The 66,765-nt window shown below is 41.9% G+C and overlaps 2 protein-coding genes across 3 annotated transcripts; one reads left to right on the top strand and one right to left on the bottom strand.

Moving 5' to 3' along the window:
- Positions 1-3,659: 3,659 nt before the first annotated feature.
- LOC307129834 (galactose-specific lectin nattectin-like) lies at positions 3,660-6,781 on the bottom strand. The gene is made up of 6 exons (XM_079822599.1): positions 6,741-6,781; positions 5,781-5,845; positions 5,465-5,550; positions 4,460-4,582; positions 4,025-4,133; positions 3,660-3,934 (listed from the first exon to the last, which is right to left on the bottom strand). Coding segments are annotated over exons 1-6 (456 nt in total). The 5' UTR covers positions 6,743-6,781; the 3' UTR covers positions 3,660-3,863.
- Positions 6,782-26,617: 19,836 nt separating this feature from the next.
- Positions 26,618-59,650, top strand: kif5aa (kinesin family member 5A, a). Of its 2 annotated transcripts, none has more exons than XM_079821578.1 (29): positions 26,618-26,919; positions 27,787-27,874; positions 31,590-31,663; positions 31,893-31,997; positions 32,067-32,115; positions 32,200-32,255; positions 32,330-32,417; positions 32,497-32,621; positions 35,226-35,330; positions 35,415-35,563; positions 37,952-38,100; positions 42,030-42,244; positions 42,344-42,412; positions 44,087-44,293; positions 45,193-45,339; positions 46,280-46,468; positions 46,922-47,039; positions 47,501-47,559; positions 47,726-47,832; positions 49,501-49,602; positions 50,390-50,450; positions 51,223-51,294; positions 51,377-51,481; positions 53,081-53,297; positions 54,710-54,851; positions 54,926-54,990; positions 57,517-57,544; positions 57,691-57,778; positions 58,638-59,650. In XM_079821578.1, the coding sequence occupies exons 1-28, from the start codon at positions 26,791-26,793 to the stop codon at positions 57,767-57,769; spliced, it is 3,099 nt and encodes a 1,032-aa protein (XP_079677704.1). In that variant the 5' UTR covers positions 26,618-26,790; the 3' UTR covers positions 57,770-57,778; positions 58,638-59,650. The 2 variants fall into 2 exon arrangements, with proteins under 2 accessions (XP_079677704.1, XP_079677703.1); XM_079821577.1 differs by having other exon boundaries at positions 26,645-26,919; positions 37,952-38,130.
- Positions 59,651-66,765: the final 7,115 nt, after the last annotated feature.

The raw sequence follows: 66,765 nt of genomic DNA, 5'->3' as shown, positions 1-66,765 counted from the left end.
CTGCCGCTGAAACACACCCCCACATCATGATGCTGCCACCACCTGCTTCCCTGTAGGGATGGGATTGGCCAGGTGATGAGCGGTGCCTGGTGTCCTCCAGACATGACACTTGCCATTCAGGACAAAGAGTTCAATCTTTGTTTCATCAGACCAGATAATTTTGTTTCTCGTGGTCTGATTTCAGTGGTCTTTCAGATGCCTTTTGTCAAGCTCCAGTCTTCTCTTGTGAGCAGTGAATCGCAGTTTCACTGTTCCGCAGTAATTTTCTGTTTGCTACTGATGTCACTCCTAAACTTTCAGGAGAAAGTTGATGATCAGCGTCATGGTACCAATAAAGCCTGATTAGTTTGGTTTTGTCAACTCAAGAGTTTGTTCAACTACCCCTGGATTTTTGCAGAGCTTTTGCAAACCATAAAGATAATTAGGTAATGAAGGGAGACATATATTATGCTTACAAATATAATTACAGAATGTAGTTAGTATAGGTTAATGACAGAATGAGGTTTTTACTAGTGCTGTCAAACGATTAAAATATTTAATCGCGATTAATCGCATTAATGCCATAGTTAACTCACAATTAATCGCACATTTTTATTTATTCTAAATGCCCCGTACTTCTAACTGTAATATGCAATCACTTCCACTGCACTTTACACTTTTTTTCGGATAGCTTCTGTCCATAATTTATTGCACTACCTTAATCCACTGCCATATTCCTCATTTTAGCCTAACATATCATTGTATACCTCTATCTGTAAAATTCTGTTTATAGTAATAGCCATCTGTATATTATATTATATTCATAGTACATATCCACCTGTAAATTCTGTTTATAGTATTAACCATCTGTATATTATTCACTGTACATATTCACCTGTAAATTCTGTTTATAGTAATAACCATCTCTCTATTTATAGATATATTTATATATACTCAGTACATATCCATGTCCTGCACTTATGCAAACGTTGTATATCCTGCACTTGCTGCTATTGCACTTCTGGTTAGACCTAAACTGCATTTCGTTGCCTTGTACTTGTACTTGTGTAATGACAATAAAGTTAAATCTAATCTAATCTAATTTCTTTTTGTCCCATTATTTTTTCTTATTTTAATGCTCTTATCAACATAGAAAAGTGGATCGGCTTGCTTTGTTCAAATGTTTGTTTTATTGAAAACAACATTGGCATACTGTAGTGTTCGATTTCACACCAACATTCTCACTTGAAGCAGTCATTCACTCTTGGAGCAAATAATCGCTCACACAATGTAACACTGTCCATCAATAAAAGGGTGAAAAAAATACTTTGTTGCACAAACAGCCCCTTCAACAGCCCTTTCTAAGGGATCAAAACAGGGTGATACAAAATAAAATTACAAAGTGCACATACAAGGTAAACTAGGACTCCGCCTATAGTGCAGTTAAACCAGGGGTCGCCAACTAGCGGACTCCGGTCCGAATCCGGACCGCGAGATGCGTCCATCTGGACCGCGAAGCCTTTTGACGTAATGAAACAGTTAACGTTGCAATGCTCATTGTTACTACGTTCAGACCCAGACGCGCGGTCAAGCATGCAGTGAAGAAGAGGCTGATGGTGCGCTCACACCGGACGCGAATGACGCGACATGCACGCCGCTTAATTCACGCCGCAGAATGTCTATTTGCGTCTTTGCATTGACTTAAATCACTCGCGCAAAACGCTTCATTCGCGTCCGGTGTGAGCGCACCATCAGAGCAGAAAGCAGCGCTCAAGACAAGCACTTTTAGTTGAAGACCCCTGAGTTAAACCATGGCTTAATACGTTTCTCATTTCGGCGTCTCACGCTTGCCATCCTCGTCTACTCTTTTAATGGCCCAAACAAGTGTGGGCAGGGAGCCGCCCGCAGCGTGCCTGATGTTTTGTTTCCGGTCTAGCTACATCCGGAGTGGTGTTGTAGTTTTTCTAACGTTACTAGTTGTTGCAACAGCATGTGAAAAAACTACAAAGTTTGTTAGACCAAAAAGAACGTTAATCTCGCGATAAAAAAATTAACGCCGTTAAAATAGGTTTGCGTTAACGGCGTTAATAACGCGTTTAACTGACAGCACTAGTTTTTACACATGGCATCTCTGATGTTCTGCAGAACTTTGCTGTGGGAACAAAGCCGATCAAAGCCACTGTTTCCATTTGGATATGAGATACAGTCCTGTGGACCAAAAAGGAATCATATTGTCTTTCTGTAAGGAAAGGTACTTTTAGCACGTTCATTGATGTTATAATTAAAGCTTTTCTCTGATTGGACCTTACCATCCCAATACACACCCTAACCAACGCATCTTTTCTCATTCATCCCAACCTCTACCTCCCCTTCCGGGCTTAAAGAGAGTGAGAGAGTGTGGGACTCAGCTCATGTCCATCTGCAAAGGACAGTCCATCTCCAGAAAAGTCAGGCTACCTCGTGGAGATCTGACGCTCCCACAAACCAGGGAAGAATGTTCGGCTCTCCACCTGTGACACCCGGCTACGGTTGACCAGTGTCAAGTTGAGTCCCCGTTTCGTTGGACAGTTTTCACGTTTCACTCCTCAAACCTCCCATTACCTCTTTACCTACCTCTTTATGATCCGACAAGGAAGCTCCTCAATGAGTGTGCAGTGTATACTGTTTGAGATATCCTGGTCACAGCCCAGAGGAGTGTTTCTGGGTGTTTCTTTCACATTCACTAGAGTTCTAATCACACTCACCTGTTCCCCATTACCCCTTCATCACAAACACTATATCACCCCAGTCATCTGAGTCTAGTGTATTATTTACCTGCATGTGTTCAACTCCTCCATGTTTCCTCATCTCTGTCTAAGCCTCCTCCTCCTTGTTTTCTCCATCATCTGCACAGGCTCTCTTACTCTCTGCAAGATCACAGCACAGTTACTTCCAGTTAAGTATCCTCTTCACTTTCTGTTGTATTCCACCAGTACCTGTTGAGTTCATCCCTTTGTCTGAATTATTCTCTGACATTTCAATGACTTCTCTCTGAGTTGTTTTAACATGTTAATGAACATGACGGTGTTAATATATTTGGTTTTTGACAGGCTAGATCTGTTACACACTGTGTTGTTATTATTACTGCTATCGCAGATCAAGTACAGAGACTTACACAGGCATGCTGCTGTGAACACGAATAGACACACATAATACCCTCCAACAAAGCAGAGGACAAACAAGCATGAACACACAACACAATACAAGATACACAGCATGCAGATTTATAAGCAAAACATATGATAAATTCATGTTACTAACTAAGTGCTTCTGGGCTGGTGTGGCTGCAAGGTGTAGTGTTTGAGAACTATAGCTATGTGTACCTGGACTGCCATACCCCTAAGGTTTATTAAACTGATGACCAAAACCAACTGTGTGAGCATGAGCCAATTATTCATGCTTATTTAGTCTACACTATGGACAAGTATTGGGACACTTATAAGGTGTTTCATTGCCATAAGTGTATAAAATTAAGCACCTAACCATGCAGACTGCATGTACAAACATTTGTGAAATAATGGACAATAATGTGAAATTCTGAAAAGCTCAGTCAATCCGAGTGTGGTACTGTGATAGGATGCCACCTGTGCAATAAGTCAGTTTGTAGAATTGTAATGAATCAGACAAAGCAAACCCTTTTTCAATGCTTTTATTGATTGGAGAAATTAAAGTTAAAGAGGTGGAAATTCAGATTTACAAAATAGAGATACCGTATGCTCCCATTACACTTAAATTGCCATCAATCAAGGTTCTCTTTTAAAAAGATTAAGATTTCTGTAGTACATATACATTCAGAAACTGTTTTAATGCATGTTCAATCAACGAACTTGTGAGCAGAAAGATTTTTAATAAAGACTTCTAGCACAAATATAAGCAAGTCGGACTTGTTTGTCATTGTCATTCCAGCAGTGGTTTTCTAGAACAAGATAAACAATCAATAAATCATTATTTTTCTGAATCAAAGACACTTATTAATTTAATTTGTTTGAAGAAATCTGTTACATACCATAGTTTATTTCCAGAACGCGCTCTTTATTTCCATTATTGTCAGGTTGTCCACTGCACCAGTTGATGTAATCAAAGAGAGAACCATCACTCCACATAAAGTGTCCTTCCTGAGGAGGTAATGGAGAGGTTAGATTGTCTTCAGTTCAGAAGTCCATTCACTGTTTACACAATGACTTTATAATTTAATCACTTAAATAGTTTTTTAAAGAAGAGTTTTGATCTTCCATCAAGATATCATAGGTTCAGTCCTTCATTATTTCTTGTTCTTAGACAGGCGTACCACAGTGTGATTTCACAACATCCCAAGTGTCCATACATATACGCCTGGTCTAAGCTATGTCACTTCGCAATATATTGTGATATGTAGTCACAGCTTTAAGAAAATGTAAAAAAATTATAAAACATATCTTTTATCCTCTGCATAACCACTTACTTTTACAGCATCATGACCACCAATCCAAGTTCGTGTCTTATCAGGCACCAAGTTCAGCAGAAGATCGTTTTGAACTTTACTGTGCACCGATGCAAGATTTCCACCAAACGTTTGACAGCTCTTCTGTAAAGGCAGATTGTTTTTAATATTATCAATCAAAACTAATTGTTTTAGTGTATTGTAACATTAATAATGGTAAATGAAGGGGACCCACCAGCACCAGGGCCCCGGATACCCCAGCTACAGCTCTGGCTAATTGAACAATTATATACATTAATATTTACATGTTCTCTGTGGTACTGAGAAATTCCCATTTATTTGTCATCAAAACTGCAGAAAATGACTTTTCAAGAACAAATATAAAGAGGTGCTGGAAGGTTCCAATTAATTTGTCCCGTTTTTTTACCCTTCTCAGCATTTATCGGTGATCCAAAGACAATGACTTCTCAGATCTGAGGGAAGGAAAGTCTTCTATTTTATTACACATTTTCTCAGATAGATATAAGAGAAAGAAAGGAGGTGGAGAACAGACTTATCCAATGGAAAAGAATTACATCATATATATCTCATGGTATAAGAACGTGAGCCATGTGATATCAGTATAATGTATACAACACATCTGGTAATCATTATTTCCACCAGCGAAACACTGAGGTCCAACAGTTCCATTCAATACAAGGAATAGAGAAAGTTGGGACCCTTCTTCTCCATTTGAGCAGATAGAGCCTTCGTATATGATAAACATATGTCTAGGGTATGTTTAACTTAAAGAGAGAGAGAGAGAGAGAGAGAGAGAGAGAGAGAGAGAGAGAGAGAGAGAGAGAGAGAGAGAGAGAGAGAGAGAGAGAGAGAGAAGACAAAGGAAAAAAGGCCACACATATATTCATACGAAGTGGATTAAAAAAATGGGGATAATGTGGGTGATTAACTAAAGGATTAATGCTGAGATGTATATAAAAACCTATCAGGTGCATAACAGTAATAGAGCTGTAAGTAGCAGGTTACCTCTGCTGAAAACCAGTCAAGTGCTTCTGGGAAGAATTTGACACATTTCAGTCCACATGCTGACCATCCAGTGGGGCAGCCATCAGCTGTAATATTCAAGAAACATTGAGTGTATTTACACACTCAATCAATCACACGAGTATGCTCAATAACCCAACAACATGTAGGTCATGTAAACACTTTAAAGAGGCTTGTTATTGGGTAAATTTCATAACAGGTTTAAGTTATTCAAATAAGTTCATAACTTTTTGAAAGAATATAAAATGCATTCTTTGCTTATTAATAGTGTAATAACAATATTTATTGCAATAGTGACCTGCTGCATCCCCCTGAGAGAACGTCATGAAAAGAAGCAGAAGTGTCAGCTTTTCCATGGTAAACCTGGAAATGAATAAGCAGAAAAGGGAATATATGCCTCTGCGTTATAAGAAAATGTTACAAAGATATTGGAAATGCACAACAATACAAATAAATAAATACACTTAATCAGTCTCTTAGGCTTGTTTTATGATAATAAAAAATAACTAAACATAAAAAGTTTAAGTAATATTAAGATATAAATGTAAATTATACATATTGTTTCACTAGCAGATGTTTATTCATTTAAAGAGATAGTTCAACTCAAAAATGAAAATGGTCAACATTTACTTATGCTCATATTGTTCCTAAACAGTATAAAACAAGATTTTTGAAAATTGTCCCCCTTTTTTCTTATTTTTTTTGGTCCATACAACAAGTCAGAGGGGTCCAGTTTTATGGTAACGCTTTACAATAAGGTTGTATTAGTTAACATTAGTTAATGCATTAGTTAACATGAACTAACCATGAACAACACCTCTGTTCAGAATCAGTTAATCTTTGTTAAAAATCCAGCTGTTCATGGTTTGTTCATGTTAGTTCACAGTGCATTAACTAATGTTAACACGATTTTAATAATGCATTAGTAAATGTTAAAATTAACATTAACAAAGATTAATAAATGCTTTAAAAGTGCAGTTCATTATTATTTTATGTTAACTAATGTAGTTAAATAATGTTCACTAATGAACCTTCCAATTTTTTTTTGAGCCTAACTGATTTTCATTGTATGAACATTGAAACATTCCTCCAAATATCCTCTTTTGTGTAACATGCAACAATAATAACAATTTAATCTCTTTCATTTAGAGGAGGTTTATGCTATAAACAAGTGTAAAGATCTGGCAGTGTTACAAAACTAAAAATACACTGTCTGAAAACAATTTCGACTGAAATGTAGGATGTGCTTAATACTTACATGCTTATTTCAGGATGTGCCGTCAATCTCAGTGAGTCTGCAGTGATGCTCTATGAAGCACTTTTCCCTACTTTTATACTAGATGCCTTATGTAAGTCCAGTGTGTGGCCAACCAAGTGATTATTTGCAGATTGGAGATCATATTACAATGTCAAACTTTCTTTTACACTTATAATTTGAAATTTGAGTGAAGTGTCAAGAGAATTGGATGTCTATCAAAAAGCATGGAATGTTTGCTCAGATAATGAAGACCAGCTGGTCATGTGATGTGAATGAGAGTCCAGCAGGATCCAAAGCAGCCAAACAGGATGGAAACATCTTTCCACACCATTCGTGGAAACGTTTAGCTTGAAATGAATTGGGATTCTGTGGGCAACAAATTATGTCCTTTGCCTTCATTTAAGATAAACACCTATTAGGGAGAATTTACATCATAGGAACTGCTTTGTTCTGCCTCATTCTTATTCACAAGTGTGAATGATCATAATATTCTAGCACTCCCAGGAACAACAACAGCATATAAGAATAACAACAACATATCCATATTTAAAACTTTATCAAGTAAACTTTCGGCCCATCGCCTTCCGTGGAAAAGTGTTGAATGTTGAAAGAGAAACTCAAGATGCGTGCGTGACGTCATGACGAGCGGACCTGGTCGTGTTAGTCTTTCGATCAGCAGGGGAACTTTCAACAATTTTTCCATAAATTGATCCTTTATTAACCCCCCAGAGCCGCGTGGAGCAGTTATATGACGGATAGATGCACTTTTTATGGACTTCAAAAACAGAGCAACTATTAATCCAATTCTAATGCTTGGATTAGCCTGGACTTTTGTAATATAACGATTTTATTCGTCTGAAAGAAGAATGTCATACACACCTCGGATGACTTGAGGGAGAGTAAATTATGGGCTAATTTTCATTTTTGGGTAAACTATCCCTTTAATTCTTCATGAGTAATACATTAACATATGATTATCTGTGCATTAGTTAAGTATTAATAAATGCATATTAGTGCACCCATAATGTATATACATACAGTATATACTATTATTGTGACGGGGGCCCTGTAGTAACTCATAGCCCCGGGGCCCAGTGAGGTCTTAATGCAGCCCTGCCCTGGGTACTTTGGCATTCCTTCAGAGTTTCCTCTTCTAAAAGAGCTTCACGGGGCACGTCTTTTTCAAGATGTCTTGCCCGTGTGTTTCTGGGTGTGGTTGACTAGCGAGTCCATCTGACGGGGACGAGCGCTGCCTTTCGTGTTTGGGCTTAGTGCACAGCGAGGCAGCATTTGGGGATGACTCATGTTCCCACTGTGGGAACATGTGTGAATACTTTGGCTGGTGGCCAGGGTGATCTGAGGGTTATCCACAGCGCATCCCGTGGAGCTGCCGGGTGAAGGCATTGGTCCCTCTCGTGGTGGACCTAACGGTAACACTTTAGAATAATGGTCATTAGTTAACATTAGTTAACATATTAACTAACATGAACTAACCATGAGCAGTACATTTGTTACTGTATTTGTTCATCTTTATGAACGTTAGTTAACATAAATACATCTGTTCATGGTTTGTTCATGTTAGTTCACAGTGCATTAACTAATGTTAACAAGATTTTAATAATGCATTAATAAATGTTGAAATTAACATTAACAAAGATTAATAAATGCTTTATAAGTGCAGTTCATTATTAGTTAATGTTAACTAATGTAGTTAACTAATGTTAACTAATGACCATTATTCTAAAGTGTTACCGACCTAACATGTTATTTGGGCCTCCAGAGATGAAGATTCGGCTGTGTGGCCTCCCTCGGGAGCGCAAGCATTCCCCAAGTCTGATCTGGAGCTGACGGCCATTCTTGACTAGTTACTACTAGCAATTCGTTCACGCATAAGCACGAAATGCTGAACCTCTTTTCACTCTAAAGAGAGCCAGCGTTCTTTTCGTGTGGACTCAAGACTGTCAAAATGCTATGGATTTCCTTAAAAGTAAATTGACACCAGCGCCTATCTTGAGATTTCCAGTTTTCACTTCCATTCTTCATTTACATTGACGCATGTGATGTCGGTCAGGGAGCTGCTTTAAAGCAGAGGAATGAAGAAGGTATAGACCAGGGGTCTCCAAACTCAGTCCTTGAATGCCGCTGTCCTGCAGAGTTTAGCTCCAACCTCAAATAAACACACCTGAACCAGCTAATCAAGGTCTTACATGGTACTAGTAAGACACTGATTAGCTGGTTCAGGTGTGTGTAGCAAAGTTCGTGTGAGGGTGGAAGGAAGAAGGCAGGGTTGTCTGTGGACTGGAACTCGTGGATATTTTATTCAAACTCAAATACTACAAACTGGTGCCACGCGATCTCTCTCTTCTCAACAATATACTCAGAAACTTCTCTGGGGTATTTCTCTCCGACTACACTCCACGAGCCCTCAGTCTGTCTCTCTCCTCGAACACTGTGTGGGGAGCGGCTTAATCCGATCTCTCCGCGCCAATCACTGCAATCAGACACAGGTGTTTATCATCATGCACTTGACCTATTTTCTCACCGCTCCTCTCCTCACTCTCTCCGCCTGTGCACGCCCCCCCTCACCCCCACCGCCCGACTCAGGCCGGGGAGCCCCCCCCCATTTCTGGAGAGGAAGTCCGCCACAGCCATCTGCGCCCCCGGCCTGTGGACCACCTTGAATTTAAAAGGCTGTAAAGCGAGATACCAACAGGTGATCCGCGCGTTGGTATCCTTCATGCAGTGGGGCCTCTGCAAGGGGGCGTGGTCCGAACAGAGGGTGAATTCCCGTCCCAGGAGATAATACCGGAGGGTGCGCAGGCTGCAATGGCTGCTGTCTTACTAATTTGGAGACGCAACTGTCCGTGTCCTAAGTGGAAGCCCAGATATCTGACCTCCATACGCCCAACCGACACTTCTTCGGGTTGGCCGTCAGCGAGTTCAGCACTGCGCGCACATGCTGCATATGCCGCTACCAATCATTACTATAAATTATTATATCATCCAGGTAGGCAGCAGCAAATGCAGCATGTGGCCGGAGGATTCGGTCCATCAGTCGCTGAAAGGTGGCGGGTGCCCCGAACAACCCGAACGGAAGCGTGACAAATTGGTGCGACCCGAACGCCGTTGTGAAAGCCATTTTTTCTTTGGATAATGGAGTTAAGGGGATCTGCCAATACCCTTTTGTTAAATCCAGTGTCGAATAAAAGCGAGCCGAACCTAGCCGATCAAGCAACTCGTCAACCCTCGGCATTGGATAAGCGTCGAATTTCGGCACAGCGTTCACCTTGCGATAATCCACACAGAACTGGATTGAGCCATCCGTTTTCGGAACCAAAACTATCGTGCTCGCCCAATCGCTGTGGAATTCTTCTATTCGCCCGGCTCTGTCTCAATATGGTGCCGTATGAGGTTAGTCCGACCAGGTAGAGACGAGAACACATCCGCAAAATCTGCTTGCAACCTGGCAATGTCAGTGAGCTGGGAGGGTGAGAGGTGATCGCCCCCCTGGGGCCAGAGCGACAGATTGGCATTTGACGCTCGCTTCCGGCCCCAGATCATCCTCATTGGTTACCACCGTTGCCAGCAACACTGCACCCACCTCCTTCGATTTTTTTAAAGTGATTGAGATGGTGTATCTGATGTGCTCCGGTTTTATCCATTCTAACCACCTCATAATTGAGATCTCCCACTTGTCATGTGACCTCAAACGGTCCTTGCCACTTGGAGAGCAATTTTGAGCTAGAGGTGGGTAATAATACAATTACCTTGTCTCACGGTGCAAATTCTCGCAACCTGGTTCCCCTGTTATACAACCGGCTCTGTGTGTCCTGGGCCTGTAGCAAATTCTCCATTGATAGCCGCCCCAGAGTGTGGAGTTTTGCTCTCAGATCCAGGACATACTGAATTTCGTTCTTGCTTTCAGACGGGCCCTCCTCCCAAGTTTCCCGCATGACGTCAAGCACCCCCCGGGGCTGGCGCCCATACAGTAACTCAAACGGGGAGAACCCCGTGGAGGCTTGTGGGACCTCTCTCACTGCGAATAACAGGGGTTCCAGCCTTTGGCCCAATTTTTGGCGTCTTCGTGAACAAACTTACGAATCATGGTTTTTAATGAGCGATTAAATCGTTCTACCAGCCCGTCTGTTTGTGGGTGATAGACACTGGTACGAATCGACTTAACGCCCAATAATTCGTATAGCTCGCTTATGGTGCGGGACATAAATGCCGTGCCTTGATCGGTGAGAATCTCTTTTGGGATTCCCACCCGGGAGGTTAAACGAAACAGAGCGTCCGCCACACTTTTCGCCGAAATGGTGCGGAGGGCTACTGCTTCAGGATACCGGGTTGCATAGTCCACTATGACTAATGCAAACCGGTGCCCCCGTGCGGATCGTTCCAATGGCCGATGAGGTCCATACCAATTCTTTCGAAGGGGACCTGCACGAGAGGTAGAGGGCGCAAAGGCGTTTTTGGAGCGGCCGGTGGGTTTACCAACTGGCAATCACGACAAGCGGCACACCATCTGCGCACATTCTCGTGAATGCCCGGCCAAAAGAATCGGGCCATTAAACGATTTAATGTGCTTGTTTGTCCCAAATGTCCAGCCATGGGATTACAATGAGCCCTCTGGAAAAGCATTTCCCGACGGCTCTCTGGTACTAATAACTGCGTTGTATCCTGTTTTGTTTGAGTATCTTGGGTTACTCGATACAACCTATCCTTTAACATGGCAAAATAATGGCATTTTTGAGCAATTCATCCGGCACTGTTCCAGAGGAAAATCATCACGCTCGGAAAGGTTTAGCCTCTCCAGAGCTCTCCGTTCCTCTGAGCCAGCCCCGGATGGTCCCGGCTCCTTCCCCGCCCTCTTTTCTCCCAAGATACATCCGCACATATATATCCCAATAGATCCTTAAATGCAGGCCAATTTGTCCCCGAAATCAGCGGATGTCTGAGGTGGGAACTAACCGCGACCTCCACACTATGCTTTACCCCACGAAATTGAATTATGACTGGCACCAATGGGTACTTCAACTTATCCCCGTGCACACACCTCACCGTAACCAGGCGGCCATTATCCAATGCATCAGGTTGTATCAGGCTTTGATGAATTGCGGTCTGGTTGCAACCGGAAGCCACCAAAGCCTGATATGTACCCCCTTAATACTCACAGGTATTTGGTATAACCTACATCCACAGAGACAGAAAAAAAGTACTATACATTTCACTAAACCGCAAATCTGTCTCTGTACAGAATATTATAAAATAATATAATTTCTGCCTCATTCTGTGATTTTGTGAAGCACGTCAGATCACAAAAGTAAGTTATTTCAAACACTCTTTTGTTGGACAACAGGTCTGTAAATACTTCTCAGATGTTTGGCACATGTCGCTTTTGGCAGCGTTGGTCTGTTTCCACACTCAACTTGATTCTGTTGAAATCTGGTGAGTTTGTGTTGCAGATGGATGCAATGAGAATATGAACATATATATTTATATGTAAAGTAGACATTTTCACCTCTGTTTTAGATTATGTTATATAATCTGCCGTTGACTGTGATCAAAAGGCCAAACATGTCCACAGACCTACATAAATAAAGGTGCACTAAAAGAGTATCTTTGCTAAAAACAGCCCATATCTGCTTTTACTGCAGATCTATAACCAGTCGCTCATCCAGTAGAACCAGCAGCTCCACTAGTGATTAAGAGAAAGCAAATCACTGTGAGGCGCACACATTGAGCGGAAACAAGAAGCCATACATCCCATAACTTCAACTTGTAATCTACCAGCACAGCGAACAAAAAGAATGGGATATTTGTTGTATCAAAAACGTTTCGTGGGCCCTGTATCCCCATTCATGTGGCAAAGAAATTTGGGGGTCATCACAGAAGTTATGTGTGGAATGGATTTCTGCAATACTTCTGCTGAAATGGCACAAAGGAGTGACCTTTTTGTTACACCATGTGTTCATCTGAGATTAGTAGACTACTCCAGTGCTATTGCACCTAATGAAGATTTATCAGAGGACATGTTAACTGAGATGGTTGAGCAAAAATGGTTTGGTGACACAAGGAAAAATCAAAGCCTTAACGCAGGGCTGTACGTTAACTTTGTTTGCACATAGCACTGGTGCTACAGAGGTTGAAAGGTTTGTAGCAAAGGCCAAACAATGGTAGCACATGTGTAAAACGTCTGTAACATGTCTGAAAAATGCAAAAAGTGCTATAAAATACAAAACAGAGTATTAAAGAATAAAAAATTATTATTATTATTATATTTTACAGAAAACCATAAATAATTAGAAAGGTCTAAGGTTTTATTATAAATATTAAATTGTGATTTAAAAAAACTGTGACTGTAATGTCTTAATTTTGTCAGAAAATCGTATACATCCACAGAGACAGAAAAAAAGTACTATACATTTCACTACACCGCAAATCTGTCACTGTACAGAATATTATAAAATAATATAATTTCTGCCTCATTCTGTTATTTTGTGAAGCACGTCAGATCACAAAAGTAAGTTATCTCAAACACTCTTTTGTTGGACAACAGGTCTGTAAACGCTTCTCAGATGTTTGGCACATCGCTTTTGGCAGCGTTGGTCTGTTTCCACACTCAACTTGATTCTGTTGAAATCTGGTGAGTTTGTGTTGCAGATGGATGCAATGAGGCAAAATAGATCTGTTGCCATTTGTTTTTTTTGCGATCAAATGTTTATTAAAGGGAAAGGTACAACAAAATATTTCAAAGCATTTCAAAATCCCAACAAACAGTCAAAAGGAAATATGCGTATACACATAAATACTGGCCACCCATGACAACATATGGAGACCAGAAGCAATGCCGTTTGCACCATTTGAGGGGCGGCTTGCAGAGGATACAGAAGACAATCTGAGGGCTGCACAGACCAGAACCCTTACTGTAAGCCTACCATGGTTGAACAAAAAGAAATCCATTTTCTAACAACTTTTAACACATGGTGAAATTTTTCAGATCATGAAGCCAAAAATTGAGAGAATTGTTTTTCTCAATTTTATGAGTGAGTTTTAGTGATGGCACTTTGCTATATAAAGGTTTTGTTTAGAGTGATTTGTCTAAAAAATGTTATCTGCCTGGTTCTGCATTCAGTTCAGTTATTTTTCTGTTCTGTTCCTTTTTTCCGTTTCTATTGACATTGTTCTCATCCTATACAATTTATGAAACTCACTTGAAATAACACAATGTGCATCTTTGCAATGAGAAGAAAGCCATGGAAAAAATAAATGCCGTTCCTCTCTCGGCTCCCTCCTCATCCTCCCCCAGTTCCTGACAGTTCCTGGACGGGGGTTTGACTTCTCAGAAGTGGGTTTGCCAACCATATTAAAAGACGTTTTGTTAGTTTATATTTGCTTTGATAAACTTGTGCTTTTCCAAACAATAGTCAGACATGCCAAGCATTAGAATATGGTGGTCTGCCCTTTTTCTGGAGATGTTCCCACCAAGCTATGCATGTTCCCTTGGTATTCATTCCTTTCTGAAAATTGATATAAGGATAGCAAAGTTTACCATTGATGTTTTAAGTTTGTCATATCTGCTGTTACGTGTGAGCAGGGATGAGGCAGAGTGAGAATCCAAATGCAAGTACAAACATTTATTTAAAAAATTAAGATAATCCAGGAACCAGAGTATCCACAGAGAGCAGGCAGGAGAGCAACATCAGGTAACACACATACAAGAGTAACGACCGACCAACAACAACTGAAGCACAGAACTCTGCCATAATGTGACTCTGGTCAAGGGCTGGAGCCTTCACTGGACTCTGGTCAGGGGCTGGAGCCTTCACTGGACTCTGGTCAGGGGCTGGAGCCTTCACTGGGCTCGGGTCAGGGGCTGGAGCCTTCACTGGACTCTGGTCAGGGGCTGGAGCCTTCACTGGGCTCGGGTCAGGGGCTGGAGCCTTCACTGGACTCTGGTCAGGGGCTGGAGCCTTCACTGGGCTCGGGTCAGGGGCTGGAGCCTTCACTGGACTCTGGTCAGGGGCTGGAGCCTTCACTGGACTCTGGTCAGGGGCTGGAGCCTTCACTGGACTCTGGTCAGGGGCTGGAGCCTTCACTGGACTCTGGTCAGGGGCTGGACTCTTCACTGGGCTCGGGTCAGGGGCTGGAGCCATCACGGGACTCTGGTCAGGGGCTGGAGCCTTCACTAGACTCTGGTCAGGGGCTGGACTCTTCACTGGGCTCGGGTCAGGGGCTGGAGCCATCACGGGACTCTGGTCAGGGGCTGGAGCCTTCACTGGACTCTGGTCAGGGGCTAGAGCCTTCACTGGACTCTGGTCAGGGGCTGGAACCTTCACTAGACTCTGGTCAGTGGTTGGAGCCGTCCCTGGACTCTGGACAGGGGCTGGAGCCTTCACTGGACTCTGATCAGGGGCTGGAGCCTTCACTGGGCTCGGGTCAGGGGCTGGAGCCTTCACTGGGCTCGGGTCAGGGGCTGGAGCCTTCACTGGACTCTGGTCAGGGGCTGGAGCCTTCACTGGGCTCAGGTCAGGGGCTGGAGCCTTCACTGGGCTCGGGTCATGGGCTAGAGCCATCACGGGACTCTGGTCAGGGGCTGGAGCCTTCAATGGACTCTGGTCAGGGGCTGGAACCTTCACTGGACTCTGGTCAGGGGCTGGAACCTTCACTGGACTCTGGTCAGGGCCTGGAGCCATCACAGGACTCTGGTCAGGGGCTGGAGCCTTCACTGGACTCTGGTCAGGGGCTGGAGCCATCACAGGACTCTGATCAGGGGCTGGAGCCTTCACTGGGCTCGGGTCAGGGGCTGGAGCCTTCACTGGGCTCGGGTCAGGGGCTGGAGCCTTCACTGGGCTCGGGTCAGGGGCTGGAGCCTTCACTGGGCTCGGGTCAGGGGCTGGAACCTTCACTGGACTCTGGTCAGGGGCTGGAGCCTTCACTGGGCTCAAGTCAGGGGCTGGAGCCTTCACTGGGCTCGGGTCATGGGCTGGAGCCATCACGGGACTCTGGTCAGGGGCTGGAGATGTCACTAGACTCTGGTCAGTGGCTGGAGCCGTCCCTGGACTCTGGACATGGGCTGGAGCCATCGCTAGACTCTGGTCAGGGGCTGGAGCTGTTACTGGACTCTGGTCAGGGGCTGGAGCCATCACTGGACTCTGGTCAGGGCTGGAGCTGTTACTGGACTCTGGTCAGGGGCTGGAGCCATCGCTGGACTCTGGTCAGGGGCTGTAGCCATCACTGGACTCTGGTCAGGGGCTGGAGCTGTTACTGGACTCTGGTCAGGGGATGGAGCCATTGCTGGACTCTGGTCAGGGACTGGAGCCGTCCCTGGACTCTGGTCAGGGGCTGGAGCCATTCAATTCAATTCAATTCAAATGTATTTGTATAGCGCTTTTCACAATACACATTGTTTCAAAGCAGCTTTACAGAAAGTGCATTTCATAAATGTACATTGAAAAATGTTAGAAAGAGAATGTTAAAGAAAAATGTTAGAAAAAGTTAATCAATCATGTATTAATTTAGGCCATAACAACGCTGGCATTGAGTCGTCTCTTCACAGGCGTCGAGTCGTCTCATCACAGGCGTTGGGGCATCTAAAGTCTCCATGAGAGGCTGGATACAAACTGGAGCTGATGAACTAGTTACCTCAGGACTAGTGTCCCGAGATAACAACAGAAAAGCAGATGGGAAATAATTAGCATAGCTGCTGTTCAGAATATTAATGCTTTTGATCCGATTTAACTGTAGTATAAAAGGTAATTATAATGTGAATGCTTGGCTAAAGAGATGCGTCTTTAATCTAGTTTTAAACTGGGACAGCGAGTCTGAACCTCGAACAATATCAGGAAGACTATTCCAGAGTTTAGGAGCTAAATGTGAAAAAGCCCTCCCTCCTTTAGTGGACTTAGATATCCTAGGAATGACCAGAAGCCTCGAGTTTAGTGATCTTAAAGAGCCCGATGGATTGTAGGGCGATAAAAGATCAGTTAAATACACTGGAGCTAACCCATTTAGGGCTTTATAGGTCAGTAGCAATACTTTGTAATTGATACGGAAGTTAATAGGTAACCAGTGTAGAGATGATAAAATTGGTGTTATATGATCATATTTTCTTGACCTAGTAAGAACTCTAGCAGCTGCGTTTTGGACTAACTGTAGCTTGTTTATTGAGGATGCAGGACAACCAGCTAATAAAATATTACAGTAATCTAGTCTCGAGGTCATAAATGCATGAACTAACTTTTCTGCATCCAAAATAGATAGCATGTTACGTAGCTTAGCAATGTTTCTAAGGTGGAAAAATGCCGTTCTTGTAACATATGAAATATGATTTTCGAAAGACAAGTTGTGGTCTAATATAACACCCAGGTCTTTTACTGTAGTGGATAAAGTGACAGGACATCCTTCCAAGTTAAAGTTGTATTGTGAGAGGTTTTGTGGGCAGTTTTTTGGACCAATAATTAATACCTCTGTTTTATCTGAATTTAATAGCAGAAAATTACACGTCATCCAGTATTTAATATCTTCAACACACGCTGTCAGTTTAGATAGTTTAGCGTTTTCATCTGGTCGTGATGAAATATATAATTGAGTGTCATCAGCATAACAGTGGAAATTAATTCCATGCTTTCTTATAATATTACCAAGTGGCAGCATATATATTGAGAATAGCAGAGGGCCTAGCACGGATCCTTGCGGCACCCCATAGTCTACTGACGTTATCTTTGATTTTCTAGTATTTTAGACATGAATGGAAGATTTGAAATTGGTCTGTAATTTGCTAGGTTATTATTATCTAATTGTGGCTTCTTAATGAGAGGTTTTATGACTGCCAACTTGAATATTCTTGGAACATGACCTAAAGATAAAGACGAGTTAATAATATTGAGAAGAGGCTCTTCCACTACAGGTAACAACTCTTTCAGTAGTTTAGTGGGTATTGGATCTAATAAACATGTTGTTGGTTTCGATGCAATGATAAGTTTATTTAGCTCTTCCTGTCCTATAGTTGTAAAGCGGTGTAGTAATTCTTGAGGGGCGATAATTGCGGTTGAATCATAAGACATCATTAAAGATTGTAAATTTTTACAATTTTGTTTCTGATGCTTTCTATTTTCTCAGTGAAGAAATTCATAAAATCATTACTACTAAACTGTAACGGAATATTTTGTTCAGGCGATGCTTGTTTATTTGTTAGTCTAGCCACAGTGTTAAATAAAAACCTTGGATTATTTTGGTTATTTTCTATTAGTTTGCGGAGATGCTCAGCCCTGGCTGCTTTTAGGGCCTTTTTATAACGTGACATACTATCTTTCCACGCGATTCTAAAGACCTCTAAATTAGTTTGTTTCCATTTATGCTCTAAGTTATGAGTGTCTCTCTTGATAACATGTGTAGCACTGTTGTACCATGGTGCTTTAGTGTTCTCTCTAACCTTTTTTAATCTAATTGGTGCAACAATTTCTAATGTACTAGAGAAAATGGTGCTCATACTGCTAGTCATTTCCTCTAGTTCATCTGTTTGTTTGGGTTCACTTAGCAGCTGAGACAGATCAGGTAAGGTATTTGAGAATTTATCTATAGTGGTTGGAAGGATTGTTCTGCCTGGTCGATAATGTGGGCGCAACATGACAGATTTCAGCAGTACGCAGTATGCAAGTTACCTTGTAATGGTCAGTGACATCATCACTTTGCGGTATAATATCTATATCGGTTGGGTTGGTTCCATGTGATATAATTAAATCTAGTGTGTGATTAAGACGATGAGTGGGACCAGTGATGTTTTGCTTGACCCCAAAGGAATTTAATAGATCTGTAAACGCAGCCCCTAACGCATCATTTGTGTTATCTACGTGTATGTTAAAATCTCCAACAATTAATGCTTTATCGACGTTGACCAATAGATCTGAGAGAAAGTCTGCAAACTCTTTTAGGAAATCAGCATAGGGCCCTGGAGGTCTATATACAGTAGCCAAGGCTAGAGATAATACAGATTTCTTTCTTACATCTAAGAGCGTAACATTTAGCACTAGTACTTCAAATGAATTAAACCTGTGACCTGTTTTCTGGGTAACATTAAGAATATCTCTATATATTGTTGCAACACCGCCGCCACGACCAATCAGACGGGGCTCATGCTTATAACAGTATCCTGGTGGAGTAGACTCATTTAGACCGAAATAATCATTTGGCTTAAGCCAGGTTTCAGTAAGGCAAAGTACATCGAAACTATTATCTGTGACCATTTCATTTACAATAACCGCCTTAGGTGTGAGCGATCTAATGTTTAGAAGACCTAGTTTTAGAAATTGTTTTTGTATATATATATACAACCCCAAATCAGAAAAAGTTGGGACAGTATGGAAAACGCAAATAAAAAAAAAAGAAGTGATTTCTAAATTTACTTTGACTTGTATTTCATTGCAGACGATATGAACACAAAATATTTCATGTTTTGTCTGGTCAGCTTCATGTCATTTGTAAATATGCATCCTTTCCTGTCATTCAGACCTGCAACACATTTCAAAAAAAGTTGGGACAGGAGCAATTTAGGGCTAGTAATGAGGTAAAACGGTTAAATAATGATGTGATTTGAAACAGGTGATGTCAACAGGTGATTGTAATTATTGATAAAAATTATTGAAATGTTTAAAAAAAAATGTTCCTCAAAGAAAGATAGGAAGAGATTTGGATATTTCACATTCAACAGTGCATAACATAATTAAAAGATTCAAGGAATCTGGAGGAATTTCAGTGCGTAAAGGACAAGGGCGCAAGCCTAAGCTGAACAACCGTGATCTCCGATCCCTCAGGCGGCACTGCATCAAGAATCGTCATTCATCTAGAAGCCATATCACCACATGGGCTCAGGACTACTTTGGCAAACCTTTGTCAAGTACCACAATACGTAGTTACATCCACAAATGCCAATTAAAACTGTACTGCGCCAAAAGGAAGCCCTATGTTAAAGGGCATATTGCAGGTTAGAGACTCCAGTGAGTCAATGTATAGAAAAATAATGTAGGAACTAGATTTTCTTTAAAATATACTTTAAAATACACTATTAAGGCTTTTGGAGTACATGTTTCCACTGTGTGATGGTTCATCCCAGATGCCTCGAGCCCAGAGAAGTCGACGGCGCTTCTGGACACTGTTAAAGGGCATATTGCAGGTCAAAATTTTTTCGAGATTAATATATAACCTTGTATGAAAATACCATATGAAAAGGTAGTGCAGGATTTAAAATGTTTTAAAAAGACATAAGAGCACAAATTTAGTAGATAAAGTGGCCATTTCGTTGGCCGCTTGGAAAAAGCGTTTTTTTTCAACATCGCGTCATATTCCGTCACGAGAGGGAGTGGTTCGCCGAGCTCTGCGTTGGCTCAGTGCAGAATAGGTTGGTATTCAGTAGAGTCTGTGTATTTTCGGTAGTTTTTCTATTCCAATTTATCATTGTCATGGTAAATTATTATCCAGCCTGTCAGGGCATCGAGTCCACAGGTTTCCTAAGAAAAAAAAGTTAGGAATTCTGCATGGTGGCATTTTGTGCAGGTGAAGAAACAGGACTTCCCTTCATGCATCTGCTTCAAAACACGCGGTGGTGTGTATAGTGCTTTAGACCGGAGGATTATCATTCCGGCGATATGATGGAGTCAAACATTGTTTTTGTGAGAAAATTTTACTTCTGCATCTAAAAATGCCAAAACCGGACGTGACATAACGAGAGGGAGTGCGGTGAATCTCAACGATAGGAAAACAATGGATCGCAATGACAGCTCGGACGCTGAGGACATTATAAATGTTTATTAATACTCATATGGCAGACCACAGCCATACAATTATGACACACAATTAGGGACAGACCAGGATTAGACAGAACAACGATTACAGGAGACAGATTGAGTATTTATGTGAGGAGAAACAGTGGAGAACAGCGGCAGGTGTCTCGGAGAGAGACCAGTGTTAGCTATAAAGCTAGCTAATGATATGAACAACACTGTGCTCAGATCACAACACTGTACTGATTATTATCATGTATCAGGCAATAGCAAAGCTGGTAACGTTATTGTCATCTAGTAAGTTATTGATTTACTTACTAATAACAGAAACTTATAGGCTTTGACCATCAGGAAAAGTCACACTCGTTAATATCCGTCCACACTAAAGGCTAAACGTTATGTGATATAACGTTAGCGGTTTCTCATCACGACTGATTTGGTAACTTACAAGACTCACGCCACGGTGCACAGTTCACGTTTTCTCCGAGCTACATCTCTGACGGATGCGGGACCGTCACATCTCCCGCCGGATCCGGGACCGTCACATCTCCCGCCGGATCCGGGACCGTCACATCTCCCGCCGGATGCGGGACCGTCACATCTCCCGCCGGATGCGGGACCGTCACATCTCCCGCCGGATGCGGGACCGTCACATCTCCCGCCGAATGCGGGACCGTCACATCTCCCGCCGGATGCGGGACCGTCACATCTCCCGCCGGATCCGGGACCGTCACATCTCCCGCCGGATGCGGGACCGTCACATCTCCCGCCGGATGCGGGACCGTCACATCTCCCGCCGGATGCGGGACCGTCACATCTCCCGCCGGATCCGGGACCGTCACATCTCCCGCCGGATGCGGGACCGTCACATCTCCCGCCGGATCCGGGACCGTCACATCTCCCGCCGGATGCGGGACCGTCACATCTCCCGCCGGATGCGGGACCGTCACATCTCCCGCCGGATCCGGGACCGTCACATCTCCCGCCGGATGCGGGACCGTCACATCTCCCGCCGGATGCGGGACCGTCACATCTCCCGCCGGATGCGGGACCGTCACATTTCCCGCCGGATCCGGGACGTCACATCTCCCGCCGGATGCGGGACCGTCACATCTCCCGCCGGATGCGGGACCGTCACATCTCCCGCCGGATGCGGGACCGTCACATCTCCCGCCGGATGCGGGACCGTCACATCTCCCGATCCGGGACCGTCACATCTCCCGATCCGGGACCGTCACATCTCCCGCCGGATGCGGGACCGTCACATCTCCCGCCGGATGCGGGACCGTCACATTTCCCGCCGGATCCGGGACCGTCACATCTCCCGCCGGATCCGGGACCGTCACATCTCCCGCCGGATGCGGGACCGTCACATCTCCCGCCGGATGCGGGACCGTCACATTTCCCGCCGGATCCGGGACGTCACATCTCCCGCCGGATGCGGGACCGTCACATCTCCCGCCGGATGCGGGACCGTCACATCTCCCGCCGGATCCGGGACCGTCACATCTCCCGCCGGCCGCCGAACCACAGACAGCACGTTGTGTTATTGTGTTTATCCTTTATTCATTAATTCTGTATTATGGGTTTATTTCGTGCCGATTCACCGTTAGTGTGAGGATGTATATGACGTTATGAGTATGCATTTGAGTGAACTTGAATGTGCATACATGGCATGAATAAAATATCACATAATTCAGAACTTTTTTTCGAAAAAGTGTGAGACTGTATTCATTTGTGTTAATGTACATACTTTGTATTCATTAATGTAAACACGACGGCAAAGAAGCATCGCGTGTGGATGTTTATTCATCCTTAGGCTACACACGAGCCGCGCCGAAAGCACATGCTAGAAATAGAACCGATGCGACACGCAAGATTGTTGGAAGCGTTTCCAGGCAAAATAGAATAGGAAAAGCTGTTTGTCATTTTGACACGAATACATATTAATAAATGACATTTTTATGTTTGAAAGTCTCTTTGACATAAATGCAGATATAATTGTAATTAAATTTTTTTTATATAATATCGATTTTCAAATATTGCACCTGCCAATGCAGAACAAAATATTTTGTAGCCTATTCGGCCGTCAATACTGCCGAGTGCTGACGTTGTCTTTGCTGTATGCTATATATTTATATAAATATTTATTTATATATTTTATGTTTAACATGAAGTATAGGCCTTCCACTACGTCACCTAGCAGCAGCGGCGCCGCGTCAGACACGCTTCTGGTGTGCAAAGACACAGAAAACGCAACACGCTGCTGAAACGCAACAGAAACGCCACGCTTGCAGTGTGTAGCCGGTCTACAGATAGAAAACGCCACGCTCACGTCACGCAAGCCAGTGTGTAGCCGGCCTTACATGAGTATAACAATGTTTGACTCCATCATATCGCCGGGATGATAATCCTTCGGTCTAAAGCACTATACACACCACCGTGTGTTTTGAAGCAGATGCGTGAAGGGAAGTCCTGTTTCTTCACCTGCACAAAACGCCACCATGCAGAATTCCTAACTTTTTTTTCTTAGGAAACCTGTGGACTCGATGCCCTGACAGGCTGGATAATAATTTACCATGACAATGATAAATTGGAATAGAAAAACTACCGAAAATACACAGACTCTACTGAATACCAACCTATTCTGCACTGAGCCAATGCAGAGCTCGGCGAACCACTCCCTCTCGTGACGGAATATGACGCGATGTTGAAAAAAAAACGCTTTTTCCAAGCGGCCAACGAAATGGCCACTTTATCTACTAAATTTGTGCTCTTATGTCTTTTTAAAACATTTTAAATCCTGCACTACCTTTTCATATGGTATTTTCATACAAGGTTATATATTAATCTCGAATTTTTTTTTACCTGCAATATGCCCTTTAACAGTGTCCAGAAGCGCCGTCGACTTCTCTGGGCTCGAGGCATCTGGGATGAACCATCACACAGTGGAAACATGTACTGTGGTCAGATGAATCAGTATTTGAGGTATTTTTTGGGAGGAATGGACGCCGTGTGCTCCAGACCAAAGAAGAAAAGGATCATCCAGACTGTTACCAGCAACAAGTCCAAAAGCCAGGGTGTGTCATGGTATGGGGTTGTGTCAGTGCCCTTGGCAAAGGTAACTTGCACTTCTGTGAAGGCACCATTAATGCTGAAAAGTACATCGAGATTTTGGAGCATTATATGCTGCCTTCAAGAAGACATCTTTTCCAGGGACGTCCATGCATATTTCAACAAGACGATGCAAAACCACATTCTGCACACATTCTGCAGTCCTGGCTGTGGAGGAAGAGGGTTCGGGTACTTGACTGGCCTGCCTCAGTCCCGACCTGTCTCCAATAGAGAATGTGTGGAAGACCCCGTACTGTTGCCCACCTTAAGACTTGTTTGCAGGAAGAAATGGACAAAATTACACCTGAGACACTTCATCACTTGGTGTCTTCAGTCCCTAAACGTCTTTTAAGTGTTGTGAAAAGGAATGGCAACATTACAAAGTGGTAAATGCTCTACTGTCCCAACTTTTTTTGAAATGTGTTGCAGGTCTGAATGACAGGAAAGGATGCATATTTACAAATGACATGAAGTTGACCAGACAAAACATGAAATATTTTGTGTTCAGATTGTCTGCAATGAAATACAAGTCAAAGTAAATTTAGAAATCACTTCTTTTTTTTTTATTTGCGTTTTCCATACTGTCCCAACTTTTTCTGATTTGGGGTTGTAGATCTGTAATTCTGCATGTTAAGCAGTTCCTGCATATAGGCTCTAGGGGGCAGTGGGGGAGAAAGTATGATGTGAGACGTGATGGAGAAATTATAGGAAGAATAAAGATTGATCCACATGTGTTCAAAGTGATCCACGACTCTAGTGTCTTTTCTAATAATACAGGTGGTACGTTACCAGCTGCCAGAGATTGTGGAAGCCCTGTCTGCCCTTCAGACATTTGCTGTGGAGAAGAAAGACTCAGACAATGTCCATAGCAAACGGCATACAGAATGAGGGTGGTGGAAGGGTTGCTGAGAACTGTCAAAAAAAAACGTAGGTAGGAATGCTGAGAGTATATATACCTCTATTGTTGATTAGCTGAGTGCTCTCCACCTGTGTCGATTATCTGAACGTGCTTCTCCCGAAGTTTGTTTATAAAACATCATATGGTGACCCAAATGATCCTAAGCCTACTGAGGAAAGGGTCAAATGTGATCCTGTTCTGCCTGCTTTCAGGAGAGTTGTGCTGAAGAGAATGGTCTCTGTGTTTGAAAACTTTTTTGTTTCACCACTGACACCAGTTCATTGATCTATGCTGTTCCAAAATTGACTTTTTTAATTGGACATTTGAATGTGTGGGTTTGCACCCAAAATGTGTTTTTAATAGCACATATGAATATGTTTGTTTAATGCAGTTAACATGTTATGTGGCTGTATAAGCAATTGTGTTTTAGAATTAAAATTGATGATAAATGACTATTTCGCTTTGCAGTTTGACTGGCCCATTTTACCTGAAACTGCTCATGCAAAAAAAGTTGGCACAGCTGATGTTTCAAGAACTATAGGGCCTAAATAATTACATTTCATTACATAATTTCAACACAAAATGACCAAAACAGTCATTATTAATCATAAAAACACATGGATATATTAACACAAACATTTTTAGAAGGGGCTCATTGATTAATTTTACCTGGAGCCCCCACTTGATGTTGGTTTCTGCACACACACACACACACACACACACACACACACACACACACACACACACACATACACACACGTTTGTTTTTGTGAAATATGAGGACATTCCATAGGCGTAATGGTTTTTATACCGTACAAACCGTATTTTCTATCCCCTGACACTGACCCTAAACCTACCCCTCACACACACACACACACACACACACACACACACACACACACACACACACACACACACACACACACACACACACACACACACACACACACACACACACACACACACTGCCCCTGCCCCTAAACCTAGCCCTCACAGGAGACTGTGCAGTTCACTTTCTGTGAAAAAAAACTTGTTCTGTGTGATTTATAAGCATTTTGAAAAGTGAGGACATGGGGAACGTCCTCATATTTCACCCTCTTTTTGTAATACCCATGTATTATACACTTATACATTATACACATTTGTGTCCTGATATTTCACAAAAACAAACACACACACACACACACACACACACACACACACACACACACACACACACACACACACACACACACACACACACACACACACACACACACACACACACACACACACACACACACACATGTAGTGTTTTCATCTTTTATGGGGACTTTCCATAGGCGTAATGGTTTTTATACCGTACATACCGTATATTCTATCCCCTACACTGCCCCTGCCCCTAAACCTAACCCTCACAGGAGACATTCTGCAATTTTACATTTTCAAAAAACATCACTTAGTCTGATTTATAAGATGTTTTCCTCATGGGGACCTAAAAATGTCCCCACAAGGATGAGGATATTGCTATCTTTGTGGGGACATTTTGTCCCCATAACGTGATGATTACCAGTCCACACACACACACACACACACACACACACACACACACACACACACACACACACACACACACACACACACACACACACACACACACACACACACACACACACACACACACACACACACACACACACACACATGACATATATTTGATTTTAGTGGAGACACACATATAATATGCACTCTGTAAATTATAATCGTTTCTAGTTTTAACTGATTAAAATATAAATAAAAACGGCCCAAATGAAAGTCAATATCTGTCAATAAAATGCCAGAATAATCCGGACCCCGGCTGTGATTGGTCCATCCTGAGCAGCGCTGAGGAAAGTCACAGACATCACGTGACAGCGGGCTCATATTCTGCTCCAGCAGAGCGGAGATTACACACATGTATGATTAAATCTGAATAATAACACGAGAAGCCTGACACGGATGCGTTTAAGCGAGAATAAGCAGTGAAGGGAAGAATATGAAGATGATGACGTGAGCGCGGAGCCCCGCCCATCTGCGCGAGTGGTCCAGCGGACACGCCCTGCCTCCGCATCCCTCATGACAACAGCAGCATCCTTCACGGGCACGCGCACGCACAGCATCCGCAGCACAAGCCTCCCGGACAGCAACAGCAAGGACAGCGAGCTCGACGCCTGCAGAACACAACACACACTCGCACACACACCGCTTCTGTTCTCATATCAACCCGCTATCCTCTGAGATCATGACGGACCCCGCAGCTGAGTGTAATATTAAAGTGCTCTGTCGCTTCCGGCCTCTCAATCAGGCCGAGATCCTGCGCGGAGACCGATTCCTGCCGACCTTCCAGGGGGACGACACTGTCATCATCGGGGTAACATCACCTCTCTCACACACACTCACACACACACACACACACACTCACAGCAGGAATAACACACACAGGGCTAGATTAAACCATCAGACGAATGATGGTGCGCGCGACCGCGGCAGAATGACGTCAGCACAAATAGAGGCTGGAGGCCTAGTCTGAGAGAGCACAACAGATGCCCTCAGTCCATTATTACTTCACAAATATAACCATATATATGAACGAGGGAGTGGCTGAGGATGGAACGGAGGCTTTTTATTCATATTTTTTGACTAATCTAAAGTAAACATATGCGACCCAGGACCACAAAAGCAATCCTAAGGGTCATTTTGTGAAATTGAGATGTATATGTCAGATGAAAGCTGAATAAATTGCATTATTGATGTATGATTTGTGATTATAGGACAATATTTGGTTGAAATATTTGCAAATCTGGAATCTGAGGGTGAAAATCTCCTTTAAAGTTGTCCTTAGTAAAGCATATCACTACTAATAATACATTTATGATATATTTAGGGTTGGAATATCGTCATGGAACATGATCTTAATATCCTAATGACTTTTAGGCATAACAGAGAAATGTATAATTTTGAGCTGTAGGATGTATATTGGCTGTTGGCACAGATATAGCGTAAGATTATGACCGGTGTTGAGCGTGAATGAATGCAGGGAGTGGCTGATGGGCATTATTCATATTTATCTGACTATCTAAAGTGAAGATAGTGAAAGCAGCTGAATCAGAGATGGTCTGTTCTGCATCCTGTGACGTGATTGGTGGTTTAATCAATATCTGAGTCCAAACAATGACGTCACTGTGTGTGTGTGTGTGTGTGTGTGTGTGTGTGTGTGTGTGTGTGTGTGTGTCTGCAGGGCAAGTCGTTCGCCTTCGACCGTGTGTTTCCCACCAACACCACTCAGGAGCAGGTGTACAACACCTGTGCCAAGCAGATCGTCAAAGGTCAGTCTATGATATATGACCATGAATATGAGAATATGAGAATATGGCTTATTTCATGACCAGAGCAGCGCTGATCACATCCAGGGGTGTGTGTGATATTGACAATATATCCCCATATTAACTGGGACTTTATCAATATGATAATTAGACAATAGGTCTGGACCACTCAGAAATCATCTTTCCCAATTACTTTACTCTGATTTTTACCTTTATAAAGACGTTTTTACTTAAGTAAATGTATGCATCATCTTTTGTGCCTAATTCTTACATTTAATCAATCAATTAAATACTAATATAAGACACAATAGGGCCGTAATTATATCTGAATCATCATAATCCATCATCTGAAGTGGATTTAGATCATTTACACAGACATGAATGAGTTTAACCACATGCAGAAATAATGTGCTGGTGTTTTAAACATCATACAACCTTAAATATTGATATCAGAAATTATGTAAACATTGAAAATATACTCTAAATGTGAAATTAAGTGTAGGTGTAGGTGGCAAATCTTTGTTAATAAGTGAGTCATTGAGAGTCAATCGATTCTTTCCAAAAGGCTGATTCATTCAGGAACGGAGCATTTGACTGTCGTAATGAGTGAGTCATTGAGATTCAAATGATTCATTCAAACGGCTAATTCATTCAGGAACGAAGCATTTGACTGTCGTAATGAGTGAGTCATTGAGATTCAACCGATTCATTCAAACGGCTAATTCATTCAGTAACGGAGCATTTGACTGTCGTAATGAGTGAGTCATTGAGATTCAAACGATTCATTCAAACTGATTCATTCAGGAACGGAGCATTTGACTGTCGTAATGAGTGAGTCATTGAGATTCAAATGATTCATTCAAACGGCTAATTCATTCAGGAACGAAGCATTTGACTGTCGTAATGAGTGAGTCATTGAGATTCAACCGATTCATTCAAACGGCTAATTCATTCAGTAACGGAGCATTTGACTGTCGTAATGAGTGAGTCATTGAGATTCAAATGATTCATTCAAACGGCTAATTCATTCAGGAACAAAGCATTTGACTGTCGTAATGAGTGAGTCATTGAGATTCAAATGATTCATTCAAAAGGCTGATTCATTCAGGAACGGAGCATTTGACTGTCGTAATGATTGAGTCATTGAGATTCAAACGATTCTTTCAAACTGATTCATTCAGTAACGGAGCATTTGACTGTCGTAATGAGTGAGTCATTGAGATTCAAATGATTCATTCAAACGGCTAATTCATTCAGGAACGAAGCATTTGACTGTCGTAATGAGTGAGTCATTGAGATTCAACCGATTCATTCAAACGGCTAATTCATTCAGCAACGGAGCATTTGACTGTCGTAATGAGTGAGTCATTGAGATTCAAACGATTCTTTCAAACTGATTCATTCAGTAATGGAGCATTTGACTGTCGTAATGAGTGAGTCATTGAGATTCAAATGATTCATTCAAACGGCTAATTCATTCAGGAACGGAGCATTTGACTGTCGTAATGAGTGAGTCATTGAGATTCAACCGATTCATTCAAACGGCTAATTCATTCAGTAACGGAGCATTTGACTGTCGTAATGAGTGAGTCATTGAGATTCAAATGATTCATTCAAACGGCTAATTCATTCAGGAACAAAGCATTTGACTGTCGTAATGAGTGAGTCATTGAGATTCAAATGATTCATTCAAACGGCTGATTCATTCAGGAACGGAGCATTTGACTGTCGTAATGAGTGAGTCATTGAGATTCAAACGATTCATTCAAACTGATTCATTCAGGAACGGAGCATTTGACTGTCGTAATGAGTGAGTCATTGAGATTCAAATGATTCATTCAAACGGCTAATTCATTCAGGAACGAAGCATTTGACTGTCGTAATGAGTGAGTCATTGAGATTCAACCGATTCATTCAAACGGCTAATTCATTCAGTAACGGAGCATTTGACTGTCGTAATGAGTGAGTCATTGAGATTCAAATGATTCATTCAAACGGCTAATTCATTCAGGAACAAAGCATTTGACTGTCGTAATGAGTGAGTCATTGAGATTCAAATGATTCATTCAAAAGGCTGATTCATTCAGGAACGGAGCATTTGACTGTCGTAATGAGTGAGTCATTGAGATTCAAACGATTCATTTAAACTGATTCATTCAGGAACGGAGCATTTGACTGTCGTAATGAGTGAGTCATTGAGATTCAAATGATTCATTCAAACGGCTAATTCATTCAGGAACGAAGCATTTGACTGTCGTAATGAGTGAGTCATTGAGATTCAACCGATTCATTCAAACGGCTAATTCATTCAGTAACGGAGCATTTGACTGTCGTAATGAGTGAGTCATTGAGATTCAAATGATTCATTCAAACGGCTAATTCATTCAGGAACAAAGCATTTGACTGTCGTAATGAGTGAGTCATTGAGATTCAAATGATTCATTCAAACGGCTAATTCATTCAGGAACGAAGCATTTGACTGTCGTAATGAGTGAGTCATTGAGATTCAACCGATTCATTCAAACGGCTAATTCATTCAGTAACGGAGCATTTGACTGTCGTAATGAGTGAGTCATTGAGATTCAACCGATTCATTCAAATTGATTCATTCAAACTGATTAATTCAGTCGTAATGAGTAAGTCATTTACTGAATCCAAAATCACCCTAAACCCTCATTCACTATTCCCTACTTAGTCCACTAATATAGTTCACTTGAAGGAGTGAATGAAAACGAGTGAGTGAATTCAGACAGCCGCTGTGTGTATATCGGCTGTACAGTCGTTATTGCGGTGCATTGTGGGATTGAATGAGTGCACTCAATAACATCCACCATGGTTTCGGACACCACTACAAATGGCTGTCCCCTCAAATAATGCCCTATTTAAGGATTTAGGATTCAGCCATTGAATCATTCACTCAAACAATTCATTCAAACGTTCATTCAGGAGCGAAGAATTTGACTCACTTAATGAGTGAGTCATTGAGATTCAACGATTCATTCAAACTGATTCATTGAGGAACGAAGAATTTGACTGTCTTAATGAGTGACTCTTTAAATCATTCACTCAAACGATTCATTCAAACGGCCGATTCTTTCATGAACAAAGCTTTTGACTGTCGTAATGAGTGAGTCATTGAATCATGCACTCAACCGATTCATTCAAGCGGCCGATTCCTTCAGGAACGAAGTCTTGTGAGTGAGTCATTGAGTCATTTATTTATCAGATTTGTTTATTCAGTAACTAATCACCGCTGTGTCACTCAAAGACTCAAAACAGTCTGAACTATTTTCGTTGCCGAAATATTGTGTCTCTAAAATGTAAGTCACTTAATATTAACTTCTTGTTTATTGAATTTGTATAAAATCAATATCACATTTATAATCATGCTGATATTTGGAGAAAACAGCACTCTTAGTGTGATATTTATTAACTATATTAAATGATATAAATACAAAAGACATTCATATGTTTGCACCTTGAATTTTAAGGGTATTATAAATCATTATAATAGAGTAAATCACGCAGTGTATTTGTACTCAATACTCGATAATGTCAGATCAATAATCACGATATTATCATAGACGATATACATCACACACCCCTAATGACATCTGTACTGAAGGATAATGTTTGCCAGTCTAATAGTGCAAGCCCATCTTTAGGATGCTGCATCAGTTCTGTGATGGTGTGTGTGTGTGTGTGTGTGTGTGTGTAGATGTGCTGGGCGGTTACAACGGCACCATCTTTGCCTATGGACAAACCTCATCTGGAAAGACCCATACCATGGAGGTACAATGGATTACACTTTTGACATTAGTACACTATTTTAGGTCCACCACTATTGTCAAGAGTGGCACAGAGTCCATTTTGGACCCTGAATACTTGAGTTCTTGCCTGGTTTTTACATTAAAAAAGACCATTTTGGTTTGTAAAAGCACTGTAGAAATATAGCTCTTGACTTGTTTAGAAGCACAGCTCGATCAGACCAGGATGAACTCAGGTACTGTGATTTTTTCAGGGAAACCTCCACGACCCGCAGCAGATGGGCATCATTCCCCGCATCGCAGAGGACATCTTCAACCACATCTTCTCCATGGATGAGAACCTGGAGTTCCACATCAAGGTACGGAGAACAAGTCCTCTGATGAAGCTGACCGCGTGTACTCTCTAAACCGCTGTCTGCTCTCCTCAGGTGTCCTACTTCGAGATCTACATGGAGAAGATCCGGGATCTTCTGGACGGTTTGTAGGACACTAAAATAGTGCATTGTATCAAATCGACTACAGTGGTGTTTGTATTCCTGGTTGTGTTTCTTCCCTCTCTAGTCACCAAGACCAACCTGTCTGTGCATGAGGATAAGAACCGCGTCCCCTACGTGAAGGTGATTGATCACAGACTCATGTGTGGTGAGAATGTTAATCTTTCTACCCGTCCTAATGAAGTGTGTGCTGGCAGGGCTGCACTGAGCGCTTCGTGTCCAGTCCGGAAGAGGTCATGGACGTCATCGACGAGGGGAAGTCCAACCGGCACGTGGCCGTCACCAGTGAGTGCTCAGACTCAGTTCAGATGCGTGTGACGGGTGCTTGAGAACGAAGAGTGATGTGCTGTTGTTCTGTCGTCAGATATGAATGAGCACAGCTCCCGCAGTCACAGCATCTTCCTGATCAACATCAAGCAGGAGCACGTGGAGACGGAGCAGAAACTCTGCGGAAAGCTGTACCTGGTGGATCTGGCTGGCAGTGAGAAGGTCTGGTTCACACTCATGTCGCCGCTACACACCTGTGCCACTCGCTTTCTTATGTGGATCAATGTTGGGAGAGCGTCAGACCAACTGCAACAATGAGCAGTTAAAGACATGTTACGATCATTTGCTGAAAAATCATAAATACAGTCACTAGTAATGCGATTTAATGCTTTATCTTGTTCGACCAATAGGTGGCGCTGTGGTCAGAGTGAAGTGACAATGACACATGCCAAGTTTGGTGTCAATCTGCCAAAGCCTTGCAGAGATACAGCCTCAGAGTCATCTTGGCATCATGCCTCAACTTTGTTAATGCAGACACAAAATCAATAACTTTTTGTCATGGTCTTAAGATGATCAGACTTAAATTTGGTGAAAATCGTACAAACGGTCTAGGAGAAGTTCGGAAAAGTTGTTTTTTAAAGATATGACGGACAGGAAGTTTGGCCAAAATTGGTATCTATGTTCTGGGCATGACCCAAGGAATCTATTAAGACCCGTTGTGATCATTACAATTGAGACAACAATCCAATGGGAACAATCCAACTGTCTCCATTGACTTTGTATTGGGCGAAGCAGTCTCCATGTCATTTCTGACTTATAACATAAAACAGAACAATGTCTAAAAGTTTCTGTGTGACGAGGTGTACAGAAACAAGCTAAACAACCCCAAACTAAGTGTTTATAAGCTGTCGACCCCAAAAAATGAGCGTTTAAGGAGACAAAAGTGGATAAAGGCAATTGAGACATGTCATATTACTCTGAGAACTACGCCCACTGGGGGGGAACAGGATATGCTGAAATATAATATATAAAACTGACATTTGGATATTTGACTTAACAGTCACACAATGTTTACTGCACACTGAGTGTCAGGATCCCACAATTGACCCATTCTTCATGCGGATGCTTCACGTCTTACTGCCTGCGCCCACTTTTGTCTCCTTAAAGGCTGGCTGTTATGGTTTGGTAGCTTATAAAAACTTAGTTCTGAGTTTTTTATCTTGTTTGCTGTACAGCCTGTCACACAGCAGCTTTTAGACATTGTTCTGTTTTTGTTGTAAGTCCGAAAGGACAAGGAGGCGCTTCACGCAATACAAATCAATGGAGAGGGTTGGATTGTCCCCCCCAGTGTGGGCGTTCTGTCTCTAAAGGCCACGCCTATAGTAATAAGCATTTTAAGAAATGTCATCACTGGCCCAAAACTTTTTGAGAACTATCAGCGCATGGTGCCTTCGAAGACACATATCGAGTTCTGTACCGATACGCCAATGCGTTCTGAAAATATAGCATATTACTGCAAATTTCAAAATGGCCGATATGGGAATATTGGGTATATATATTATCGTATGACTCGGCATGATGCACCGAATGCACAGAGTTTTGTGATTTTTGGCTAAACTGTTCAGAAGTTATACGCATTTTTTAGTATCTCCTGACCGGTGTTGGGGGTAACGCAATACAAGTAACTTGAGTAACGTAATAATATTACTTTTTCCAAGTAACTAGTAAAGTAACGCATTACTTTTCAAATTTACAACAAAATATCTGAGTTACTTTTTCACATTAATTTGACTGACAGCTCTGTACTCTGTTCTTTGTACTCCTCAAAATGAATAAAATCAGTCAAATGCTAAATCAGAGTACTATGCAAACCTCCAATAATTAAATGTTAAATAAAATTTTTTTATGCATAATCTACCTTTTATATTTAATTTACCAATGTCTTGCTGCTGACCTTTGATGATGAAAATTACTAGATTTTTTGTTTTTATTGGTCAAACTTTTTTCTCCTGCGTCCTATTCCTCCATTATCCAGAGCTGCGCCCTCTAGTGTTCATGAGGGAATCTGCATTTTTACCTCAGCCTGGGGCGCATTATTTACATTTTGGTATGAAGAGGTCTTTACCGTTGCACAAAAATATAACTTTTTTTGTTATAAAAACAAAACAAAAACAAGCCCAGCCCAGGTGAGAAAAAGTAGCGCAAAAGTAACGTAACACATAATTTTTCTTAAAAAGTAACTAAGTAACTCAATTAGTTACTTTTTAAGGGAGTGACGCAATATTGTAATGCATTACTTTTCAAAGTAACTTTCCCCAACACTGCTCATGACCACTAGGTGGCACTGTGCTGAAACTTTTCAGGTCGCCTCAGGTTATGATTGTCGTAACACACACCAAGTTTGGTCAGAATACGCTAAAGCGCTGCGGAGATATAGACGTTCATTTTGGCGTGCTCTTTATCGAATTCTTGGGCCAAGAAATCAAAGGACCAAAGGATTTTGTTTCTAGCCCTTACGGTGCAAAAGTTATTAGCACAGATGTAAGTGCCACTTTGGACAGTCGGTGGCGCTAGAGAGATTGAGTCAGAGACTCCAGATTTGCTCTGGTGATAGTTTAGACTGTCTTCTATCTGTGTGCCAAGCTTTCCCGCAAGCCTGAACCAGGCAAACAAACAGGAACACAGCCTGAAGAGTTTACAGCATGTGTTCAGACCCCATCAGCTGAGTTAAACTCACCTTCACTGATGTCTTATGGCTATATGATATGCACAGGGAAAGGCTTGGAAAGATCTGTCCGAGCTGAAGCTTGTGTCGTATCTTCACAGGTCAGTAAGACGGGTGCGGCCGGAGCGGTTCTGGACGAGGCTAAAAACATCAATAAATCTCTGTCTTCTCTGGGAAACGTCATCTCTGCTCTGGCTGAAGGAACGGTAGGTGCACTCACACACACACACACACACACACACACACGTCTGTGTTTGGTCTCACTGGACGTCCCTCCTGTGTGTGAGCAGAAGACCCACGTGCCGTACCGCGACAGTAAGATGACGCGGATCCTGCAGGATTCTCTGGGAGGAAACTGCCGCACCACCATGTTCATCTGCTGCTCTCCCTCCAGCTACAACGACGCAGAGACCAAATCCACGCTGATGTTCGGACAGCGGTACCTCAGATCACACTCACCTCAGGGCCACCAATCAACAATTTGTTCACACGTTGTAATAATTCCTTCCCTTGGTTTAGTTCAGGGGTGTCCAAACTTTTTTAAAAGGGGGCCAGATTCGATGTTGTGGACACACCCGGGGGCCGGTTCCTTATATATATAAAGCGTGAACGTGCTTTGTGAATATTCGAATGTTGCCTGTGCGTATCCAACCGTAGTTATACACAAGCATGTATGAAATGAATATCTATACATCAATAGACTGTTAGGATTTCGTTTATCATTAATGGTAGATAATTCTGCATATTCTAAAAAATATTGGTTAAAGATCTTTACATTTTCTTACTCTCATTAATATTGACCATCAGAGAAGCCTACAGACACATCGCTCAGCTTTCAATGAACGCAGTGAACTCATTATGAACAAGTTCATAAACCATCAACCAGTCAGCCATCAAAGTAAATAAATGATATAAATAGTAATACATTAGCTAGTAATGTGTTTAATAATCATCAATATAGCCTATTTATTCAACCCATGTTTTAAGTAATCATCATAGGTATTATCTGAAAGCTTAAATTCTCAAAAAACATCCTAGAAAACCATCATAAAATGATCAACATCACAATTTTAAACCATTTTTAAGAACAGGGAAAATGAGAAATTATGAGTCAAAATGATAAATTATTATACATTTATTTAAAATATGAAAACACAAACCAACACATTGTCACCTGTGAAAGGTGATCCAATTTTTCTTCGGGAATTTAAATCACGCTGGGCTTTGACGTGTGTTGGCCGTTCTAAAATCTCCATTCTGGAGAGGTCGAATGGGGCATCTACGTATACATATATATGGTCTATTATGTCTTAAGTGAACATAAACAGTTGGGAAAGTATATTGGATCTGTACATTCTCTCTTAAAGTGACAGTAGCCTAATATTCCTGTTGCCGTCTGTCATTAATATTAATCAAACAACAACAGACAAAGAGAAAATCACTCACTGCTGAATAACTTTAGTAGCTTTAATAATAATAAAAGTGAAACAGTGTTTTATTTTTATATTTGATTACTTAGTTTGTTCCATTTTTTTAGCAGGCTTACATAAAAAAATGAAAGCACTGTTCACTTGGGGAAAAAAATATTGCAGTCATATCCAGGGGTGGGCTAATGGGCCTGAAGCCCGAATGATCATAGTCTTCCTCATAAAGGTGAACAATCAATCTGAGAAAGCATTGTGCATACGATAACAGTTGGCATGATTAAAGTGCATATTACAGCATTATATTTATATTTTTTGCATCAAAGCATGACTACTTACAATGCGCTTTGCAGTGTTGAGCATTGTAGCCAATCGCAGACATGTCTGTTGAACGCAACAGCCAATCAGAGGCGTTTAAATGAGTCGATGCGCTGAAGACGCCAGGTCTACACGTTGGTGATTCTGTCATTATAGCCGGTAAACTGTACATGCAAATAAGAGATTCACTGCAATGTGAAGAGATGATAATCGTGAGAATGCAGAATATTGCAGTGATTGACACAGATCGCTTTCTGAATATTAACAGCTCACAATTTGAATAAATGCTTTATTTTTCATACTGATACGAAAACCAATGGCCACGTAAATTTTCAGGTCAACTGTATTTAAATTCAGCTCAAATCCACTCATTTATTTTTGTCACAGACAGACGTAATAAGCAGTGAATATCTCACAGAAAACAATATATACGGTTTAAAACACAATCTCTTCTCTTTTATTAACACATTTTATCATGATCTTTGCGAACTTTGAACAATCTAACGGTTCACAGAAGATGAGTGTGAATTCCAACGCAACACTTTAGGTTTAAATGTGAAAAAGTGTTTGGTAAGAAGTAGCCAAACATATCTGACAACTGTTTTACGATAGTAAAACATTTTTACGAAATGTTCAACGAGCTACGCAAAATACTCAACTTTTTCTATTCATCAAATTTCGCAATTTTGAATTGAAAATATGCTATCATTTACACAATTCATGTAATTCATAACTGAATGTGATGAGACAAGGAACATTATTAGACTAAGAGTCCATGTGGGCATATTTTAAATATTATTTTGTAAATTGATTACTTCACAACTACAAGAAGACCTTTGTTTTTCTTTATTCCCTTAGATCTCTTTAAATCCGTTAGTTAATTAATTCCTTTAAATAAAAAGAGAAATGACCCAGTCTGACCCTTGACCCTCTGTGTGGAAAGCACTTATTGTTTTTGAGTGTTGAACAGTCGGTCAGTGTAAGTCAATGGCAGACTGTAGGTTGAGTTATGAATTGTGGTGAGTAGGAAAGGAATTGCAATGCAGTGGTGATTTATGAGACTGAGACCCGTGTGTGTGTTGCAGTGCTAAGACCATCAAGAACTCGGCCTCCATTAACCTGGAGCTGACGGCGGAGCAGTGGAAGAGGAAGTACGAGAAAGAGAAGGAGAAGAGCAAGAGCCTGAGGGACACCATCCAGAGGCTGGAGCTGGAGCTGCGGCGCTGGCGCAGCGGTGAGCCTTTGCTCTGCTCTGATGACTCAAGTCAGTTTGATTTATATATTAACTTTACAATGTGTCAACAGTGTGATTCCAAATTTCAGCGCAATCTACAGTCTCTGCTGGTTGAAGAGGCCAGTGTTGTGGTCAGATCTGGTTGACAGTCCAACATCTGACCGGATCAGACTGACCTGCTGACCTCGGGATGACACAGTGAAACAGAGAGAGATTCCCTATCGTTTTGACATGTGTTTTTGGTGTGCTATGCAGCTTAACAATACGCGAAGGCAGTGGTTTTCAGTCCTGGTCCTGGGGATCCACCGCTCTACACATCCTTCTCTCTTAATTAACACACCTGACTCAGATCATCAGCTCTTAGAAGAGAGAAATGACAGAACTGAGGCCACATCCACACGGAGCCAGAGCTTTCCCTACACGTTTTTCCCCCTCGTCTCCAGAATTATCTGCGTACACACGAAACCACTGAAACCAACTCAAAATTATGTAGTATACATGCCAGATGATAATGATAATGGCAAAATGATAATTTTTTTTTTTTTTAAATAGTGTTTTCAGAAAATAAAATGGTGGATCCGTGTGGACGAAACGGCAAAATGATAATTTTTTTTTTTTTTAAATAGTGTTTTCAGAAAATAAAATGGCGGATCCGTGTGGACGAAACGCCAAATGATCATTTTATTTTTCAAAAAATAGTGTTTTCAGAAAAAAAATGGCAGATCCGTGTGGACGAAACGCCAAAATGATAAATAAAATAAAAAAATAGTTTTCAGAAAATAAAATGGCGGATCCGTGTGGACGAAACGTTAAATTGATACAACATTTTTTCCAAAAATAGTGTTTTCAGAAAATAAAATGGCGGATCCGTGTGGACGAAACGTTAAATTGATACAACATTTTTTCCAAAAATAGTGTTTTCAGAAAATAAAATGGCGGATCCGTGTGGACGAAACGCCAAAATGATAATTTTTTTTTCCAAAAATAGTGTTTTCAGAAAATAAAATGGCGGATCCGTGTGGACGAAACGCTAAAATGATAAACATTTTTTTCCAAAAATAGTGTTTTCAGAAAATAAAATGGCGGATCCATGTGGACGAAACGCCAAAATGATACAACATTTTTACATATACAAAACACATCTCCATGTGGACGGGGCCTCAGTGTGTCAGATAAAAGACGCATACAAAATATGCAGAGCAGTGGGATTGAAAAGGGATTTACACAAAGGCTACGTCTACTTAATCCGAGTTTTCGTTTCAAAACGTTCTCCGTCCACACTGGTGTCTTCAAGTGTTCACACTGAAATGTCAGAAACACCAAACTCACGGCGCATGTGCAAACCCTCATAAAAGCTCACTGAGATTTACAGACGAAACAGACATCATAAAGTTCTCTGACAGGATCATGTTATTGAGCAAAATCCCTCAGCATTCACTGATGCGTCCGGCTCGCTCTCAGTCACCGTTATATATGGATATGTTTGGTCTAAAACACATATCCTCTCATGTTTTTGCCACATGACGGCAAATGTGAGTATATGTTCTGTCATCTTTGCAGGACTGCGATATGAAGAGTGTGTAAAGTAACATATTTTAGCAACTGTGTGAAAGTGAACAGCACACAACTGGCACAATAGTGGTATAAACATGAAAATCTATCGGTTCAATATGTGTCACATGACTAAACATGCGTAATTTCCAATACCTCCGTCTTCACAGTCCACTCTACAACATGAAAACAGCGGTTTCAAATGTATCCACTTTGGAGAGCGTTTTCAAAAAGCTTTGTTTTCGTTAATAAAAACGCCGTCTCAGTGTGGACGGAAGGCCAAAACGGAGAGAAAAAGATGCGTGTTAGTGTGGACATGGCCTAAGATGGTTCCTTATTCTAGTGTGTGTGCTTCCCGAGCAATGTTAGGAAGACTGTTCCAGAGTTTAGGAGCTAAATAGGAAAAGGATCGACCGCCTGCAGTTGATTTCGATATTCTCTGTATGATCAACTGGCCAGAGTTCAGAGAGCGCAGTAGACGTGATGGAGTATAATGTGTTAAGAGCTCGCTCAAAGTACTGGAGCTAAACCATTTAGTGCTTTGTAAGTAATAAGCAAGATTTTAAAATGTATGCAATGTTTAATAGGCAGCCAGTGCAGTGTTGACAGAACTGGGCTAATATGGTCATACTTCCTGGTTCTAGTAAGAACTGGAGCTGCTGCGCTTTGGACCAGCTGGAGTTTATTTATTAAGCGAGCAGGGCAACCACCCAGTAGAGCATTACAATAATCTAGCCTTGAGGTGATATATTTTTAAGATGGTAGAATGCAGTTTTACAGATGCTAGAAACGTGGCTTTCAAATGAGAGATTGGTATCAAAGAGCACACCCAGGTTCCTCACTGACCACGAGTGTGTGTGTGTGTGTGTGTGTGTGTGTGTGTGTGTGTGTGTGTGTGTGTGTGTGTGTGTGTGTGTGTGTGTGTGTGTGTGTGTGTGTGTGTGTGTGTGTGTGTGTGTGTGTGTGTGTGTGTGTGTGTGTGTGTGTGTGTGTGAGAGATTGGTATCAAAGAGCACACCCAGGTTCCTCACTGACGACGAGGACTGGACAGAGCATCAAGTGTTAGACAGTATTCTAGGTTACTACTTGTGGAGCTTTTTTGTCCAATAATTAGAATCTCTGTTTTTTTCAGAATTAAGTTGTAGGAAATTACTAGTCATCCAATTTTGTGGCACTCCTTCTAATTTATATGACGTTTCTTAAAGGAACACGTCGAAATTTTGGGTCTTTATCTTATTCCCTGTATCCCCCAGAGTTAGATAAGTCCATACACACCGTTCTCATCTCTGTGTGTGCCATAACTCTGTCTGACGCACCCACCGCTAGCCTAGCTTAGCACAAAGACTGGAGGTAAATGGCTCCAGCTAGCCTTCTGCTCAATAAGTGACAAGATAACATTTGCATGTTGTGATGTGTATAGTTCATTGTGTACTAAGACCGACGGAAAATGAAAATTTTTCTGATAGAACTGAAATGGCTAGGAACTATTCTCTCATTCCTGCGTAATAATCGAGAAAATGTACTGCCGTCCCATGAGTGCAGCGGCGCAATGATATTACACAGCACCTGAAAATAGTCCCAGCACTCTGTGTGCAAGCAGGTTGTCACGTTGATTATGTTGACGGAAGTTAGCCTATTTTCAGGCGCTGTATAATATCATTGCGCCGCTGCACTCATGGGACGGCTCACAGCTCTTGATCATAACGCAGGAACGAGAGAACAGTTCCTGCCATATCAGTCTAGAAAATCACAACTTCTCATTTTCCGTCGGTCTTAGTACACGTTGTAACTATAGTTACACATCACAACATGTAAATAGGAAAATGTTGGTGTTATTTTGTCACTTATTGAGCAGTAGGCTAGCTGGAGCTGTTTACATCCTGTCTTTGTGCTAAGCTGGGCTAGCTGAAGCCATTTACCTCCAGTCTTTGTGCTAAGCTAGGCTAGTTGGAGCTGTTTACATCCAGTCTTTGTGCTAAGCTAGGCTAGCTGGAGCCGTTTACCTCCAGTCTTTGTGCTAAGCTAGGCTAGTTGGAGCTGTTTACATCCAGTCTTTGTGCTAAGCTAGGCTAGCGGTGGGTGCGTCAGACAGAGTTATGGCACACACGGAGATGAGAACGGTGTGTATGGACTGATCTAACTCTGGGGGATGCAGGGAATAAGATAAAGACCCAAAAAGTCGGCGTGTTCCTTTAAAGGGACAGGGCCTTTCATGGATTAATCAATAAATGTCTACGGTTATGTAAGCTCTGAGGTCATGCTTATTTCTGTATGTGATTTAACGTTATGTGTCTGATGTAATTACATCACATCCCTTCCTGGTATTCTTCCTCAAATACCAGTTAAAAGTTGATGTTATGTTGATGTTTTCTCCACAGGAGAGAATGTCCCAGAGACGGAGCAGGCCGATGCAGATGTGGTGAAGCTGGACGTCAGTGAGGAGACGGCTCTGGATAACGAGAGAGCGTCGGAGCGCCAGCGCGAGCGGGAGAGAGACTCCGACTCCTCCTCTATTGTGGTGCGGATCTCGGAGGAAGAGCGGCAGAAATATGAGGAAGAGATCCGCAAACTCTACCGCCAGCTGGACGATAAGGTGAATCCCTGCAGAATAACTGCAGATAGTGTGTGTAGATGCTAAACAGGGCTTTATTGATGACCTCCTACTCTGTGTGTGTGTGTGTGTGTGTTCTAGGATGATGAGATCAATCTCCAGTGTCAGCTTTCGGAGAAGCTGAAGGAGCAGATACTGGATCAGGATGAGGTCAGAGGTCACATTTGTACCTGTCCAGTTCAACTGTTAATATTATAATTGTTGAAGGCATGCACATCCCAAAAACTGTTTAAATTCAGGTGTCAAGATAAGTCAGCACACTGTTGCAATTCTCCAAATAATTGAGTGATCCGGCCAAAAATAGAACCATGTGGCATTTCAGTAGATCAATAAAATGAGAGATTAGTGGATGCAGATATTAAACTTGCATGAGCTGCAAATTAGGAATGTCAACATGAACGTTTCATGCAAATGTTTCCAAATTTCTATATTGAGGATGTAATGATGCAGAGTATCCCATAATTTGTATTTTCCTAGTGCGAGGTGAACACTTCAAGTACATTACAGTTCATAAAATCCATTCAATGTACATGCAATTGAATAGCTCTCCATCGCATTAAGTAACTTCCTGTTCAATCCCAGACACGACTGACTTTCACTGGATTATTTGCTGTTTATAAAGACCCGAAGCGTGGCTCGTCCAGTGTGGTTTAGTCTGTGTCATGAGGTGTAACCTGTGAGGGATATTTGGGCTATATTAATGGCTGTGTTAATTTCGTGTTGGATGACAAAAACTCTGACGAAAATCAACCGTCATTTTCGTCAACAAATAAAAACGAGATGAAAATGTTAGGGTCCCTCCCTAATAATTTCATCTTCTTTTTATTTGTTGACGAAAATGTCGATTAGGGAAGAGATGGGGTCAGAACTGATGTCCTGTGTCACAGATGAGCACATTTGATCTGAACTGATCTAACGGCTGGAAAACACACGATCTACAGGCTCACACACCCCCAATCCAGCTCCAGAGCGGCTCAATCAATAACACACACACACACACACACCCAATCCAGCTCCAGAGCGGCTCAATCAGTCAATAACACACATTTATGCCAGACCAGTGTTTATGAACTAATGCTGATGAATAATGACAATGTTTACTTTACCATGTTTATATAGTAATATGTTTTAGACGGTTGTAACAATTAATATTTGATCTCCCTCATCTGAACTTGAATGAGCTCCTGCAACTGCAATAGAGGCGCAGACATTTCAAAATAAGAGTCCTGGTGTATTTCCAGCTTGTTTATGACTAAAAGTCACGCATTATATATTAGTTTTTGGTTACACAATAAACTGTATTTAATTGAATTCCCATTTAATTCATAGTCAGGAGGAAAGACCAGTATTTGACACATATTCAATAAAGTATCATGGTTATAATAGTTCACTAAAACCATTAAAACAAATCTTCATTACTTGAAATCAAATAAATGTTAACTGAAATTAAATAAATAAATAAAACTTATTTGAAGCTTTAGCTTAACCTGATATGGCCGACTAACTAAAGCAGAAATACAGAGTTATAAAAACTATAGAGATGTTTTTAAAAAAGTGAATTGTGCTCTCTTTCGTGTATTTTTAATGTCAAAAACAAAATGTCAGTTCAAGTGACAGTCAGCTTAAATGCTTAATGTATTACAATTGAACTAAACTCATTAGATTTTAGTCGACTAAAACTAGACTAAAACTAAAAACAATTCAGGTGACTAAAATATGACTAAAACTAAATGGCATTTTAGTTGAAAGACTACGACTAAAACTAAATCAAAATTTGCTGTTGAAATGAGCACTGGTGATTGGCTGTGGATGTTGGTGTTGCAGTTGCTGGCCTCCACGCGTGGCGACAGCGATAAGGTGCAGACGGAGCTGGGCCGGCTGCAGATGGAGAGCGACAGCGCCAAGGCGGAGGTGCGGGAGGTGCTGCAGGCGCTGGAGGAGCTGGCGGTCAACTACGACCAGAAGAGTCAGGAGGTGGAGGAGAAGAGCCTCCACAACAAGCAGCTGGCCGAGCAGCTCAGCCTCAAGATGGTTGGTGATAATTATTTCTGGGGGGGGGCAGTATCAAGATGCATGTTGACTAAATTCAAGCATTAAAGAGAAAACAGTGTCTTCACTTTTATCTTTTTACGCATTCATTTCCCACATATAATTGAATGAGGAAAGGAAAAACAAAAGAAAACAGCAACAACAGACTAGCATGTTGACTACTTGACCATACATTTTGCTCTCCTTTATTTCTCATTGCTAACAACACATCCAGCCAGCCGCCTACGTTTCTCATAACAAGCGCGTGAAGCTCAGAGTGCAGCTCCTCTGTCTCTGGCCGGCTGATGCTGGATCTGTAAATCATGTTGGTCCGGTTCGGGATCCTTTATCCTTTTTCTTCTTCCAGCGAACACTTTGTGAAATAATTTGGTTTAACTGCTGCCATCTCTACGAAACTGATCATCCTAAAGGTTTTGGCGTAGTCGGCGTGACTGTGTCGCCCGCGCACTTTCGCTTTAGTGGCCAAGAGCGTAAAGTTGATTGACAGGTGACAAGAACCAATTAGATTGGATAAAATAACACGCATCCAATTCTGATTCGCCAGGGGCGCAGCGACCTGCGTCCGGAGGAGGATCTTTAAGAACCAATTAGAGACCAGCTTCAGGTCACAAGCTGCCCGTAGATTTTTGGACTACGAATATACGAGATAAAATGAAACATATTGAAGAACATATAAAATAGTTAACCGATCAAAGCCAGTTTTTATTAAATGCTGAGGCTCTTACTAACAGCCGGCACGTCGTATGAGTAAACTATTTTATTTTTATATCATTTTTGTATACATGTATATTTCTGGAGTCTATTGACCAGCCGCCACTGCCTTACTCTCATCTCACACTGCGAATGAAGGACGCGTGTTCACTGCTTCCATTGCTTTCTAGGCCAACCTGATGGAGCTGGAGGCGGAGCTTGCTCAAATGCAGGAAGTGAGCTCGCAGCAGAGGAAGCGCATCGCTGAGGTGTTGAACGGGCTGATGAAGGACCTCAGCGAGTTCAGCTCCATCGTCGGCAATGGAGAAATCAAGCTCGTACGTATTGTTTTTTCTGAATTTGGTTTTAATGGTTTAAAGGGATAGATATTTTGCAGGATCAGACAGTTGACGAAGTCAGTGGCTACCGATTACCAACATTCATTTTTAAAGGCACAATATGTAAGATTAAAATATCCAGAAACCACTAGATCAGTGTTATAAATTGTGTAGACTAGTGTACACCATCCCAAATGTTTCCAAGAACATTTAATTCCAGAGAAATCAGTGATTTTTCGGCCCGTGTGTGTGTGCCGCCCATCAGTGACATCATCCCCTGTTCGCCCTCCTGTGTTATTGTGCAGTAACCATGGCAACACTAGCGGCCGCTTTAATATCTGCTGTGTTTTATTAGCCACTGTTTGGATCATTGATGGACAGAAACTCCTCATTGTTCTCCAGCTCAACACAGTTAGTCTGATTGTGTAAATCTGCTGTTGTTGATTTACCCAGAATGCCATGTTTTACCGCCTCATATGATCTCACTCACTGCAGTGTGAACAAGTGTCTCATAGTAGCGTTACAACATCACTTTAACACACTCACATGTGTGTGAGAGGATCAAACACACACACACGCATGAGCAGAAGAAGCGGAAGCGCTCGCGGCAGAATAAAAGCTCCGCCCACTCAAGAGTCAAGACACGCCTGTTTTGAATAAGCGACCGCTAGCGGTGGAAAATTACATACTGTGCCTTTAAATGTATTAATTTAATTGTATTTATTACAAATTTATACAGTGGTAATCCAATGAAGGCATGAAACATTTACACTTACATTTTTTCATAAGAAAAATTGCATGTAGGTGAATATTTGGGCTTGAATATATTGTTCTCTTTACAAAAGGGGGCGTGGCAGAAGTTTAGGAACCACTGCATTATGGTGATTGACTTTCCTTTAGATGCAGATGTGTATGTCTCTGTGTGTGTGTGTGTGTGTAGCCGGTGGAGATCAGCGGTGCGATCGAGGAGGAGTTCACTGTGGCGCGGCTGTACATCAGTAAGATCAAGTCGGAGGTGAAGTCGATGGTGAAGCGCTGCAGGCAGCTGGAGAACATGCAGCTCGAGTGCCATCGCAAGATGGAGGAGACCAGCCGAGAGCTGTCCTCCTGCCAGCTGCTCATCTCACAGGTGTGTGTGTGTGTGTGTGATGGGTCATGTCATGTTACTTCAAATGCTCTCTTTTCAACATATGGAAAGCCCTGAACCGTTGAGTACATGGAGACATGGAGGCGGGCTCATTTTACTCAGGCAACCAATCAGTCTCTCAGGATCACTGTGACGCTATCAAGCCACGCCCTAGAAACCATTTAGCAACCTAACCCTAACCCTATCCCATAGACTGCCATTATAAAAGGCCCCATCCATCTATCCGTCCATCCGTCCACATCATTTTAACTTGATTTTGTTGGTAGTAAAGCAAGTTTGACTGGCTTCATTTTCATCAGGCCGTCGATTTGCACACCAGTGTATGACATGACTCTTTCTGATGCTTGTGTGTTTCCTGCTGGCCCAGAGCTGCTGTGTGTTCTCTATGGCGTTGACTTTGTGTCTTTGTGTGTTTGTATGTGTGTGTGTGAGCAGCATGAGGCAAAGATTCGCTCTCTCACAGAGTACATGCAGAACGTGGAGCATAAGAAGAGGCAGCTGGAGGACAATTATGATGCTCTCAGTGAAGAACTTTACATGATTCAGAACTCAGGTGAGGACACAAACACACAATTACACATCTCATATTAGAGACACATCTCCTAGACACAGTGTTTTTATAAACCTCAATCGTAACACTTTAAACTCTTCCTAAGCTCCAAACTCTGCACAGACCTTCAGGCTCTGGCGGGTTTCCAAATAGGCCAATACCCAGCAAGCAAAGGGTCCCGGTTAACTATAGGCCCGATATAGTCCGGCTATGAGTAACCCACTTCCAGCCAAAATAACCTTGAATTTGGTTACATGTTGTTTTTGTTTTGAAGATCTGTGCTTTATATTTTATAAACGATTGGTCTTGCCAGTTCCCTTTATCAGAGCTTCAAAGATGCCATAAATCCAATAGACTGAACTGAAACATTCAAATGACCGGAGAATTTGTCCAAAAGGAGGCTTTGAGATTCATCTCACGTCTGTACTGCTACATTAATGCTTCTGTGTACATGTTTGTATCAGAGAGTCATGTGGCAGAACTGGATGGAGGAGAGAAGGCTGACAGAGAGGCTGATGGGAAAGTAAGTTGGATTTACATGGCTCAAGTATTTAATACATATACAGTCGTGTGACTAGTGTAAAGGACACACACATATATAAGTCACTAACGGCAGTCAAACACATGGACAGTAGGAAGGTGTGTGAAATATAATTGGTGTAAATGTGTGTTTGTGTGTGTTTGTGCAGAAGCCCGCTGGTCGTCCATCTCTCCATGCGGAGTCTCGCCAGAAGCAGCTCAGCCACCTGAGGGACGAGATTAATGAGAAACAGCGACTCATTGACGACCTTACCGAGTTAGTTTGTTCTATAACTACTTCCTGTATACACTATATTGCCAAAAGTATTGTGCCGCCCCTCCACATCATTGAGTTCAGGTGTTGAACCCCTTCATGGCCACAGGTGTGTAAATCAAGCTGTAGGCCTGCAGACACTTCTACACACATTAGTGAGAGAATGGGCCGCTCTCAGGAGTGTGTGTGTGTGTGTGTGTGTGTGTTCGCTTCTACACACATTAGTGAGAGAATGGGCCGCTCTCAGGAGTGTGTGTGTGTGCGTGTGTGTGTGTTTTCTTCTACACACATTAGTGAGAGAATGGGCCGCTCTCAGGAGTGTGTGTGCGTGTGCGTGTGTGTGTTTTCTTCTACACACATTAGTGGGAGAATGGGCCGCTCTCAGGAGTGTGTGTGTGTGTGTGTGTGTGTGTGTGTTCGCTTCTACACACATTAGTGAGAGAATGGGCCGCTCTCAGGAGTGTGTGTGTGTGTGTGTGTGTGTTCGCTTCTACACACATTAGTGAGAGAATGGGCCGCTCTCAGGAGTGTGTGTGTGTGTGTGTGTGTTCGCTTCTACACACATTAGTGAGAGAATGGGCCGCTCTCAGGAGTGTGTGTGTGTGTGTGTGTGTGCGTGTTCGCTTCTACACACATTAGTGAGAGAATGGGCCGCTCTCAGGAGTGTGTGTGTGTGTGTGTGTTCGCTTCTACACACATTAGTGAGAGAATGGGCCGCTCTCAGGAGTGTGTGTGTGTGTGTGTGTTCGCTTCTACACACATTAGTGAGAGAATGGGCCGCTCTCAGGAGTGTGTGTGTGTGTGTGTGTGTGTGTGTGTGTGTTCGCTTCTACACACATTAGTGAGAGAATGGGCCGCTCTCAGGAGTGTGTGTGTGTGTGTGTGTGTGTGTTCGCTTCTACACACATTAGTGAGAGAATGGGCCGCTCTCAGGAGCTCAGAGAACTCAAGCGTGGGGCCGTGATCGGTGGACATCTGTGCAATAAGTCCATTCGGGACATTTCCTCACTACTAAATATTCCACGCTCAACTGTTAGTGGGATTATAACAAAGCGGAAGCGATTGGGAACAACAGCAACTCAGCCACGAAGTGAAGTTTGGTGGAGGGGGGATTATGGGGTTGGTTTGTTTTTCAGGAGTTGGGCTTGGCCCCTTAGTTCCAGTGAAAGGAACTCTTAATGCTTCACCAAGACATTTTGGACAATTTCATGCTCCCATCTTTGTGGGCCCAGTTTGGGGACGGCCCCTTCCTGTCCCAGCATGACTGACCAGTGCTCAAAGCGTCTCCATAAAGACATGGATGAGGAGTTTGGTGTGGAGGAACTTGAGTCCTGACCTCAACCCGATAGAACAGCTTTGGGATGAATTAGAGCGGAGACTGAGAGCCAGGCCTTCTCGTCCAACATCACAAATGAAGAATCCCCATAAACACACTCCTAAACCTTGAGGAAAGCCTTCCCAGAAGAGCTGGAGCTGTTAGAGCTGAACTCCATATTAAACCCTACGGATTGAGAATGGGATGGCATTACAGCTCATGTGTATCTAAAGGCAGGCGTCACAAAACTTTTGGCAATACAGTGTGTATGAGTGCCTTCTGATAGCATCACACATTGTAGTATAATCACTGAATGCTGTAAATGAGTTGCTAATGGTGTGGAACATGTCTTCCAGTAAGAATCAGGCTCTGGAGCTGGAGCTGGCTCATGTGCGGTCCAGTTTCAGCAACCTGAAGATGCAGGATGACACTAAGAGCGCCTGCTTGGAGCAGCTGTCGTACGTTCATCTGCTATTGCATTAATACACTGAGATTATAAAGCAACTGCTTGATTGATCATGTTGTGAGTGTTAAAGTGTTAAAGAGGACCTATTGTGCTTTTGTCCATGTTCATCTGTCTTTAGTGTGTGATGGTCCAGTTCTTCTCTATATCAGTGTGACGGTTTCTGACCTGCTGAAACGCCTCCATTGGAGTCTTGATTTTTCTCCCGGGAACCAACACGTCACAATATTCCTCATTATAATAATTAATATGCAGAATAAAGGGGCGGGGCTTGCTTGAGTTAGTTAGTAGTGTGTTGAAACTGGCGGTTATGGTAAGGGGCGGGACATTTCCCAAACACCAATCACAACCCACTGCTCCAGCTGACCAATCAGAGCACAGTGTGCTTTTCAGAAGGAGGGGCTTCATAGAGACAGGAAGTAAACCGAGCGTTACTGACAGACTGGGAAAGAGAGGAGGTGCAACAATGGAGAATATGAGGAAATAAATGTAAAGAGGTGGGACGGGGTTGAGCTGAGGCAAAGTTAGCCGTACAGACCAAAAGCACAGTTTGTCCCAGACTGTAAACATGTGTTCTTCTGCTGTAAAGTTGGCCATTTGAACATGGGGGAGATACAGATTTGACTCTCTTCTGGAGCAAGTTGATGAATTGCAGTTATAGTCACTTTCGTGTTGGCTTCAAGAGGTTACCGCTTGACAAGAGCATGATAGGTCCTCTTTAAGTGATGCTACAGTGTGCAATGAATGTTTAATGCGTGTTAAAGTGTGTGTTTTCTCCTCAGCTTTCAGCAGGAGAGACACGAGCAGTCCAAGCAGGATCTCAAGGGCCTTGAGGAGACTGTTGTAAGCTATTCTACAGTTCTTTTACATAATCTCATCTGAATATCTGCACCATGATGAAGTCATTATAGTGTTTGCTGAAAGCCGATCACAGACATATTATAGAGCCAGAGCACTTATTGTCATAATCAAATATTTATTTTGTTTCATGTTTCATCTGTCATCCTGTTGATACTGGACTTACAGATATCCATATTTGGTCATAAATTAAATCATAACTGTGGTTTATCTGTGCGTGAGCGCCCTCTGCTGCAGTACAGTGAGACGCTCAAACCTCCTCAGATCACTTCATTTAGTGAAAACATGAATAGAAATGAATAAATGTGCACACTTCTGGACTGAGAGCCCTAATGGAGTTGTAAAGTGCTGTCCTGTGATCACAAATATGACTGAATAAGTATGTGTCCATATTTGATGTAAATAATGAGAATTAACAGCTATTGACTCCTCCTGTCAATGGACTTTACACAACCAACTTACAATTTTGTATGACTTTATACACTTTAGCGTGAGTGGCAATAGTGGGATTTAAAAGCAAAGTGAGTCCCTCTCTGTTGCAAAGCCCGATGGGTAAATCATAATGTGTAATAATGTAGTAACCCAGAAGTATAGAGTCTCAGCTGTTGCATAACTCTTACTGTTAACTGCTAATGTGCTTGAACATGCAGCATATGTTTTCATTGATTGTCAGTCATCCTGAACATGAATGTGTTAATAACCGAAGCAGGTATTTGGTGTCTGTGGGCTCATACAGATGCTTCTCTCTCTGTCTCAGGCTCGGGAACTCCAGACCCTCCACAACCTGCGCAAGCTGTTCGTTCAAGACCTCACGACGCGGGTTAAAAAAGTTGGTTCCACATGTCAACATGGATGTTTTGCTTGAATGTCCCACTGTTTGTGTGTCTTTCTGACATGTTTTCCTCACACAGAGTACAGAAATTGGACCTGATGATAGTGGGGGGTCTAACACTCAGAAACAGAAGATATCCTTTCTTGAAAACAACCTGGATCAGCTTACAAAGGTTCATAAACAGGTCAGGTACAGTTCTGTGCATTCATTCTTGAGGCCCCGATATACTCATGGTGAAGTTTTTTGTTTGTCTACTTTTTTGTTCTTTGATTCGGAGTAAAAAGAAGGTTGAAATACCTTTGCAGCAATTATACTTTTAGCGAAAATCCCGATGCCACCCACATTTAGATGAATATGTGTTGTGTAGAAAACAGCCGTTCAGAAAGCATCTGATCACAGTGATGTGGATATGTTTGCACCTGCTCTGAGATCTCCAGTCACGTCACGTTTACAGCACTTTATATAATGGATTGTTTAAAAGCAAACAGCTTTACAGTATTAAACATGAAAAAACAGTGTCAGTGTCTCTTTAAATTATAATCACAGCTTCAGTTTCGAGTATAAAGCTTCTCTCCAGTGTGTTCATGTTTTCTGACCTCGACAGACTGAACAGAACAAATGAACCAGGGCCTCAGAGCCACACCAACTTATTACATCATCACCACGGACCAATGGGAGTTCAGAGGTGTTTAACGGCCAGAGCGAACTTTTGCTTTGTCAAGCTGTTTCGAACTCCAAATGATCTTCGTTTTGGCCTGATTGACGTCACACAAGTTCGTTCTTCGAACATATCCAAAGACCTTATATATTAGAGCAACGGTGCACTAGTATTATTATGAATGGGAGAAAGTGCATCACGCAATATGGTGTAATAAGTCCCGCCTTCTAAATAAGAGCCAATCGGCGATTGGTAAAGTCATCGCGTCACTGCTGTTAGAAGCTCCGGTTCCTATAGAAACTGTCAGACGCGAGCTTCCTATGGACGCACACTTAGGACTGCGCCTGGAAAAATGCTGTTTTTTGTCACGATTCGAGTGTTTAGAAACATAATTTATGAAACAGCTGTTGTCAGATTTCATTGGTGATTTCAAATATGAAATTTAATCGTAAGCTTGGCGAACAGATTTGGAGAATTTTGATGTTTCCCCATTCATAGAGATGCACTTGCCGAGTGAAATGACTTAAAGGGACTTTGATTATATCTTTGAGTATATCGGGGCCTTTGCATAAAATGTTGTATTCTCTTAAAAGTGACAGTTTATATAAGAATGCTTTAACCTGTATTTCGGTTGAGCAAAGCAATAACAACTACACCTTTCCAGATGTGATTCATGCATATATCATTTTTGTTCATCCATTGAAAGTCCACACAATCAAAATGTTCCAAGTTTCAAAAAGCTCCTGAAAAGCTTATAAAAGTAATCCTTATGAACTGATCAGTTTTATCCAAGTCTTCTGAAGAGAAATGATCGCTTTATATGATGAACAGATTTAATTCATTTGCACTTCATCTGGACAACTTTTAAGGAGATTTTCTCAATATTTAGATTTTTTTGCACCCTCCGATTCCAGATTTTCAAATAGTTGTATCTCGGCCAAATACTCTTAAACTGATGCGAATATTGTCCTATCCTTACAAACCATACATCAATGGAAAGATTATTTATTCAGCTTTCAGATGATGTATAAATCTCAATTTCATATTCACAGTTTTTCAGTACAGGCTCGTTGTGTCCCTTGATTTCTAATTGAATGCTAATTACAAGCGAACATGTTTGTGCAGCTGGTACGTGATAATGCAGATCTGCGGTGTGAGCTTCCGAAGCTGGAGAAGCGTCTTCGTTCTACGGCTGAGCGGGTTCGGGCGCTGGAGACAGCACTGAAGGACGCCAAGCAGGGCGCCATGAACGACCGCCGGCGCTACCAGCAGGAAGTGGAGCGCATCCGCGACGCCATGCGCCTGCGCTATCCTCTGCGCCGCCCCAACGCGGCTCAGATCGGTATTAAGACATTTAAATTTTTTAACTGTGTGAGAGCAACTTGACTAAATTACACACGCTCTTGTGTACACTCAGATCGGTATTAAGACATTTAAATTTTTTAACTGTGTGAGAGCAACTTGACTAAATTACACACGCTCTTGTGTACACTCACCTAAAGGATTATTAGGAACACCTGTTCAATTTCTCATGAATGCAATTATCTTATCAACCAATCACATGGCAGTTGCTTCAATGCATTTAGGGGTGTGGTCCTGGTCAAGACAATCTCCTGAACTCCACACTGAATGTCGGAATGGGAAAGAAAGGAGATTTAAGCAATTTTGAGCGTGGCATGGTTGTTGGTGCCAGACGGGCCGCTCTGAGTATTTCACAATCTGCTCAGTTACTGGGATTTTCACCCACAACCATTACTAGGGTTTACAAAGAATGGTGTGAAAAGGGAAAAACATCCAGTATGCGGCAGTCCTGTGGGCGAAAATGCCTTGTTGATGCTAGAGGTCAGAGGAGAATGGGCCGACTGATTCAAGCTGATAGAAGAGCAACTTTGACTGATATAACCACTCGTTACAACCGAGGTCTGCAGCAAAGCATTTGTAAAGCCACAACACACACAACCTTGAGGCGGATGGGCTACAACAGCAGAAGACCCCACCGGGTACCACTCATCTCCACTACAAATAGGAAAAAGAGGCTACAATTTGCACAAGCTCACCAAAATTGGACAGTTGAAGACTGGAAAAATGTTGCCTGGTCTGATGAGTCTAGATTTCTGTTGAGACATTCAGATGGTAGAGTCAGAATTTGGTGTAAACAGAATGAGAACATGGATCCATCATGCCTTGTTACCACTGTGCAGGCTGGTGGTGGTGGTGTAATGGTGTGGGGGATGTTTTCTTGGCACACTTTAGGCCCCTTAGTGCCAATTGGGCATGGTTTAAATGCCACGGCCTGCCTGAGCATTGTTTCTGCCCATGTCCATCCCTTTATGAGCACCATGTCCCCATCCTCTGATGGCTACTTCCAGCAGGATAATGCACCGTCACAAAGCTTGAATCATTTCAAATTGGTTTCTTGAACATGATAATGAGTTCACTGTACTAAAATGGCCCCCACAGTCACCAGATCTCAACCCAATAGAGCATCTTTGGGATGTGGTGGAACCGGAGCTTCGTGCCCTGGATGTGCATCCCACAAATCTCCATCAACTGCAAGATGCTCTCCTATCAATATGGGCCAACATTTCTAAAGAATGCTTTCAGCACCTTGTTGAATCAATGCCACGTAGAATTAAGGCAGTTTTGAAGGTGAAAGGGGGTCAAACACAGTATTAGTATGTGTTCCTAATAATCCTTTAGGTGAGTGTATATGCGTCGTCATGTTTGGGTTGACGTTGTGGTTTGTTTTAACAGCTAAGCCGGTGAGACCAGGACACCATGTTGCAGCCACGTCCCCCACCAGCTTCTCCTCCACACGCGCCAGCAAACCTGCCACATCCTACAGCAATGCCCTCTTCCTGCAGGAGGAGAAAACCACGCTTCAGAAAACCAACACGTGAGTGTCTGTCTGTCCAGGCCCTGTCTGTCTCTCGTCTTCTCCTCCTCTCATCTGCCGTTTGTTCCTTTCAGTGTTGGATACAGCACTGTGAGATCCATAGACATACTGAGCTCCTGTCCGCTCGACGTGGAGAACGGTAAGTGTGTGTGACCGCACCAAAAACTACATTTTTACACTGCCGCTCATACTTGTAATTCAATTTGATATTTGGAAATGAAATCATTTTGATGAGCAGGGAAAATAAAGTTATAGATGGGAGGGATGTGCATCAATTAAATCTGTGTGTAGGTGTAGACCAGGGGTCAGCAACCTTTAGTCAAGAAGTGCCATTTTTAACTCTTTCCCGGCCAGCGTTTTTGATCGTTTTCACAAAAGTGTATTTTGTTGTATGAATATCTGAACATGCAATTAGTCAAAAGAAAAAACAGACCGATGACGAGGTTCAGGCTTTATTAAGCTTATATATGGAGCGGGAATTGGAAAGTTGCATGCAGTCCTACGTCACCGGACTAATCTTCCTGGTTCTTCAGACCGCGATGGAAACGCAGACAGCAAAAGGTCTGGGAGGAAAAAAGTTCCTGGGACAAATTGTTCCGGGTAATTTTGGTGGAGTCTAGTGTGAAGAACATTTGAATAAAGCAGGAGTTAAGGGGGCACGAGAACCTGTTTATTCAGAAGCATACACTCGAGTGACACAGCTGTGAATGTGAGATCTTGCTAGCAAATCTGTAGTCATCCGGGAGAAATTTGACATAACATGAAACTCACCAAACAGCGGATTACACGAACTAATGACTAACAAGAAACATCTATGAACAATCAAGACAATCAACCAATCAGAACATGACACATAAGACTAGGGAAGCACAAGACATGATGGCAAGTAGTGATGGGAGAAACTAAGCTTTTCAAAGTCAAATCAATCGAACCAATTGCTTGCAAAATAATTCACTCTTTTGAAGCGTTGGAAACACCACACGCTGGTCAGAACAGTGGAAATGCAAACAAAACTCATGCTTAACGTGCATAAAAACACCTTTTACAAACACATTGCAAATATTTAATTGAAAGTAAAATCTATCAAATGCAATTAACTAATCATCTAAAAAGATTAAATATCAAGTGTCTGTGTAATATTTGTCCTTTTTCAGTGTTTAGGACTTGTTTTGTTTGCTCTATGGATGGCTCAGATAGACAGGCCAATAAGAGACTATTAACTACTATTATTCCTTTTAATTATACTAATTGCTAATTAAAATGTGTACACATGTATAAAACTGATCAGAGATCAGGGTAAACCCACAGACTTGTTCAATGGTTCTCACTGAATCAATCAGGATTCATGGTTCACAGAGATCATCGCCCCCATTGACATTTTGAAACGATTATTTACATTTATGCATTTGGCAGACGCTTTTATCCAAAGCGACTTACAGTCTTATTACAGGGACAATTCCCCTGGAGCAACATGGAGTAAAGTGCCTTGCCCAAGGACACACTGGTGGTGACCACTGGGATTGAACCAGCAACCTTCTGTGTATCAGTTCCATGGATTAACCCACTGGACCACCATCTCACATTTATGACATAACGACATAACGAACCCTCGTTTACTGAAATCCGGGACTTTGTCAGTTTTAAACATGCTCCGAACCACTGATTCGAAGATTTGTAAAGGTTTCGAAGCTTCATGAAGCAGAAATCGCCCATCATTAATGGCAAGGGAATCACATGACTAGGAAACAGGAACCAAACTACAAGACATGAAACAAAACCAAATGTGACTACTACGAAGAACAAATGGATTTGCAACACTTTGTCGTGTTCGGTGTAGCCAGTGTGTAGACAGGCTGTTGTGGCACGGGGCGACTAATATAGCAATGATGTTTGTGTTGGTTGGGGGGTGTGTGAGTTAAATAACATAAACGTAGGGGTGCATGCCCTACAAGGTTGAAAACTCCTGGTCTAAAGAATCTTTTGTGCAATGGAAAGATTCCATGGATGTTGAAGGTTCTGCATGGAACCATCAATGCCAATAAAGAAGCTTTATATTTAAGAGTGGGTAACACTTTATTTCGATAGTCCACTTTAGACATTCTACTGACTAAGTGCAACCACATGTCCACTAGCAATCATTAGAGTATTAGTAGACTGTTAGGTTAGGGTTCGGGTTCCAGAAGGATAAAAGGAGGAATGACATCACAGAAGGACGAGAGAGAACCAGGCCTGGGACTTTATGTTGTGGTTTTGTTATAGTTTATGTGGCAGTCATCCGTGAGGCGCTGCCACTTTACTTTGATTTTGTCCTCTGTTTATTTTATTATTAAAGTTATGTTTAACGTTCGCCGGTTCCCCGTCCTTCCTGTTTCAACAAACCTTGTTACACAGATAATAAGCAGACAGTCTACTAATACTCTAATGACTGCTTGTTGACAAGTACTTGCAAAGGTACTTATAGTTAGTAGAATGTCTTAAAGTGGACCATCGAAATAAAGATGTTTTGTGTCAGTTTACCCAGAGATCCTGTTATTGTAAAATCTTTACCCAGCCTCCAGGCTTCTGATGTTAATGACTAGCGAGTTTAAAGTGACAGAGCAAGCTTTTCTTAGACACTGTAAGTTTTTGCTTGTAACCTTTTATTCTGTTCTTTTATGCCTTTCAGGAAATAGTACAGACATTAATGATAACAGGTGAGTGAACGCCTGTGCTCTGATGGGATGGATTGACTCAATTACAGGTCTAAACAGAGAGCTTCAAATTCTACTTAAATTTCCAATTAGCTGGTTTACATTGACTGAAAGTTTGGGGCTTTAAGCTGACTGCTTCTGTGTTTCAGGAGTGATGTTCACTGTGGCAGTATGGCGGACGATGCTTCACGAATCTACATCATGCAACAGGAGACTGCAGCCAGTTAATCATTTAATGTAAGCCAGTACACACACACACACACACACACACACACACTATATTGCCAAAAGCATTGGGACGCCCTCCAAATTCCTAAGTTCAGGTGTTCAATCCCTTCATGGCCACTGGTGTATAACTCAAGCTGTAGGCCTGCAGATGCTTCTACACACATTAGTGAGAGAATGGGCCGCTCTCAGGAGCTCAGAGAACTCAAGCGTGGGGCCGTGATCGGTGGACACCTGTGCAATAAGGCCAAATATTCCACTAAATATTCCACGCTCAACTGTTAGTGGGATTATAACAAAGTGGAGCCATTGGGAACAACAGCAACTCAGCCACAAAGTTTTTCAGGGGTTGGGCTTGGCCCCTTAGTTCCAGTGAAAGGAACTCTTAATGCTTCACCAAGACATTTTGGACAATTTCGTGCTCCCATCTTTGTGGGAACAGTTTGGGGACGGCCCCTTCCTGTCCCAGCATGACTGCTCCAGTGCACAAAGCGTCGCTCCATAAAGACATGGATGAGCGAGTTTGGTGTTGAGGAACTTGAGTCCTGACCTCAACCCGATAGAACAGCTTTGGGATGAATTAGAGCGGAGACTGAGAGCCAGGCCTTCTCGTCCAACATCACAAATGAAGAATCCCCATAAACACACTCCTAAACCTTGAGGAAAGCCTTCCCAGAAGAGCTGAAGCTGTTAGAGCTCCAAAGGGTGGGCGACTCCATATTAAACCCTACGGATTAACAATGGGATTAAAGTTCATGTGCATCTAAAGACAGGCGTCCCAAAACTTTTGGCAATATAGTGTGTATATATATATATATATATGAGCTAAGAAATGTATGCTTTCATCATTGTGCTCTCTTTTGTCCCACAGATATCCCAGTTGTCTGCATGCAGCCTTTCAGCCTTCGCCATCTTCTCCAGAACTTTAATTCCTAGACTTCTCAGCTCTGTAGTGTCTTATATTGTGTGGAATATTCCTCTATCGCTCATGCAGAGTCACATCATGTATCCTGTCTCACGTATCTCACTGTTGCATGTTTGTCTGTTTAGTAAGAAAACAGCTCATAGGTTGTAAATGAACCCTCACGTACAGTAGATATTTGTATACACACATCTATATTGCTTGCATTATAATACAGGAGAGAACTAGAAATAACTTCCCTTTAGTCTTGCCGAGCCTTAAAGACAGACGGTTCAATATTGTGAAGATTCACATATAACAGTTTGTGTGCGTCATCGTGTAGATTTTGATAAAAATTATATTCAAGTACCGACTACCTCCAGTTGTGGAAAAAAATATTTGATTTGCATTGTATTTGTTTTCACATCAAAATGATTGGGATGAAAATTGCTGAATGTCAAGAGAACATATCATAGAGATTTAAAGATGCTGCAGTTCTGAAACGCTCCAAATGCTTCAGGTATTCAGCCAAATGCTCTGAACAATCACGGCTCTGATTTCTCTCGCAACATCCTGATCAGCCAATCAGGATGAGAGAATGAAGAGCGTCTGTGCGATGTTTCCCTGCAGGATCTGGTAAACTCTGCCGGTCGCTCCGTCAGATGAATGCGTGACTCCATCCCTTACACTTTTCTTTCACAATGTCATAAGACTGATTCACTCGCATATTTAGCAAGACAATGAATGACTGAGGCTGCAGAATCTGTATTATGATGAAGGTTTAATCATAGATTTAGTTGGCACTGAAATGCTTGCTTCTCACACTTCTTCCCCAAGTTGTCACAATTAGAAGAGTAAATACTTCAGAAACCGATGAAGAGTAAACTGATTTACTCAAGAGATCTTTATTGAAGGTTGTTTTATGTGATATACATGTACAGTGTGCTAGTTTGCTGGACGCGGATCAGAAATAAATGTAATTCAAAGAAAAGTGTGATTCTTTGTGTTTTTTTCTTTTCATCTTGAAGAGGTGAGAAAAAAACTTGTCTCTTCAACTGCTAATTGGTAGAATAATGACATACTTTATGTTTTTGAATCCCGATGGGAGTGAGGTTTAGGGGGGTGAGTGTAATGGACGTAGGCCAGTAAGAACTGTGCGTGTAAACCTCAATTCCCTGGCCTCAAGAGACGCACTGGAGACCCGGGTTCAAATCCCGCTAGGAGTGGGTTGAGTAGGACTGTTACACTCATTCCCACAGAAAGCGAACTGGTGGAAGTTATGAAATGCGCCATGGACAGACTGAAAGTGGACTTGTCCGTAGAGAGGGAGGAGTCTGGATGAGCGATTTCTCCACGGTCATAAACAACCTCAGTTTGTCATCCTTCCATTTCTTACAAAGCTTCACGATTGAATGGTGAAGTCATTAAAGAAACCGTACTCTGCTCATGTTTATTCGGCCCCAAGACTGAGCTACTGCAATGTGAAGGGGTTGGATGAGCACGGTGCTCGTGGAAGGCCTTGCCTACTAAGCCCTGCCATTTATTAACTTCTAAACTAGTGGCAAGGCGTGTGTGGTGGCGGGCCAGGCTGGTGGAGCTCTGTACACTATGAGTGTGCTTCAAGCTTACCAGGCTGACCTGTTAAGAGACGTTGACTGTGGCGAGGGACTGTCCCCAGACGCAGTCTTAGAGCTCCGCCGCACCACAGATCTTGCCCTCTGTGCCACCATGCAGGCATAAATACGGGCCCTGATCTTGCATGTTTATGTTGGTTCCTGGAGTGTTCTGTTTAGAATAAAGTTAAGCTGCTGCATCTAGATCTGATCACCTCTTATATGCAACCCAGCAATGACAGCTGCCTAAACTGAGCTACTTCACTTTACTTCACTGTTTACATGTAGTCCACAAGACAAAACAACTGAATTTACAAAAATGTCCCTATAGTATGTCCTGAGCAGGGGGGTATTAAAGAAAGCAGGTTATGTGCCATACCCGGGTATGTTTAAGAGTAAGCGGTTTCGGTTCCAAAAATGGAGGTAACTTTCAGGGTATGTAGATAATATTCATACTCTTGAGTTGTCTGAACTTACTCCTGGACTCGATTTTGGAACCAGCATACCTCGAGTTAGCAAGGTCTGGGTTAATCAACCAAGAGTTCAGGGTATATGTGACGATAAGTTAACCTTGCTTTCTGGAACACCCCCCAGTTAAACTGCTCATCGTTCTTCAGAAAAATCCTGCAGGTCCTACAACTCTGGTTTTCCAGCATCTTCTGCATATTTCTAAAAACCATCACACATCAGACAGACGTGTGTGTGTATCTGGGAGTGGAGATTTGTCAAACACACAACAATGTTTTATTTTTTTGGGGTAAAGAAACAGACAATGAAAACATCCAAGACTTTAAAAGCAGTATCCAGCTTTATTAAAAGCAAAATCCAAATGATATGCCATAATTTAAAACAAAAAGCTTTTGATTACATGTATACGGTAAATGCATGAGTACATAATGCAGTGATTATTATGACTTGTGAATCAAACTCTTCAGTAGACTACGATTACACAATGACTACATCTACAATAATATAGACTAAGCACTAATTTTATTCTTGTTAAACTTTCCCAAAGACTGATTTAGCCCCCATATTGAAAGATTTGCAGAAATGTTACATGTGTGAGATTTTAAGAAGAAATTGTGTGAGATTTAAAGTAGAATTCTGTCAATTTATTTTAATCACACACACAAAGTTTCAATAATACCATAATTAATAATGTTGTAATTTGTAGTTAAATCAACTGTTACTGAAACATCTCTTATCTATATTAAACAATTCCAGACTAATTTTAAGCAATGCATGCAGATCTCTAAATAATTGCTTGAGAAGTTATAATTCAGGTATTTAACTGAAGCTGAAGTTAAACCATCCTGATATGTTTTCATGATTGTGCAGGTGGCAGCGGGACTTCAGTTGGAGGTTTTGGATCACTAGTAATCTTTAAATCACGGCAGAACAACACTGGTTCCTTGCCAAGACCCATTTTGTACTGCCACAGATATAAAGACTCGTTTGGCTTCAGCTCAAATGAGAGTTGTTCTTCCACTTCAGTCACTTCGTCCCAGGTTTCTTTATCAGTGTTGACATGTGAACCTCCATATTCTGCAGAAAGGGACAACTGGACCTTCACAATTGACGCTGCAAGGTCTCCAGATTCAGATTTGACTGACGCAGCTATCTTCCAGTTGTGTGTGATCTCGGTCATCTTCTCCTTATGGTATCCAACCTTTTTATTGATTTTCTTTTGCCATGTCACTGGTGTATTGCTGTCATTAGTTATAGTTTTAATATTCTCCCATCTGGCAAAGGCTGGGCCTTTAGTTATTGACAGCCCACCAGGAAGGAAGTTAAGAACATCAGGATGAAAAGAATAGACCCCAACGGTCTCATCTTTGCTGAAGCTGGTACCGGTGTAGTACTCAACTCCCCACTCTGAGATTGGCTTGACGAAGGACAAGTTGTATTTTACACCAAAGTAATAGAGACCGTTTCTGCAGTTGGGTTGCAGTGTGTATTCTACAGCTTCAGTGTCGTGTTCCAAGTTTTTTGTTCTTCGATAAGTGTCCTTTTCTTGGAAGATGATGTAAAAATAGTAAATGGTTGCGAGGTAGTGGTCTCCACCCCGGCAGTTGGGATGAAGGTTGTGATTTTCAGCATCGGTGTCTTTCTCCAGGTTTGTGACTCTGCGGAATTTATCGCCCTTGATGATGTAAAAGTAGCCATTCCAATCACCAAGGTAATGGTCTCCATTTTGGCAGGAAGGGTGCAGACTCCAAATAGACATGTTGAAACCTTTATTTAAATTTTTGGACTGCATAAAGCAGCCGAGATCAGAGCGGATTATATAATAATACCATTCGCCCACTCCACAGATGTCAATGCCTTTTGCTTTGCTCTTGGGAACAATGCCTGTCATCGTGTCTGAACCTGCAACACAGAATAAGACAATCATTCAATCTCCACACCAAATTAATGCTGTTATTCTAGTCCTTCTATAGATTGAGCTCACTGATTACCAAAACAGCTTTATATATGAGGGAGGAAACATGAACGCTAACTGATGATATAATCCTGAGCTTTAATTTCAATGCGTTTAATCATCTAGCAGAAGAAACACTTTATTTCACAATGCACTTCTTGAACTTGAGGATTGTTCAGAAAACTGTGTAGCAACAATGCCCTGATTCAATCAGACATCTGGCCGGATGAAGCAAGGATGGAAATCCACACACCAACTCGTGACTTTCCTAATCAAATCAGCCATAAACAAAGGACTTTTGTGTGTGATAGGGCTATCTAAAGTTAATTAACAACCCAAGGAGCCACAATGTCTCCGCAAGAGAAGGGAGCGTTGAATGTTATAGCCCCGAGACATTAATGTAACTTTAAACCCGCACACACACCCTTTGTGTGAAGGGGGCGCAAACGCACACACATCGACCAAGACACGGGACTGTTTGTGACACACACACACACACACACACACACACACACACACACACACACACACACACACACACACACACACACACACACACACACACACACACTTTATTTGAACCATGTGGACCAAAAACTGTCTCAATAATGTTCAAATATATATATTTTGTTGATTTAATGTCTTTATACGATGTATTAGAATAACTAGGATGTTTACTGTATGTAAATCAAACCCTGTATGCCAGTAACTGTGATAATCCTGTATATCTGTACGCTCATGTCGCAGAATGACAGTTCTTGGTATCTCTGTTATCGCAGAGACCAGACTGTACCGAATCTCGTTCACAAATTACAACAAGATGCATTATTACAGAAGTACCAGCTTTCTAAGAAATAGAGGCTTAAAATTACCACCCTATTGATTATTCAAGAGGATGGGGATCCAGAAACAATGGAACACTCGCGACTTCTGTCTCCACGGACGTGACACGGAGAGAGAAACCGGCAGACTTCTGGAGCGACTTTCCTAAACTTCAAAGAAATTCTCCCGGGACCCGCAACTCCTTAGCGAACTTCCCCGACGATTCGAACTCAGACACTTACACGAGAAGCCATAGTAATGCAAGTATTCCATTTCACAATCAAACTGCTTGTAAAAGGTTGTCTGAATTATTCCTGATTAACAGGACTGTGAATTTCTTGAGGGCTCTGGTGAAATTGCTGTGAAGCTGTCTCTCTCTCTCTGTCTCTCTCTCTCTCTCTCTCTCTCTCTCTCTCTCTCTCTCTCTCTCTCTCTCTATCTCTCCCTCGTTAATTATCTCTTTCCATCATTCTTTTCCCTTTGATTTTATTCGTTAAGTTTGATTTTTCTTTGTTTGTACCATATTGTTTGTTTTCTCCTACATATATATGCATATTTACCCCCGTGTGACTTGTAGCTTTGTATTCTGTAGTTGTTTTATTAAAACCCAATAATTGCATTAAAATGAATCCGTATTGTTTTGCTCACAAATATCGAAGTCAATGAGACGTAAGATTTTAGCTACCCATTTAAGCTTGATTTTCCTGTGTTGCTACTTTAGTAATACAAATTGTACAAACATAAGAAATATTATTTGTCCTGATCAAACAGATTAATGTTTCTTAAGGTTTGTAAGATTGATAATTGATGAAGAAATCTATTTGGATGAAGGTTACTTTGAAATGATTAAAGGTTCCATTATACGTTAATATTGTCTGTACAACAAGCAAATCATATTCATAGACTCATGAATATTTATACCATTTGAATTAATTGTTCCCCGAAACTCATTGTTGTTACAACTGTCATGTCTTAATCACCTTTGTTTGATCTGGACTTTGAGTTGGTTTTTCAGTGTCTCCTGATCTTGTGTTTGCATTTGTTTCTTTGGTTACTCATTGTTTGATTATGACATGCACCCGTTTCTCGTTTCCGTTCATTAGTCTGTCTTTGCATATATAGCCCTGTGTTTGCTCTGCTCATCGTCTGATCTCGTCATTATAAAGTGTTTGTTCTGTTCGCCATGTCTTTAGTATTCTGTTAGGGTTAGGTTAGGAGAAGAGTTAGGAGAAGAGTTAGGAGAAGAGTTATTTTGAGTTGATTTTCATTAAAGTATACTGCTCAATAAAAGAAGATATGTGTTTTGTTCTGAATTTGATTCTAGCCTAGCCTTGTGTAGAAATGAGAAAAATACACAAGTATTTATTATATATCGTCACCTAGATTCAAATGGGAACATGATTGAGCGCACATGAGCAGTGTGAGGAATTTAGGACAGCTCTGCCAAATTTGGAGTTTCTAGGACTTACCGCTTTGGCATTTAAGGCAGAAAATGAAATAATAACCAAATGACAACCATACACTAACAATAGAAGAACATTCTGTGTGTGTTGAGTCATACACATACACTGGATACACATTCACACACTTCTCATAATCACAGATATGAACGTTATCCTTGTAGTTACCTCTCCTCAGCTACAACGTCATATAACTAATAATAGTCTGACTGAGCGCGAGTCGAGGATTCCACAGTGAAAAGTGAAGGAGGTGGAGCAGAGCGAGTGGGTGGGACTGAGGCAGAGCACAGCAAGTGGGCGGGACCGAGGCGGAGCACAGCGAGTGGGCGGAGGCAGAGCACAGCGAGTGGGAGGGACTGAGGCGGAGCACAGCAAGTGGGAGGGACTGAGGCGGAGCACAGCGAGTGGGCGGAGGCGGAGCACAGCAAGTGAGCAGAGGTGGAGCACAGCGAGTGGGCGGGACTGAGGCGGAGCACTTCGAGTGGGCAGAGGTGGAGTGGGCAGGACTGAGGCGGAGCACAGCGAGTGGGCAGAGGTGGAGCACAGCGAGTGGGCGGGACTGAGGCGGAGCACTTCGAGTGGGCCAAGGTGGAGCACAGCGAGTGGGCGGGGCAAAGGAGGGTGACTCAAGAGGATGTGCAGGATATTTTCACTTCAGCTGCCATTACAATCAGCCTTCAGATTGTAAATAATTAATGTATGAATATGTAAATGTTAATGTTCAGTGATAAGGAAAGCCTATTTTCAGACGTAATGTATATTTGTACTGTAACCTACCTCATCAGACAATGGTTTATCAGATAAAACTGTACTGGTCCCTGTCACTGACTGATCTCTTCTCCTGAGTTTGGAGAGCGGTCAGCAGTTTAAATGTCCTTACGGTCACTATACATGCCTTTCTATCTAGCAGACCAACAGCCTATAGCACTATAGAACGACCTCACGCCAATGACTCCTGAAATTACTGCCATCAATAGATGTGACCAGCAATACAAATAACAGATAGCTTTTCATATTCTAATGATAAATAAAGGAAATCATAACTTAAATAGCTTTATATATAAGCTTTCTGATGTGTTTTACACATATACACTTATGAGCAATATAATCAGTCTGAATCATTAACTGAAGATTAATGACTGGATGTAAAGCAAACCACAAACACCATCATATCTTTATGGAAGCATCTGTGTAGCAATATTCAATTTGCAATGCATTTCAGTATTTAAATTTACATTTTACATACCATGTGTGCAAAATTTGGATCAAAATAATAATTAGGCCTATTATTGTTATAAATAACACCCATCACCATCCAGATGGACTACCCATCGTTTTATGAATATATTTGATGGATGAAACAACAATCAGAATGGTAAAAAGAGAGAAAAATACAGCCATACTGATACAGCAAACAGTAATCATGGACAGCTAGTGTAAGATTGTTTGAGAGTAAAATAACCTGTTGTAAACCACCGCTTACTTCAGCACTTCAGCAGACACGCGACCGCGCTCATGTTAAGGTGCACGAGCCAGGCGTGTTCTCTGCGAGACGTTCTAACCATACATATCTATGGTTCTAATAACGTGCTGTTCACGAGTTCACACTTACAAATAAGTCAGATAGAATGAATTGTATGCGTATTTGGTGTGCTGTCCGAGGAGAGGGCTCCGAGCTCAGTATTTGGCCTGTACTCCCCCCGTATGTCTGGTTTAGGTAGTAACCAGGTGAGTGTGAGGAAGATGGGGTGGTGGAGGGATGCTGCAAAACTTGTCGAGAA

The sequence above is a fragment of the Gobio gobio genome (assembly GCF_949357685.1).
Source record: "Gobio gobio genome assembly, chromosome: 7".
NCBI classification, from domain to species: Eukaryota; Metazoa; Chordata; class Actinopteri; order Cypriniformes; family Gobionidae; genus Gobio; species Gobio gobio.
Note: the sequence above shows the minus strand (reverse complement) of the source record. Positions and strands in the feature narration are given on the sequence as shown.

What these genes read in the sequence shown, in the direction of transcription:
- LOC307129834 (XM_079822599.1), bottom strand. An exon ending in CTCTCAGGGGGATGCAGCAG is followed by an intron (nt 5,551 to 5,780) that starts GTCACTATTGCA and finishes TGAATATTACAG; the next exon opens with CTGATGGCTGCCCCACTGGA. An exon ending in TTGACTGGTTTTCAGCAGAG is followed by an intron (nt 4,583 to 5,464) that starts GTAACCTGCTAC and finishes CTGCCTTTACAG; the next exon opens with AAGAGCTGTCAAACGTTTGG.
- kif5aa (XM_079821577.1), top strand. Translation starts at nt 26,791, where the DNA reads ATGACGGACCCCGCAGCTGAGTGTAATATTAAAGTGCTCTGTCGCTTC. An exon ending in ACCTGGAGTTCCACATCAAG is followed by an intron (nt 31,998 to 32,066) that starts GTACGGAGAACA and finishes TGCTCTCCTCAG; the next exon opens with GTGTCCTACTTCGAGATCTA. An exon ending in TTACAAAGGTTCATAAACAG is followed by an intron (nt 51,482 to 53,080) that starts GTCAGGTACAGT and finishes ATGTTTGTGCAG; the next exon opens with CTGGTACGTGATAATGCAGA.